The 62,957-nt window shown below is 51.3% G+C and overlaps 1 protein-coding gene across 1 annotated transcript; it reads left to right on the top strand.

Annotated features, from left to right (window-relative positions):
* Positions 1-20,729: 20,729 nt before the first annotated feature.
* On the top strand, positions 20,730-49,147 carry LOC311531567 (carbonic anhydrase 15-like). Its single transcript, XM_084649047.1, has 8 exons — positions 20,730-20,869; positions 34,020-34,055; positions 38,142-38,312; positions 38,837-38,997; positions 40,757-40,849; positions 44,559-44,625; positions 45,297-45,463; positions 47,213-49,147. The coding sequence occupies exons 1-8, from the start codon at positions 20,809-20,811 to the stop codon at positions 47,426-47,428; spliced, it is 972 nt and encodes a 323-aa protein (XP_084505173.1). The 5' UTR covers positions 20,730-20,808; the 3' UTR covers positions 47,429-49,147.
* Positions 49,148-62,957: the final 13,810 nt, after the last annotated feature.

Genomic DNA, 62,957 nt, shown 5'->3' with positions numbered 1-62,957 from the left:
CCCTGCAAATGCAGGGCCTGATGCCCACTTCAGTAGCCCCCCAAAATCTGGAGAACCCTGTGGGGAGGCCAAGCTGGGAGCGGGTAGCCAGAGCTGCTGGCTGGAAGCTGAATGCTACATGGGCCTGATGTTCATTCCCACTCTTGTGCTGTCTCTAGACCCAAGACTGGAATCTGTTTGGGTGGAGTACGATGATGGTTTACATAGCAGGGGCTCTAACCGCGTAGCTTCAGCACAACTTGAATGGTTGAGGTGTGCGGGGCTCCATGGAGTTGGGAAGCCTGGCTCTTCCTCCCTAAGCTCCAGTTTTGTCTGTTAAGAGGCAGGCGCACGTACGACAAGGGTGGGAGTTTCGGTAATATTTTTTATTCCTATCTGCCTCAGTTTCCCTCTGTGCTTTGCATTGCTATGCACCAATTGTAAAGGGTTAAAAGCTGCTTTGGAGGCAGAGTGGGAGGCATGAGGTGTTGGGTCACCCAAGTGTCTAGGGTGGTGTGAATGGGGTGTTTCAGGACTGGCCGAAACCCAGTCCTATGAGTGGAGGCTCAGGAAAGGCAGAGTAAGCCCTAAGGGCAGGGGCATTCCCATCCAATGATGAACAGCCAAGGGGAAAGAGAGCTCCAACACCTCCTGCTGGGAGACAGCAAAGGTTCAGAGCTCGGGAACAAAGAGGAAGGGTGGTACATGGCTGCGAAGAGCTGAGCCTGCAGAGAAACAGGAGCTCCCACCAGGGACTGAGTCCAATAGTGCAGTATAGGAAGACAGCGATGCAGATCTGTCCCTATCCAGCAGTGTTCACCTGGGCAGTAGACCCTGTACTTCTGTACCATTTCTCTTGGACTCCCTAGCTTTAGATATCTGGACACATGGGAGACTTTCTATTCTGTGGCCTTTATCTATGATACCCTGAATTCCTTTTTTTTTTTTTTTTTTGTAATGGGGCTTCCCCTTTAGAATGATCAAAATAAGTGGGAGACATTTGGGGAGTATTTAAGGAGGCTGCCATTCTCTCCTGTTACCCCTGGGAGAGCAAGCACACCAGCCCTGCTTTTCCAATGCAGAGCTCAGAATTACACTGGCACAATGGACTCCCTAAGGAGCTAGTGAATTACACCTTGAAAATCTAGTATAAACCATCATGAAAAGCTGCCCATCTGATTATGAAGTATATCATACAGTCTCTTGAATTCAGAAAGCAGGTCTCTTCTTAAACCTTCAATTTAAGATGCATTTTTATTAACTGTTTCATTGGGTTTCTCTCACTTTAACATGGTCCTGTATGTCCTTCCCCCACTTCTGTGAAGTCCTTTGGGGTGTCCTTGAATGAGAAAAGCTCTGTCTAGTGTGTTGCTGTGTGTGTAAAGCTTGTTCCATTTTATTGACCTTCTAGGTCTCTGATGGGAGGGGCCCAATGACAGGCTTTGCTTTTCTCACCTTGTGTGGATACAGTTCAGCAGATGTCAATTTTGTCCCCCAGATCTTGACTTTCTTCATTCCTGTACGTTGGTCGCTGCTCTGGGGTTTGCTTTCCAGGATCCATCCAGAGAATGCAAGCCTTGCAGCAAACTGAAACCTAGCCCTGTCCAACCTGAGACTCTCTGAATGGAAAAACCGTGTTTATGCAGCTGTGTCTCGTATTCCTGGTGATACATTCTATCTGTCAGAGCGTTCTTCTTTTATTTGTGAGGGAGTGACAAGAAAACAATCAAGCATGTCCTGGAAATTGATGGACATAATTTATGGGTAAAGATAAGGGGGAAAGGTGCCTAGCAGTTAAACTGGATCTGAAAGCATCCTCCAAAGGACAGTTCTCGCTAATCACAATTACACTAGTGTGTATGGTGTGAACACAGACTACTCCTGCTTTCAATTTCCCTTTCCCGTTTCATTTACATCGTAGGGGCCCAACAATGGAGAGTTCACAAACGTGCTTTATCTAGGTGGAACCATTTCAAGGGTTACAGATCGTCCTCCAAATTTAAAACTTGGTGTGATGGGCCAGATTCTCAGCTAGTGTAAACCATCACCACTATGCTGATTTACAGCAGCGGAGTATCTGGACTATGCTGCACCCATTTATTCACTGACCCATTTGAAGCCACCTGCTATGAAATTTTAATTTCTCTCTCAAGCATCCGCATCCCTGCACTATTTTCTCTGTCTCAAAAATAATTTGCAGGGGCACTTCCAAAACCAGCTCCCCCCCACCCCCCCAGTTGCGCTCAGTAACTGCGGGGAATCATCCAGTGTCTAATAGTGTCACCTAGCTGCTTCATTTCTTCCATCAGTCAATTTAAGTACCAAGGAAAGCTCCTGCCATGCCGCTGTCTGCCTCCAGAGGGCGGCAGCAGCAGCAGGCACAACGTGCTCTGGCTGCAGTCTCAGAATCAGGCTTGCTGTTCAGTCAAGGGACTGTGATGGTTTCTGCAGGCGTCCAGAATTGTGGGTGGTCATGTTACCCCTCTGCCTCAGTGAGAGAGAGATTTGCTGCTGCTAAGCCGTGTGTCAGCTCCCTGCTGCTCCGGTCTGTTAGCCAGGCCAGCAAACTTCTCAGGCCACTTGCCAGTCTTGCCTGGCCTTGCAGGGAACTCTTCCCGAGACCGGTTGGGGGGGGGGGGGCAGGGACAGATTATTCCAAGATCATCCCTTCCTCTGAAACCTCTGGTGCCAGCTGCTGTCAGACACAGGACGTTGGACCAGATGGGCCCCTGTCCCCCCTTCCCGAACCACCTGGATGAGCATTTCTCTGCGGTATCCTGCCCATGACACGGTCCATGCACTGGAGTTACCAGCCCTGCGGTCTCCAAAGACCCAGAACACCCCCAGCCGGCTGGCTCCGCTGAGGATGGATGCCTGGCTTTAATATGACAGCCTCCAGGGGAGTTTATAGTAAAACAAGGATAAGTCTATTACTAGAGAACACAGATTGAAGAGATACCAAGCAGAGAGAATAGAAACAGGAAATGGTTACAAAGAAAATGAAAGTATAACAAGCTTCTGAGAGATTTCATGTAAACTTAGCAAGCTCCAAGCTTTTGTCTAAGGCAGTTTTCTCACCTACAGCTACTTCTCAGCATCCTCAACCCACGGGGTTGGGGATCCACTGTTCAAAGAGAGAGCATGTTGGCTTCTTTGTGACCCTGAAGTCATGGATAACAAAGGGATATTCTCTCCCCTTCCTCTTACAGTCCAGTGACCCTTTGAACTGTTCTTTTGAAGTGTGTCCGTCCCCACATGAAGTTCTTCTCCCCTGCGGTTTGTTCTCCCAAGAGCTGGTGCCGTGCTGTGTTCTCATCCGCCTGATAACTTGCTCTTCTGTTGACTTAAAATGCAGATGAAGCGTCCTTTGTGTTGGTTTCACAGTGCTTGATTCACAACCGATTCCCAGACAGACCCGTCTATCAACATCCCCTTGTCCGGTGGGGAGATGCATATTTTTAAAGTAACACCCGTACGCGGATGACCTACGGTGACCAGGCCGAGGTAAGTTTTCATTTGACACCTTACACGACGTTCTTTACAGATAAATACCGGGACAGCAGTGCGTTAGGTGTGGCGAGTTGTCAGGCCTGAGAGGAGTTACAGAACCGGAGGCCCTCAGCCAGTCAGCACCGAGGGCTCTTAGCACTTTAAAACACTTCTGCTTCAGCCTCTTCCAGCCTCCAACAATAGCGCTCTAGACAACAGCAAATGCGTCCTGTTAAAATTGTCCCATGCACAGGACTTGGTGAGTGGCTCAGCCAAATGCTCCTTCTTTATGGCAGCCCCCTGAAAAAGGGAAATGCTGTTGTGGGGGACAAAGTTGACACAAGAGAGGCAGCTCTTCAGTTTTGCAGTCAGGTGCTGCTCCAGGAAATGCATCTCCTGTTGTGTCTTTACTTCACTTTGTGTTACCTGCTTAGAATGTTCTGGGGTGGAGGAGAGCTTCCGGGGACTAGGGCACTGGCTTCAGAGCACCTTGTCGCCGCTGGCGGACCGCGGGTGCCTGTTGTGGCCTTGTGAGTCGCAGAGGGAAGACGGTAGTGGGGCTGAGGAGCAGAACGTTGACAGCAAACCGTCTGGCTGAGTGCCTGGGTCAGAAGAGGCCTCAGCGAGCTCCCCCTTTCTCTGGCACACAGGCCGGGTGCAGGGTTGAGACTGGATTTGTTTGCGGAGATTGAAAGACGTCACTGCTCAACGACTGGTGGAGGGAAGCGGTGCCGTGAATGAGTGGGTTGTGAAGTCAGCCTTCAGCTCGCATACATCTGCTCTCGACACTGCCTCCATTGTCATCTATTCTGGTTCGCATACGAATGTGGCTAGAATGAGTATCTGTGTATGGACAGTCTTTGCCTCCCATCTCCACCCCCTGTTAAAAGAGATCAGGGGCTTGGGAGAGGGGCTGTTATAACACTTTCTGGCACATGGATCTGGCACTGCAGTGCTTTCAAGGTCACTGATCATCCCTGGTGATCAGTTTCTTGTTCCATCACTCCTGCAGGGTGCACCCCTGTTCTGCAGGTGCTTCAGATCTCAACAAATCTGCAACAGGTGACTTAGTTTGATGGAATTTACTTCTCTTTCTGTTCACAGAATGTTCATTTTTGTAGCTATTGAAATTATTCAACTCTTTTTTTTTGTTAAAGTTCCAATAACTCTTGACCATGTAAATTGTACTGATTGGTCAAGTCCCATGGGATTCAGAGTAACAGCCGTGTTAGTCTGTCTTTGCAAAAAGAAAAGGAGTACTTGTGGCACCTTAGAGACTAACCAATTTATTTGAGCATGAGCTTTCGTGAGCTACAGCCCACTTCATCAGATGCATATCATGGTTTCCACGATATGCATCTGATGAAGTGAGCTGTAGCTCACGAAAGCTCATGCTCAAATAAATTGGTTAGTCTCTAAGGTGCCACAAGTCCTCCTTTTCTTTTCCCATGGGATTGTACCTGTTCCCAGCTCTCTTGTTGGGGTTCGCATGGGAATGCTCCTAGAAAAGAGGGGGAAGATTTGCTTTCCAGGAGTAAAAACAAGGACTCCTTGTGGCCCCTTAGAGACTAACACATTTATTTGGGCATAAGCATGAAAGCTTATGCCCAAATAAATGTGTTAGTCTCTAAGGGGCCACAAGGAGTCCTCGTTGTTTTTGCTGATACAGGCTAACACGGCCGCCGCTCTGAAACCTGTTTCCAGGAGCGAGGTACCTGTGCACCTCCCACCCTCTGTGCCAGGGCTCATGCTACAAAGACGTGCACACTTTAAATGTTTGCAGATGGCGCAGGCAGAAGGGAACTCCTGGGTGTGCGGCATGTTGCCCAAAAGCTGCGATCAATATCTCACAACTGAAGCCACTGGTTTTGCCCTTCAGCAATGTTTTCTGGTCTTGCCCTTGACGTCAGTCCATATTGATTGTGTTGTGGGAATCCTCTGCCATGCGCCAGTGGTTGGGGTAGCCCAGGGGTCTGCCTTCTCGATTTGAAACCCCTGGAGAGAAAGGGCTGCCGCTCCTTGGAGACGTTGGGAAAGCTTTTGCAATTTGAGCTTCAACTTACCTGTGCCAGAGGAAATGCACAGAGGGATCACCTCAGCTGCCACTAAAATGCAGGCTTCTCTGGGGTAGAGCGCAGCAGCTGTTTGAGGGCCTGGTCCAACTTCCATTGAAGTCAGAGGGACTGAGCCTGGGCTTTGAGAGCACACAGGGCCGCTAGTAACAGCCTATTGCCGTATCCAAATGAAACCAGCGGGAGAATGACAGTTACGGCACACAGCACCATGGTGGGTGAGCATCAGTGCCCAGGGAGAGACCGTTCAGTTGTGCAATTTTCCGACCACGTGACCACTCTTGTGGGTGCTGGGGGCTTTGTGATTATCCCAAAAAGGCAGAAGCTCTGGATTTTATGACTCTGCCAGGTCCATATGAAGTTGCTTTTTAAATGGAACAGTCTGATCCGTAAAATGGGAGAAAGGGAGCATTCTTGTCCCCATTTCTGGTTGATTTTGATTGGTGGCTCTATGCGGCAGGCTGGCTGGCTGGCTCTCTGGACAGTGCCTAGCATGAGAGGCCCTGGTCTCACTCGGGACGTCTCGGTGCCACTGGGCTTCCAGTATATCTGGTGGTGATCAGTAAAAGGAAAGTTCTGCCCAGGATCTCACTGGATCCATGTAAAGTCTCTCTGAAGCTCTGCCTCGCTCTTTCCTCGTCCCGCCACCTGTCACCATTCATCAGCTACTCAGCTGCCCTCAGGCTTTTTACAGCAATTTCTTAATTGCTTCAGCAGCCTGGAATAGACACGTTTCACAGGCTGTCACCACTGTGCTGCTGGGGAGAAGACTGAGGCAAACTGCTTCCCCAGCCTGGTGCCATCCCACCTGCCCAGTGGGAAAGCCCTGTGCCCTCCAGAGCTTGCTTTTCACTTCTCTACCCTGATCTTATTCTGCCTGTTCATGTGCTCTCTGCGGGGCTCAGAGGACAGGTGTCTGGAGGGAACTCAATCCCACTCTCCAAGAGCGCTGGCTCTTCCTGTGTGTTTTATTCCAGCACCCTGAGAATTGGATCCTCCTAACATGCATCTAAAGCAGCCCGTCAGACCTCAGCAGGGATTCCCAGCATTCATGTTGCCTATTCTTGGCCTTTATTTGTTCTTCCAGAAATGTACTACTTGCCTTCAGCGGCTCGACTCCCCTGCGTCGGGGCTTTACAACGTTTGTATGTTAACACTCGTTTTTCTACTGCTGTAAACTTCCAGGGCACTTTGCAAATGTGGATCAAGCCCTGTTCTCAGGCCCAGGAGCAGATCCTCCAGTTTTCATCCGGATTTCAGCATTCCTTGCTCCAGGGTTGCTCCTTTGGCACAAATGGCTTCTGTTTCCGCCACTGCTGACTCTGATGTGACATCTGTGCCATCCCCCCCATCCCCGCTGCCCGTGGAAGCTGGGGTAACACCTGTCTCATTGGGATTCTGGGTTGGAAGGTGAACTAGAGAAGGGTAGTGTCAGCATTCCCCTCTGGCCCGGCATCTTTCATGGTGCATATAGAATCCCGTCTTTTCTCTCTGTCAGAGGCCCTGTCTCTGCTCGGAGCTGGCGTGCCATCCGTCTCTTGCTATTGCTCTTACGTTAGCTGCTACCCAGCCTGCAGCCACCAGCAATCCCTGCCAGTGGGCTCTGCTAATACTGTTCTCTGACAATCTAATGCTCTCAGCCCCTGGCAGACTGTGTCTAAACTTCATGTTGCTGATTGTCCCCATATATTAGCTCTTCAAATTGTTTTTCTATTAAAGCCCATAAATCCGGGATTCTGCTGCGGTTTTACAGCCGACCTGCTTTACGCAGCTGGGGTTTTGTTGGCACTGCAGCGCCAAGAACGTCGGGAGGGCTCCGTGCCGTGTGTCGGGGGCGGGCGTCCAAAGCCACGGTCCATCCTGTACAGTGGTGAAGCACAGCGCGGGGTGTGGGTGTCAAAGCAGCTAAAGTTTCCGCTTCTGAGAAGAGCGTGACTGTGGCTGCGGGGAGTCTGCGCTACACAAATAGACTCCCGTCGGTTCCCTGGGGGACAGAGGGGCTCACCAAGACCTGTTTACATCTGCCAGGCTGCAAAGTGAGCTGAGGGGCTTTGCCTTTTTAGAAGACTAGCACCTGTCGATGTACAAGACTTTTCCAGCTCTCCAGAAAGCTGTTACCGAACCTCATGCCACCGAGCAGGAAATGGCACCTTCCACCTCTGCAGAGCTCACAGCTGGGGTGTTGGCTCCCCACCCCACCCCTTTGTTAAACACAAAGGGCTCTTGGGGGAGGGTTTGTTGCCATGTGATATAAACAGAAGGCACCAGAGGGTTCCCCCTTCCCATTCTTTCCTTCATTTCTTTTTTTTTTTTTTTAATAAATGAGAACTGCAGGTCTTCGCCGTGTAGTTCTCCCAGAATCCCGTGTGGCTCAACGGCGAGTGAGCCGGGTTATTTCGCCACAGATTCCAGGGTGGTAATTGCGAGGCAAAGCAAGTTTTAGTCAAATGCTCTGTGTTAACCCCTGCTTAGCCAAACCCCGAGCCAAGGGTGTGGAGAGAAGCGCTTTTGCTAAAATCAGCTGGTTAAAGGTAGAGGGCACATTTTGATTCACTTTAACGCCCGCCGGAGCAGGGGACATGAGACCATCCTGATATTTGAGTGGTGAAAAACAGAGGACAAACCCCTCCAAGCTTTTGTTATAATTCATAAAGATACACTGCTGCCCCACGGCCAAAAAAAATCTAAATCCCCATTTTTCCCTGTTTCAGGTCACCTTTTGAGGATGACGGGGATCCTTTGGAGCAGTGCTTCTCCACCTGTTTACCATTGTGGGCTGCATATGCATCTCTGTGTTACGTGGGCCCCATCCACACACTATATATACTTCCTGGGTGGCCCTCAGCATGTCACGTGGGCTGCAGCTGTGTGCTGCTTGGCCTTGGGCTGAGAACCACTGCTGTGGAGGCTCCAGGCTCTCTGCTTTAGCGTGGCCTCTGCCGTCCCTGGCTTGCGCAGTTATCGTGTGGTCTCCTGTTTTGTAGAAGGGCAACTGTCTCAGGGCCGGACAACAAGGGGCCGAATTCTGCTCAGGTTACACCAGAGTAAATTCAGATGAACTCAGCAGAAATCAGTGCAATTGCCCCTGCTTTACACCACTGAGAGAGGGCAGAGGCCAAGGGCAGGCCTGCCGGTTCGGATTGGGCCCCAGCAGTGACTAGTCCCAGAGCGCTCGAGGTTCGGGGGAGACTATCACTGAATATTTATGAAGGGAAATCCAACTCTTCACTTCTTTCCTATGAAACAAATTGACGTCAAAGAGCCAGAGGCTGTTAGCAGCCAAGTTTCCAGCAGGCTGGTTCCCTTAGCTCAGAGACTGGGGATATTTATCCCAGTAATAGCTCTGCAAAGGCATCTAAGCCAAAGGTTGTAAGCAAAAAATATTAGGACGTGGAGAAGAGTAATGGGCCCCATTCTCTGTTTTCCTGGCTGCTGAGAGTGTCAGCAGTCTGGCTGCCTGTCTCATTGCCCTAAAATATCTCCAATTGTGCGTTCCTACCTGCACGATGCAGGGAAAGGACCGTTCTTTGGAAGTAATTGCTCCCTCTGTGATGCCGGGCTGATGTATGGGACGCGAGGCTGGCAGGTGATGCTTGCATTGCCTTGGAACGCTGCTCATTAGAGCATTGAAGGCCTGCATCACTGTTCCTGCTGCGAGGAGCAAAATGCCCTCATTCAAGGGCCTGGCCGGCGTCCTGCCTGACAGGGTGATCCCCCTGGTGAGCTGGCTGTGACTGGGCTGAGCCAGCGGCCCCTTTGGCTCGTCCTTCAGCCTGCTGCCCTGCTAATGAATGTGGGGGCAGCCCTGGCCTGACAGTGGCTAGCTGGGGTGGAGGAGGGCCACCACAAGTCACTGGCCATGAATGCCCTGTTAACATCCTAGGCTGTGAATTTGCTGCCAGGGCCCTCAGCTGCTCTTGGATCTCCCCCTTCCCCCCCCCCCACCCCAGCCTGCCTCCCTCCCAGGCCCTTTGTACTCAGCCCTGTCCTTGAAAGAGAGCTGCCTGCAGCTGCATGGGCAGCACAAAAGGGGTGCTGGAGAGGGCAGTTAACCCTTGCCTACCTGTTTGCTCGCCTGCTGGGGGTGGGGCTGAAGGGGAGCTGGGCCCTAGCTGGACTTGGCTGGAGAGGTTGGGGGCGGGGGTGCAGTGCTCCTTTCTGTGATTAAGTTAACAGGGCTTATTGCTTTCCTGGTGCTTTCTCCTTCCCAGCAGCTCAGCTGGCCCCACCCCACTGTGGCCAGCCCAGCCCTCCTCCCAGGACATGGGGGAGATGGGCTGCAGATGGCAGCGAAGCTCCTAGCAGGGGAGCCACGAGGTTTGATGAGATGGTTTGGGCTCTGGCCTAGTGAGGCTGGGTCTGTGATCCCTGCTTCCCATTTACGCAGCACCTTGCACGCTGAAAGGTCCGGAAGAGCCTTGCAGAGGGTATGGAGAGGAAATATCCGCCTGCCCTGCAAATGCAGCCAGCTCTGAGGTGGAACGTAGTAGCTGTCTGGTGCTGTACAGCAATGCAGGGCAGGAAGGCAAGGAGGACACCTTTTGTGAACTTCCTTTCCCATCTATGCTTTTAAAGGACAGTCCTTTCCTACAGGATGGTACTGCTGGGACCGACTTGGAGACGGGAATCCTATAGCCTCAGAACAGGCACAGTGTGGGTAACAGCAGGCTAAATCACACCCCAGCCTGCCCGTCCAGTGGCCCTTATTCCTAGCCTGGAGGACCCAGCTGTAGAAGTCCCCGAGGAGTTCACCTACCATATCCCGTTGGCACTTGGAGAGTACAAGTGAATGAAGGGGGGCGGTGGGGGGGGGAGATTTTTGTGAACCGGACGCCTGCCTGCTGTTTAACCAGACTGCGCCCTGAACAGCCATCACCTGAGCAGCTTTTGGAGACATGGGCTGGATTTGAGCCCGCTGATCGACTCCATCGTTGGAGACCAGTCCTCCCCTGCACTATTGCTACAGGAAATGCACCCGGCAGTTCATCCGGGGCTCACGCGACTAGCTGAGTTTGCTGAAGCAGGAGATGGGGGCTCGGTACCTGACCTCTTGTCTCGGCCGCATAGAACGGGGCTATTGTTTCACCAGTTCCCGCATCTCAGGAACCAGGGTGTAGTTGAGATGTGCCTGGCCCAGCTTCCTCCAGCCCCCTGTGCAAATTAATCTGCAATTTCTTTAATCCTAGGGATGCTGATCCTAGAGCTCATAAACTGACCCCAGCCCCTGGCTGCCTCCAGATCCCAGCATAGCCTGTAGCCGTGAGTATTGGCCATGGGATCTGACATAACGGAGCTAACTCTGTTCCCTCACGACCACTCCTCAAGTCCTTTCAGGCACTTGGTGATCGCTGCTTGAGGACCAATCGCTCATCCCAGCCGCCGTGGGAATGTTTTCTTCAGCGTTGGCGCACGTTCTCCACAGGCCCGGAAAGGTTCTCTGCAGGCGACTGCAACATCAGCCGTTCCCAGTGAAATGAGGATGAATAATATCTGCAAGATGTGCAGCCCAGTTATAAATCAACCGCCCTGGAGGCGAGGCAGGCCGGGGCTTGTTTTTCCTTATGCCTGCACCAAAATCCTGGCCTTCAGCTGCAGAGTCTGGACTTCTCAGGCCTCACAATCACCTCAGGCACAGGGGGGCCCTATGGCTTAATGCCCTTCCCCTGCTCAAGGAGAGAGGGGAATAGATCATCTACCCCATGCTCCGTATTCAGTGAATGCAATGCACAGGGACGGTGGCCGATTGACAGCCCTGGAGACGTGGGCCGTAGCAGGGAAATCTTTCCTCCCCCCAGCCCTGCCCGGGTGCCTCAACCCTGACCTGGAGGGAGCCACCCCTCAGCGTGAGTGTGGCACCATGCCCAGGGCCTGCTCAGTCTTTGATCTGCCTGTCGCTGTTGTCTGTAAAGGAAGGCATCTGGCCGCTCGGAACCGAGAGGGGCAGCTCACTCCAAGTGGGCCATGGAATAGCCGTTCATCAGACTAATGGCCCAAACCTCCGACCATTGCCAGCCTGGGCTGGATTGGACAAGTGACGCGTGTCCCTGTCACGGGGGTGACCAGGCCCCTTTCTCAGTGTGATGGAGAGTGCTTCCCGCTCCTAGCGGGTATCTCTGCAATTCTTTCGCCCCTCCTGGATGTGCTGACTCCCTGACTCCGACACCTCCTCGTCCTTCTGCGTTTCACACCCTGTGGCTCTGGGGAGCGGCGCTTTGGGGGCGAGGTGAAACCACCAGGCATCAAGGGACTGGCGAGGGAGCTTCTGTCAAGGGTTGTCTCATTCTGCTGGCCATCAGCAGGGCCGGGAAGGGATCCCGCCCTGGGACTGGATGTCTTCCTAAAAGATCTGCTCCAGGGATTATTTTGGGGGAGTTGCCTGGCCTGGGTTATGCAGGAGGCCAGACGGGTCCCTTCTGCCCTTGGAATCTGTGCAGCACTACACAGGCAGCAGGGGACCATATGAGGGGAGGGTGGATTTGCTTTTCTTCGCTGCCAGGAAATTGGACTCCTGTCTCCAGCAGCTACTGACTTGATGGCCCGATCTAGTTAGGTAGGGCCATTGTAAATCTCTTCCCATTCATTTTGGCCTGAAGTCATCTAGCAAAGCCTCTTCCCTCCAAAGCAGTGAACTCCCTCTGGCATTCTTACTTGGGTGGCGTAGCAGGAGTGGAGAACAGGCTTTTCCAGGCTTGGGTTTGCACAGTCCCACCGGCAGCCCTCGGCCAGCCGTGCTGGCTGCATTAGTCCTTCCCTGGGGTATGTGGACAAGGCCGGGGGGAGGTTCAGTGTCTGTTAAAGGCTGGCTGCCCCTTTCTCTCCCCTAAAGGCACAGAATCCTGATGAGTGGATATGGACTAATGTGTCACGCACAGGGTGCAGGCAGGGATTTCCTGCCGGGGTGCTCTCCTTGGGGGGCTCCCTTCTGAACACCTGCCAAAGGCCGTTCCTGGCAGGAAGGCGTCTGGACAGCCAATGCAGATGTGATCATCTACCCCTCCCCTCCACCCACGCTTTGCAGCTTGTTGCCACATCAGTGCCCCCTCCCTCCCGAGGGCGGCTGTCTCTGGCCTAGCCTGGCTGTCCTCCTCTCGTATATCAGCGGGCGTGGCTGGAGAGGTTTGTCTGGACCGGTTTGTCTGGACCCAGTGCCTAGTCCGCCTGCAAGGAGACAGGGCTCAAACTCCCTCTTAGCTTTATGCTGCTCTATGTCGGCTATGAATTATTGACAGGCTGGGAGGCTCGTTTGCTGCCCTTCGGTGTGAGAGGGATGGGGCCTGCCTGCGTGCACCACTGAAGGAGCACAGAGATGCGTGTTAGTGTAGACACTAAGAATAACCAGGCAGAAAACCCCAGCTTCCCAATCGATCGCAGCAGGACTGCAGAGCCGTGCTGCAGGGGAAATTGTTCTTGGCTCCTTTCTCTCTTCCCACCCTGGGCTCTGAAAACACACAGAAGAGGCTCAGACCAGCTATCCCACGCAACAGGAGCCAAGCTAAACAGGTCACTACGTCCGGCCCTCCCCACCCACAATGGGGAAGCATAAGGCTGAATGTGTGCATTCTTTTTGGCTCCCATTCTCCACTCCTAACCTGAGGGGGGCGGGGAGGCATCTCTCAGGCTGCTCCAGCCCTGGGCCCATTGATTTTCATTGTGCAGCGTTGGAGGTTGGAGTTCAAAGCTGGGGTGGCACCCAGCTGTCCCCCTCCCCTTGTGTGCACCTGCCACTCCAGGCCCGTCCTGTGCATGATTCATGCCAGCTGAGTGCTCAGAGGAAGCTGCCTTTGCCAGTAAAAGCTTTTTCTACCTAAAGAGAGAGACGTCTTGCAATTAGCAAGCCAGTGGGAGGTGGGGCAAGGGTGCCGCCCCGCTTTTGCTTCTCTTCTCTGCTCATCTTGGATTCTCTGCAGTGGAGAGCTCGTTCTAATTCAGTGGTTCCCAAACTTTAACAACCTGTGAACCCCTTTCACTAAAATGTCAAGTCTCGCGAACCCCCTCCTAAAAATGAATATTTCCAGGGATTTTCTCCTTTACCTGCGTATAAATTATAAAAGCAGTGATCTTGGAAATATGAAAATTGTTTTTATGGCCTGCTTATTACAGGCTATTTATTATTATTTATTAATCATTCCAGTATCTTTATTACATTATGAAAATGGCAACACTCTTCCAGGATCTCACTTGCATAGCTTGTATCCCTTTGAATGAGCCTGCTCTAAGACAAGGCTCCTAGGTTTCATCAAGGCATATCAGCGGTGAAACTGCAGGAAGGGATTTAAGAAGCCAACTCACAGAGTTCCTCCTACACAAGCATTCGGGTCTTGAGCAATCCAGGCAAACAACCCATGTTCCAACCAAGCTTAAACTTGTTCTTCATCATAATTTTAAAAACACTAGCAGCCTATTTAATTTTAAAAACAGCAAAAAATATCCACCTCCCTTTCCATTTCTTATAAGGAGTCTTGACGTTTAAATCTCCTCAGTGTGATAGATAGGCTTGCTTTGATCTGCTTAGCTCTTGGAAGTCCAGGAGCTCTGGGCTGCGGGCCCTGCGCTGCCTGGGGTCCCTAGGGACAGCTCTGTCCACCATTAGGGAATTTTTTTCCTGAGAACCCCTGTAACATTTTGCAAACCCCAGTTTGGGAACCACTGTTCTAACTCTAGGTGCAAAGGGGGATCAGCATTAGCAGGATCGTAAGTGGACAGTGGCCGTCAGTCGTCTGGCATGGGTATAGCAGGGGACAGTACCTTAGAGATGGACGTATGAAGGAAGGTGAATACCTTGAGACACCACGCTGCTTGCTGGATACGTTCTAGCTGTGCTGGGTTAGGCTGAAATGGTCAGGAAGCAGCGAGCCGGTTTGGGATCCCAGTTGTACGTGCAGAGCGATCCCGTTCAGCTCAGTGGAGTGACTCTGGGTTTGCACGGGGGTAACTGGGCTCAGACCCTGGTCCAGCCCCCATGGAGAGAATTTTTTGTCGTGTTCTCTGGTGACCGCTGTGGTCAGGCAAGGGCCAGCACTGAGAGGCTGCGGGAAGGGGCCTTAGCCAAGGGAGGATGCCGTGATGCAAGCCCTGGGAGCAGAACGAGGAAGGTCTCTGCTAAGAATGCCACAAAACAGCCCCTTTGGCTTCAATCCAGAGAGCAGTCCAACGGTGCTGAGACCGCTCAAATATGTGCCATGCATGGAGCTGTGTCTGCCCCCGGTACCCAGGCTGTCCTGGTGATCTCTGTGCAGATCATGAAGCCAGCTCCAGGGACCACATGCGCCCAGTCACTTCAGTGGAGTTACAGCAGCCGTGTGTTGGATTACTGTTAACTGCAGCAGCTCATGTCCCCTCCACTGGGATGGTGTAAAGTCTGGAGGGTTTTTTTCAGATTGAATAACTGAATTCCCTGACAGGCCCCTGATTCCAGGGCCCTGCCACTTTCAGATGATGCGCAGATACCCACTGGCAGCAGAGAACTAAACCGACAGCACCCCTGTCTTGTGTGGCACTTGCATTGGTGCTCACATCCCATCAGGAAATCCACGGGTGTTGACCCCTGCTGCGGTGGGAGGTTCCCCTGGCTGCATCGAGAGAGCTCCAGGCCAGCCTAGGACCTCCTCTGCTGCATCACAGAGCACAAGACTCAGCCATGCCTGTGCACAAGGGCATGCAGCCCTCAGACTGCAGTTCGGCCCGTTGGGGTGCACCAAGGAGCTGGGCCTACAAACCCCAGGCCAGCAAGCAGCTGAGGAGTGGGGGAGCCTTTTTCTGGGGCTCCCCAGGACACCAGCAGGGAGTCATGTAGCAGCAGCTCTGCTGCAAAGTGCCCCATTCCAGGGGTGGGGTGGGGTGGGATGGGGTGGGGAGGGCTGGGGCTGTTGTTGAGAGAAGGCTGAATGTGGGCTGGGGAGTGCTTGCTAGTGTGCTTTTTTTTTTTTTTTTTTTTTGGGAGGGGGGTCTGTGTCTCCTGAACAGGGGACTGTGCTGCTGGAGAAGCAGCTACCCAGTGACGCATCTGTTTAGGACCAGAGACTGAAAACCCCATCCCTGGTGTGGGTGCGTCCTGCTGGCAGGCTGACCTGGAGCCAAGGCTCTGGGAGAACAGCCCGATAGGTCCAGGGCTCTGAAACCGTCTCTGGGTGGACGCCTTCAGCCTGCCCGCCCCCTCCCACGAGGGTAGGCCACTTGGCATCACTGTCTCCTTGGACCAAACCTCAGTCTTCAGCAGCCCTGCGCTGTGCTGTGAGCTCCCTTTAGCGAGTTCACCTGAGTTGGACACTCGAGAGAGGCTTCTACACCCAGAGGGAGCAATGCACCCCCACTTCCCTTAACCGGGAGTGACTCTCTGCCAGCGCTGTAGAAGTGTGTGTGTGTGTGTGGGTTATTAGAAGTCTGGAACACAGCAGAGAGAGTCTTTGGTTAGCACAGAGAACAGAAAGTTACAGCATGGGCCCTCTTGGTCAGTCCAGAGCCCTCTGACCCCTCCCTTGTCCTAATTTTCAAGAGTCTCCAGCTTCTAGCAGCCCACACTTAACACCCATGCCTGGTCCCTCCTCTGACCTGTTCTGCAACTGGTCAAACCCAGCTGGCTTCCCGTGGAGAGTCAGCCATCCAGGGTCGTTAGTTGCTAGGTGCCAAATGTCCGGGCAATTAGAGTGGCCATTGTCTTCTTGGACTCTCTGTGGATTGGGGGCCCAGGCCCTAGACAGCTAGGCACCACTCACTCCTGAATCTCTGGGTCTCTGCAGAGATCTTTTCCCACCACCTAGTTAACCAGGCAGCATGCGGGGGGGGGGGGGAAACTGAGGCACACACCATATATTCATACAAAATATTACAGAAAACTGCCCACTCCGGCCCACCAGCCTCAGTTGTTGGCTAACTGAGCGATGGCATTGCAGCATCAGGAAGTCCGAATCGCAGGCTTAAAGTGTGCTGGGACTTGGGAAAGTAGCTGTAAGGATGGCATTTGCAGGAGGCTAATTCTCTGGCTGGTGAAAGGCAGAGGGGGAGAGTCCCCCATTTGGGATGGAAGAGACAATTGCACAATCTCATGCTGGTGAGACAATAAAACCCTTTCTCTCTCTCTCTCTCTCTCTCTTCTATTTTGACAGCCAGCAGCAAAAATGAAAACTAACCAGAGCCAGCAGCCCTTGGGGAGGTGTATAAGCCCCTCCCTTTAAAGCCAGCTGCAGCTCCTGCCATTCCCAGGTCATTCCATGCTGGCATCGCTTCTCATCAGCCCACCAGGGAGCTGGGGTGAGCGTAACCCGCTGAGATGCTTCCTGAATGGCTGATGAACGCGGGAGGCCACTGGGGCATCGACAGGGGCGAGGTGAGCTGCTGGTGAATGTCAATCCTCTCATTTGCCCTCTCTGCTGAGGACGGCTGAGCGTTGGAGTGGCACAGTCCCGGAGGGCCAGGCATGGGGCTGGTGCAAAGGGGAGGCTGAATGCTGATGAAAGGGGTCGGTCGGTCTGTCTGTCTCGGACAGCAGGTTGGGTTGTTCCAGCTCCAACCAAATAAACCTGCTTTATAGGAAAAAACCTGCCTCTTTCCCCTGACAAACAGGCGACTCTGAAAGGAGCAACGTTGGTTTAACTCCCCCCGGATCAGGGCTGCGGGCTGACGTGCAGCAGGAAGTGCGCTGTCAGTCCCAGTCAGCAGCCAGCCTCATGCTCTGCTGGGAGCATCAGGACCTTGCGTATCCCCACTGCCAGGTCAAGTCAGCTGGAGACGCTGGGGTTGGACCCCAAAGCAGGATGCTAAAGAAACGCTCTGCTCTGAGAGGCAGCTGCTGTTAGCCCCGTGCTCAGATGGGACATGCTGCATGCCGCTGAAAGTGGGGGACAGACCTAAGGGGAGATTTTAAAAAACACTAACGTGGGGTGGCCAACCTGAGCCTGAAAAGGAGCCAGAATTTACCACTGTACATTGCCAAAGAGCCACAGTAATATGCCAGCAGACCCCCCGTCAGCTTCCCCCACCCCCCTGCTTCCAGCGCCTCCCACTCACCGGCAGTCCTGCTGATCAGGGCCTCCCCTCCTTCCCTGCACCTCCCGATCAGCTGTTTCGTGGCAGGCAGGAGGCTCTGAGGGGGAGGAGCGAGGGCAGGGCCGGCTCAGGGGAGGGGACTGGAAGGGGTGGAGTGGGGGCAGAGCCAGGGGTTGAGCAATGAGCATCCCTTCCCCCCCACCCCCCGGCACACTGGAAAGTTGGCGTCTGTAGCTCCAGCCCCAGAGTCGGTGCCTGTACGAGGAGCCGCATGGGGCTCCGGACCCACAGGTTAGCCACCCCTGCCCTAATGGGGGTTTAGGCACCCAACCCTCCTAGACACTCACTGAAAGTTAGGCACCGTCCAGCCCTTTGTGCCACTGGAAACCTGGCCCAGCGTGACCCCCCGTGTGCCATGCAGGCCAGGTACACTTTCCTGGGCATTTTCTGACCGAGTGGGGCTAAATGAGTCTGGCGGAAAGCCCTGAGCTGGGTTTTATGGATTGCAGCTTTGGATCCCAAGCCCCAAACAGCATTGTCTGGTCATTGCAGGCTGAGCCGACCTAGGCATGCCAAGAATCCAGCAGCAATAACAAGTGCACGAAGGGCTCTCTGGAGGGGTAAATCTCCCCCTCCGAGGGTAATTTCACAGGCTTTGATGGCTTCTTCAGGCACATAAATCTCTCCCTCTCCTTGTAAAGCCTTGAATGTTTATTTCATAAGTGTCCGTGGCTGTGAGTTGTGTGCGGTGGTGGTGTAGCCGTGTGAGTCCCGCGATAGGAGAGAGGCAAGGGGGGTGAGGGAATATCTTTTATTGGACCAGCTTCTGTTTGCGAGAGAGACCAGCTTTCAAGCCGCACTGAGCTCTTCAACTTCACAGCTTCTCTCTCTCACCAGTAGGAGTTGGTCCAATAAAAACTATTACCTCACCCACCTTGTCACGCTAAGTAGCCATCAGTGGCTCCTTTGCGTCTGCCCCAGCAGGGTTATAGCTTCCCTGCCTTTAGACTCTCCGCTCCAGCTGAGCACACCCGTTCTTGTGAGGTGTCCAGCCGCGTTTCTTGCCCACCCAGAGCAGCACCCCTAGTTCCAGCCCCTACGACGGGTGTTGTGCGGGGGCTAGGGATAGAAATGCAATTCCAGGTGTGTCTCTGGATGATGCAGGGAGGTGGGGGAGCAGATTGTCAGTCTGGGTGTTGGCAACATAAATCCAGCAGCTGATTAGCTCTTGGTGGGGGTAGGGATGGACTATTCCATTTCTAGTGTGGTTGGTGAGCTGGGTTAGCAGAGGGCAGCCTCTAACTCACCACTCGCTTGTGTCTCAGCTGCAGACAGAAGAGGCAAGATAATCAATGATCAGGTTTTTCTCATGCCAGGCTGGTCCCCCTCCAGGTTCCTGACCAGATGTTTTGGAGCAACTGAAGAAGATGCTGGCGGCTGTCCTGGTTGGAGACTGGGGAAGCACCAGACTGAGCAGTGATTTTCCTTGGGCTTGCTTCATTGGCTTCCAGGTCTGTGGTATGCAGGGTAGCTATGTCAGTCCCAGGATATTAGAGAGACGGGGTGAGGGAATATCTTTTATTGGACCAACTTCTGTTGGGGAAACAGCCAAGCTTTCAAAGCAGAGGTGCTCTGCGGGTGTGGGAAAGGTACTCCGAGCGTCACAGCACGATGCAAGGTGGAACAGATTGTTTAGCAGAAGTAGCTAGCACGTGTTCAAAGGGCCCGTTCCCAATGGAGTGGCCCCTTGCCCCCTCTGCAGTCACAGGACAAAAACAGGGGTTACAGGTTGTTGTAATGAGCGATGAATCCAGTGTCTGCCCGGTCCAAGTGTTGGGCAGGTTTCCGCTGAGGCCTGTAGCTCCAGGGAGCATCTCTGCTATTTCATGGCTATTGTTCTCGTCCTTTCTCTTTATTTTTGGCTTCACTTGTGCCTGGACCCCTCCTAGGAATCTCCTTCCCCCTCCCCCCCCGCCCCCCCGCAAGTTTACTGGAATGAGCACAGCTTGGTTGTTCCTTTTAGCACTGAAATAAACACATGCTAAGAAGCAACAACCCCACAACTTCCCTGTAATGATGGCATCCTGTCTCCCTTGCCCCTAGCCCTCCTTGGCACACTGTTGCTAGGCAGGGCCAGGGAGTAACCCCCTGAGCCCCTCAGGGGCGAGTGCGCCAGGCTGGGAGCATTTTAGGTACATGGCTGTGCCTGCACCATCCATTCAGAGCCCCAGGGCGTCCGCACAGGGCTATAGATCCTTTGTTGGAGGTCTCTACAGCGTGCATAGAGCCCTGAACAGCTCAAGGAGGCCCCTTATTTGCTTGTATGTGTGCGTAGGGGCCCCAAACTATTCTTGCTAGGCCCCCCGTGTGCTAATGCTGCCTCGGGGAAGGAATGGGCTTTTGCCCTCCTGTCAGGCAAACCCTTCTCCTTGGGCACATTTATTCTCACTTGCCCGTCCAAGGGCCAGAGAAATGGGGTGTCAGTCCCGGGAGCTCATGGCAATGTGCCGGCTCTAGCAGGGGCTATCCGAGCTCTGGCCTGGCCTCCAGGCAGGGCACTTGCTGGTGGGGAGGGGGTGGCGCTCTAGGCTACCCCGGCGTGCCCCCCGTTTAGCAAGAAGGGAGCCGATGCTTTGCACAGAGGCGTGGTCACCAGTGTGGGGGACACGCAGCCGCCGAGGCCCTGGCCGTGCCCCTGATCAAAATAAGGCTGGTCCTTGGCACGGCTCCGGCGGCAGGGGCTCAGGAAGGGTGTAAGCCCCAGTTCCTTCAACCTCTCCCAGGGGCTGGCGGGCTAGGAGCGCTGCGGGCGAAGCGGTGGTGGGCACAGGCCCCCGGCCGGCTGCAGGGGCTGAGCGGCTTCGCCAGAGCCGGCGCGGGCACGTGGGACCCAGGAGTCCTGGGGGCCAGGCTGCGGCTCTAACCACTGGGCGCGGTAGCCCGGGGCCAGCAAGGAGCCGGGCCCTGGGAGGGGGGGCCTGGCCCGCGCTCCCTGCTTCCCCAGGGGCTTGCGCCCGCCCCGCCCCGCCCCGCCCCATCGGCCCTGGGCAGCCCCGCGGGCCAGCCGGCGGCGGGGCCAGGGGGGCAGGGCCGGGGCGCGCCGGCTGCCGCCGCAGGAGGCGAGCGAGGGGTTAAGCGCAGCCCGGCTCCCGGCGCTGAATATTTAAGAGCCGCGCGCAGGCTGCAGCGCAGCCCCGGCTCCCCTCGCGCAGCCCCGGCTCCCCTCGCGCCCCGGACCGCGGAGCCGCACAGCGCGGGGTGGCCCCGGGCAGCAGCCGGCCGGAGGATGCCGCGCCTGGCGCTAACTTTCCTGGCTCTGCCGCTGGTGCTCCGCGCCGCCCCGGGAGGTGAGCAGCCCTCGGGGACCCCCCCCAGCGCGGGCCCCCCCCAGCGCGAGTGGCCCCGGGGTCCGGCCCCGGCTCTCGCCGAGCGGCCGCAACCAGGGGCGGGACCGAGCGGCTCGGGCCCCGGGGGGCTGCGGCTCTCTGGCCCCCAGCGCCCTGGGCATGGCCCCGCGCCCCTGCCCAGCTCGCGGCTTCCAGCCTCGGCAGCGACTTGGCCTCGCGCCCCGCTCGCTGCTGCTTCTGCTTCCCCGGCTGGTCCCTCTCCCCCCCTCTGGCTGTGTGTGGAAGGGGGCAGGTGGGCTGGGAGGCTTTAGAGACCGTCCCGCAGAGCCGGGCTGGCTCCGTCTCCCCTCTGTCTTCGCGGGCAGGGTGGCACACGGACACCTGCGTCGCCTGCCCTGCGACCTGCCTGCCAACAGCCCTGCCGGCTCAGGAGCCTTCCACCTGCTGCTCTCGGCCCCTGGCATCCCCGGCTGCTCTGTGGGCTACGAACAGCCCTGCCCCTCTGACAGCCCGAGTGCCCTAGCATCCCCTGCCATTCGTAAAAGCCCCTGAGCCGGGGAGGACAGAGACGCAGCAGCTGGGGCGAGTGGCTTGCCCTCGCGTTGACGTGCTGAGCACCTACTGGCCCAGAGACTTGCCATGGAATTGCCGGCTGCAGCAGGCCGGTGGCACCCGGATAATTCCCATGGGGGGCTCATTTCCACAAAGCGGTGTACTCTTTGCTCTTGTCGGCTCAGGTTGTTTCTTGCCTTAGCGAGGCTGTTTCCTGCCAAGCCGTGGAAAGGCCGCGGCTGTGTCTAAGGGTTTACTGTGGCTGGATCAAGTGCACAGCCAGTGGCCAGATCCTGCTCTCCCTGCCGTTGGTGTAAATTCACGGTAACTCCACTGATGTCGGTGAGGATCCAGGCCAGTTATGGAGTTCAGGGGTTTGGCTCCTTCTCATTATTAATTACAGCTGGCTGGAAAATGTCAGCAAAAGAGTTTCAGTTGGTCTTTCATTGAAATTTCATGGAAGAATTTGTGACCTTTTTCCATGTGCTGCCCAGCTCTGCTACTGGTAATAACAACACTCAGCAGGTGCCTGGCAGTAAGTGTGGTTACGGTGCTGGCCCGGGATGCAGGAGTTCTGGGTTCAATGCTACAGGTTTCCTTGGAGGCAGATCTTCTAAAGAGCTCTGCTTCTATTTAGACACCACAAGACACATCCAGAACTGAGTTTTCTGGCTCTCAAATCGCTGGAGACCAGGACTCCTGCCCCACCAGGTGAGGAGGCTTCCGGGGTGGACTGTGTCCTGCCAGAAGCTCCTGGTTTTCCGCCTGAAGCTCTCTTTTCCCCACGAATTGGGTGTCCTTGTGAGCACTGCTGGCTTCCCAGCTCTGGGGGCTGATTTGCTGCCCCCAAGTACCGCGTCGGCAGGGGCCGGGTGAGCCTTTTGCACTCCCACCAATGAGCCTCACAGCTGATCTGCAGGGACCATGTCTGGTGTGACGGGGGAGAGCTGTCTCCACGGCCCAGCCAAGCTTTGGCTTCTCAGCTGGGGATGCCAATAAGTGTCTTGGTCGGTGCTGAGGTTACACAGACCTTCCTCCACTAGGAACAACCAGGCTCCCAACTCCTTTCACTTAAGCCACTGATCAGACCCCAGCTGCTAATACCTTTTGTTTATGGAACTACTGACCTGTGGGCCCTGTGCGCTCCAGGCGAGACGAGCCGTACTCGTTTGCCGAGCCTCTGAGCCATTCGGTTCAAGGTCTGCTCCTTCTTCTCTTCTTCACATATGGACGCTTTAAGTGGTACAGCAGCTGCCGTTGGCCAGTCTAGCCTGAAAATCCACACACCTTGATGTAGAGCAGGGATGGGCAAACTACAGCCCGAGGGCCACGTCTGGCCCTTCAGACATTTTCATCTGGTCCTCGAGCTCCAGCCGGGGAGCAGGGTTGGGGACTGGCTCGGCTCTATGCATGCGAGGTCTCCACACAGCTCCTGGAAGCAGTGGCATGTCCCCCCCCATGCCTCCTACGCGTAGGGGCGGTCAGGGGGCTCTGCACACTGCCCCTGCAGCTCCCATTGGCTGGCAACTGTGGCCAATGGGAGCTGCAGGAGTGGCGTCTGCGGATGGGGCAGCATGCAGAGCCTGTGGGCTGCGCCTCTGCTTAGGAGCTGGAGTGGGGACATGCCGCTGCTTCTGGAAGCTGCTTGAGGTAAACTCCGCCCGGAGCCTGCACCCCAACCCCCTGCCCCAGCCCTGATCCCCCTCCCCCTGCCCTGATCCCCCTCCAGCCCTCCAAACTCCTTGGTCCCAGCCTGGAGCACCTTCCTGCACCCCCAACCCCTCATCTCCAGCCCCACCCCAGAACTCTCACCCTCAGCCGAAGCCCTCACCCCCTCCCGCACCCCAACCCCCAATTTCGTGGGCATTCATGGCCTTACAATTTCCATACCCAGATGTGGCCCTTGGGCCAAAAAGTTTGCCCATCTCTGATGTAGAGCCTTTGCTCACCTACTCAGACTGCAAGATGGAGGGACCTTGCAGCCCATCACTGTGCACTGGGAAGGTTGCCTAGTGCAGGGTGGGGGGCTCAACGGATCAGCAATGAGATTTTTTGCCCCTTACTGCCAAGTGACTGGTTCCAAGCCATCCCAGGAGGTCCGTGAGCGACCGGAGCCAGGAAGCTGCTCTGTAGGCCTGTGGGAATGTATGATTGACCGCTCCAGTCCAGCTCCCGGGCTGACACTTGCTCCAGTCCAGGCAACTGCCTGTCTCCTGCATTTGGCACTTCCAGTGTAAGAGCCAAGAACTGAGTGGGCATAAAGACTGAACTGCCCCTTCGGTACAGTCACTTACTGGTGGGGAATGGTGTGTGTGTGTGTGTGTGTGTGTGTGTGATGTAACACTGCTGCTACTCTGGCTGTGCCTGACTTGCACCCAATTAGACAACTTCAGAGCCCCTTGAAATTGTGCCTTCAGCACCCAGCTGTGTCCTCGGTCTGTCTGGATCAGTGGCTCTTTGCACAGCACCCCTGCCGGGGGGTTCGGCCTGCTGCAGGCTCCTTGTTCCTTGCCCAAAGGATCAGCGGAAGCCCAGTGTCGCAGGATATCTGCAAACAGGGAAGCTGGCCTGCAGCACAGCTGTGCTCCAGTCAGAGCAAACTCAAGCCCCTCCAAAGCACAGGAGGTCACCCTGTCGGGATCCCGTCGGAGAACTGAAGTCACTGTTGCAGGAGCTCACAGAAGAACCTGCAAGGGCGATTGATGCTCTGCCACAGTGGGCAGCAGAAGGAACACAGTGGCCTCCCATGAATGTGCCAGCTGAATCCTCGGGTGAATTGATTGGCTAGTGAGGCTTCTGATGACCTAATCTGCAAATGCAAACGAACATTTTCATACAGATGTGCAGGTTTCACCACATGCAAATGGAGATGCTTGGAAATGCTCTGAGTGAATTACTGGAGGTTGCTTCAGGTCCAGGTCATCTGAGTGCAGTGCGCAGAGGACCCGACTAGAATTTGAGACCCCACTGTTCTAGGATCTGCTGGAAATTGAGAATCAGGTGGAGTTATAGACTAGCTCAGGCTAGGACAGGTGAGGTTAGAGTCTGATCCAAAGTCACTGGAAACCTTTCCATTGACTTCAATGGGTTTTGGATCACGTCCATAGAGTGTGAATATATGTGTGTGTGTGTGGTGGGGTGCTTGGGCCGAACGAATGAATTCTTAAGAAATTGTGAGTAACAGCACAAACGTGGGTGTTTGTAGCAATGGCAGGAGTGTGTATTGTTCAGTGCTTTGAATTCCTGACTAGACCAACCACTGTGATGAACTTGCTTTGCTGATTGAAGGTATCACAAACTGTCTACGGCCCCAAAAGCAGAAGGACTTTATCTTTTGGGTTATGGCGAGTCTTGAGACTCTCTGGCATCCCCAAGAAATGGATCAAGCTGATGAAAAACATCGACAGCAAGGTGATGAGTGTAGTGGGAGTAGACAAGAATCGGACGGAATGACTCAGGATGGCCGAGGAGAAAGGATGCATGTTATCACCAGATTTGTTCACCTTGGTACAGGAGGAGTCATGTTGTGTAGGAGGACAGTGGACTGTATTTTCGCAGATGATATCGACCAAGGAGGATTTACAGAGAACGGCTGACAAGGTGGATCAGAAAAGCAGCAAAACTCAGACTGAAGATCAGCACAGAGAAGACAAAAATTATGGCAGCTGGAAGACACGAGGGAGAGGTAAAGATAAAACCCAGAGACAAAGAACTAGAACGAGTGGGAAAGAATGTGTGAACCTTGGAGGCGCTGAAGAATGGAAACTGTGAAGATGACATAAAAAGAAGAATTGAACTAGCTGCTACCGCATTCATAAAACTCTGACATCTGGAAGGCTAAAGATATTTCAATCAAAGCAAAAATCAGCATATATGAGACAGTTGTCCTGCCAATGCCGTTGTATGGGTTAGAATGTAGGAGAGTGAGGAAAGCCAGCGAACGAAAGGCGCTGGCTGCGGAAGGGACTGGCTGGCGGGAACACTGAGAGTTTCAAGGCAGCACAAAACAAAAGATGAAGTGAGAAGAAAACAGCTAAGCAAGGAATAACCCTGTTACAGAAGAAAGATGACTGTGGGTGGTTTGGACACATGGCCTGAATTGACCCAGTAAGTGTACTATACGTGGGGAGACGCACTAGAGTGCAAGAAGCTAGATACAGGGGAAGGCTGAGGATGCGTTGGATAGACGTGGGGAAAAATGACACACAACAAAATGGTTGAAAGAGGAACAAAACTGTGAAGCTGGTACAAGACAGAATGTGGTAGAAAGACTTCATTTGGCCCCGGTGTCACTGTTGAGCTGGTGGACAGGAATGAAAGCCAAAGGCTGTCCCTAAAACACGAGTGTGCTTTCCAAATATCACATCTAGGTCTGGGACAGATGACCTACAAGGCTCACCTGGGCTTCTCATCCTCCCGGATGTCGGTGTGGTTGGCATGTCCCATCAGAGTGCATTGGGTGGTAGGGGCAGGACTGATACTCTTAGATAACTCAGGTGTAGTTTAGTTGGCCTGTAGCTATGACTCTTTGCTCTACCTGAGCACAGCTGGAAGAGAGAGGCACAGTCAGCCCTATAGCAGGGTGCAACATTTCAAGCTAATAGCCCTTAGAAGATATCGCATATTATTTATATTATCGTAGCGCCAGGAGCCTACTCATGGCCAGGACCCTGTTGCGCTAGGTGCTGTACAAACCCAGAACAAAAAGACAGTCCCTGCCCCAAAGAGCTCACAACCTAAGCAATGCCTGGGGGCTGAGGAAGGGTATTCTCTCCTGGCTTTCTTATACCCCCCGCACAGATACAGAAAACTTCACGTGCATCCTGGAGTAAATGTGCAAAGCTCTCCGATACCACGATGGGGGACATAGGATAAAATGCTGAGGTAAATGGCGGGATTCACTCCCCTTTGGTCCGACACAGCCTGAGTTTGCTGAGTTTCCGGGCCATGCTGGGGGAGGCTGAGGACAGGGTGTGGAGCATCCTTTGAGATGACTGGTGACTCATGATGTATCGCCGGGCGTGGCAGTGGGACTTTTGCCTGCATGAGGAAATGGGCCTTTTAAAAAACATGAAGGGCCTTTAGCTTTTCTCGATGGGTAGAGCGGGGAGCAGAACCAATGGCAAAGGGTGGGGATGGAGCAGAGCCCGCACTGGGGCTCGGCGTGGGAGAGCCCTGGGGCGGGGCTCAGTCAGTGTGGGAGAGCCCTGGGGCGGGGCTCAGTGCGCTGTGCTTAGGGCGGGATAGCGCACAGCTCGGGGAAAGCGAGAGCGGGGAGCAGAAGGGGAGAGAAGAGTTCCCTGCTCAGGGTGTTTGCGGAACCTTCAGGAGCAAATTCCGCCCTGACGTACGTGGGCCTCACGCTGCCCTTGACTCGGGCTGAGTTACAGCAGCGTCTGCCCTTGACTCGGGCTGAGTTTGGCCGTCAGCTCAGAGGAGAGAAACTTCTCCAACATACACCATGGTGACCGTGTTGCCATGTGCCCTGCTCCCGCCCCCGGCTCCCGGGTGCCCCTTTCCAGGCACGTCCCGTCTCTACGTACTCACCGCCCCGTGGAGCCTCTCCCTCCCCATCCGCCTCCCCATGCACCCTTCCTTGTATGCCCCCCAGCATGGGACACCTCCCCTCCAGCTTCCACCCCATACAGTCTCTCCCCACACGCCTCCCATCCTGGGCGCCTACCTAGACACAATGAACCCACCTAGGCCCCTACCTAAGCATTGAAGGGCAGGATGCAGACTGGACAGTGCTTGGTCGGGCTGCTGGTGGGGGTGAGGGGAGGGGAAGAGCTGGCTCCAGTCGCTTGCCTTCTTTTGCATTCCCGCAGCGTGAAGTGCTGGACTTCCCTGGCGCGCTGGGGCCATGCTATAAATGAAGCAAGCACTGTCGGAGCAGAGATAGGGGCCAGCGGGGCACTGACCCTTGTTCATGGCTCCGGTGTGTCTCGCTGGAGACCTGAGCAATGAAGAATGTGCCAGATGGGGTTATGTGAGTGATCTCGAGGCCTTGTCATGGCGGCTGGCTCCGGGCTTACAGGCAGGGGCCATGCTGTTGGCGAGGTGGGTGCTGCATGCCCTGGTGCCCACCAGCTGAATGCCCTCTGCTCGGGCGCACCTAGGAACAATTGTTTCGCGGGGCTCAGCGCATGTCTCGGCCCTGTGTGCTCAGGCGTGGAAATACAAAATGAACTGTGATGGAGGGGGATTTTGACAGCTTTTGCATCCAACGGCTGATTTAACCTTTGGGAGGGGCAGTAGCATAGGCAGAGGGGAGTCTGGAGAAATGAATGGGTTGGGGGGGGTCAGCACAAATCTTACCTGGAAACATCAGCTGCAGGCAGGGCCGTCCCTAGGGGGCCCGGGACAACTCCCCGGCTCCGGCCCAGGCCCCGCCCCCACTCCACCCCTTCCCCAAAGCTCCCGCCCCACCTCTTTCCGGCTTCCGTGCCCTCCTCCGAGTGATGCCGGGAGCCGGCGTGGTGGGGTGGGCTGGGGCCGGGTCGCTCATTGCTGCTGGCCTCAGGACCCCTGCTAGCCCTCCAGGCTGCCCTGGACCCCGCCTCCCAAAGCTTGGGGTCCGGGGTGGTTGCCCCGATCCGTCCTAGGAATGGCACAGTTCTGGCTGCAGCCAGGGCGAGGGAGGTGACAGCCAGCTGTGTGGAGCAGGAGGTGAGTGACCCCAGTGGGCCCTGGCAATCACACCCTGCACACTTATTAGCAACAAGCCTCCTCCATCCTGTTCTGCGGGGAGAAGCTGGAGGAGCCGTTGCTTTCCCTGGTAATTTGCCTTTGCTGGGTCTGGATGGTGATACTTCGATGGGGCAGGGTGATTTACAGACTGCTCCAGAAGGTGTGTGTGAGCCTCAGGGTGCATTGGAAAGGTTTGCTCAGTGTCCCAGTGTGCAATGTTTTTCAATTTAGGTTAAAACTATGGTCTGTCTTTGAAATTCTTGGTCTTCCTGGCCCTGCTTCCAGGCTAGGGGGCTCCGTAGGGAAGCGTGCAATCAAAGTCCATTCTAGAGCAAGGTGGGGTGAGTTGTGATTCTGTTTTTAGGGAGCAGCCTGTTCTAGCTCTCTCTGTTTTGGGGTTCCTGTGTGGTGGTGGTCCGAATTCTAAACAGTGTTACAGGGCACCTTACGGCAAGCGCATTTCTGTTTTTAGCAGACTTCTCTGAGTGTATGCTGTGAACATAACCCAAAGCCCAGTGGGATTGGCATCACACACCCTCTGCTGCAGGCTAGCCTGCAGCTCTGATGGGCTCTGGCCATACAGAGTTATGGGGGCAGAGAGAGAGAGAGAGGACTAGTAAATAATTACCTTTACAGTTCTGCAGCACAAGTGCCTTCTCTTGGAAGTGATCAAAGTGATGAATGGGTTTAGCCTCACAACCTTCTGTGGAGGTAGGGAGGGATTCTTATCCTTGTTTGACAAATGGGCAAACTGAGGCACACAGCAGGGAAGCGCCACAGGGGACCTGGTCCTGTGTTCGTGACATTCAGCTTTTGGAGACGGGCTGAGGTCAGATTTGTCCCTGTGTGATTGCACAGCAAGGCAGCGTCAGAGATGGGAGTAGAACCCAGGAGTCCTGACTCCCAGCACCACGTGCTAACAACTAGCCAGCACAGGCTAATGCGTGAAGGCTCAGGCTGCCACTCCACTGCTGTGTGTTGAGGAGGGGAGGAGATGGCAAATCACTGGGGGCAAGGGCAGCTGTGTCTGGGAGGGGTGGGAGGAAGCAGAGCATGGGAGATGTTTGGTTTTGAGAAGGATCAGACTCAAAGCTCACACGGGCAGATGCAGAGGATCCAAAGGCAGGAGATCAACATTTCCCCAAACAGTTCCTTGCGCCCAAACTGAAATTCACCCCCACCTCTGGCTCAGGGGACAGAGGTCCGGGGAGCAGGAGAACGACTGAGTGCCAGAGAAGTTTCAGTGTGTCATCCCAGAGCTTTGGAGAGAAACAAATCAGCCGAAGTGACGCAGCTGGGGAAGGATCCATTGCAGCCTTGGGGACTGAGTGATAGTTTAGCTGCAGTAAATTAGGAAATGATGAATACGGGGCTGCCTGCTGCCAGCTCGGCAGTTTCTGAAAGGAGAACAAACAAATAACGGGTGGATTTCCTTGGAGACAGTCGGATGTATGTGTGTGTGTGAGTTTAAGGGGGGCTAAGAAAAACAGCCAAGCTACCAATAACCAGGGCAAAGTGAGAAACAGAATCCCCTGATCACAAATTCCATGGGTAGTTTTGGGACAAAGACCCCAGGACTAGAGGAAGTGGCTGCGGGTGGCTCTCCTTTTCGGTGAGAAACGAAATCTGCGAAGGGGCACGCAGAGAGAAAGGAGGGAACCGGTTTGCTTTAACACGGCATCAGAAAAGGACAGCGTGGTAGGCTGGTGACCCTTATCTCTTGCTGTAGGAGCCTCAGGCCAGGAGGTTTATTCCCCAGTGCCAGGGTTAGAAACGGGGACTGTAGGGTCTAATGACTCTGTTACTGATTGTGAGAGTTCAGCAAGAGAGTTTTCTCCTGGGGGGACATGGTACGCTGCAGCAGCCAAGGTGGTCACCTTGTTAGCCATTGAGCCGTGGCTGAGAGATAGGTGGGGTGGGTTGGAGAACCTTGAGGGTCGTGTGAGCCCATCGTTGCTGGATTTGAAATATGAAGGCTGGCGTGCTGTGACTGCTCCTTATTAAGTTTTAATCATGTCCATGTTACCTTGTGCTGCCCTGTCTGTTATAGCCACCTGCTCTCTCATTTTGTACTTAGTCCCTGCCCCAAAGAGCTCACAGTCTAGTGTGTGTACACACAGTACTTTGTGCAATGGGGCTCTGACTGAGGTCTCTGGGGACTACTGTAATATATGAGTAACAACAGTAATGAGACATTACAGAGACCCCATGGCCCAGCTGGCATGTTACCAGCATGGGAAACAGCCCTCCTGAGCCTTGTTCACATCTCTGCCACTGACTTGCTCTATGACCTTGAGCAAGTCCATTAACTTTCTGTGCTGCCGTGGAAGGTGCTTTGCTGTCTGTGGATGAGAAGCGCTAAGCGTTGTGGGAAGGAGAAAAGGGGTGTCTGGAAATGTAATGTGGAAATATGTGAAATGAGCCGGGAGGGGACTGTTGCCGAGTTTTTCATCTTGATTAAATCCAGAGTAAACACACAAAAGGGCAACAAAGGCCAGTCTGGTTAAGTGGAGATGTGAAGAATAGGACAAGCAATTATAAGGAGGTTAAAAATATAATCAATCTGCTCAGGGAGAGAATTGTAGGAGCTATAAAAATAAACAAAAGCAGGTTACAGGGATAATTAGAGGAGCAAAAGCTAATATTGAATGCTGGATTGCAGCGAAGATCTCAGCTCCTAAGAAAGGTCTCTTTAGATCTATTATTAATAGGCAGAAGATAAAAGGGAAAATTGGTCCAGTAAAAATGATGATGGGGCATTGAACACAAGTGCTAAGGATTTTATGAGAGCTTGTTGCTGTATTTATGGGGTGGGAAGAAGACAAGAAAATGCCTGAGACAGGAAGGTGTTTATTGTAACTGGACAGGAAGCTGTTGCCTCCTATTCTTCCCCCTCCAGTGTGTCCTCCCCAGCTCTCCTCCTAGCCTGTCCCCTTCACCCTCTCTTCCCCCTGCCATAATCTGTCCTCATCCCTTTGAAAGCAGCCCTCTGGCTGTCTCCCACCCTCTCTGTATGGGAGAATTCTTTACTAGCCAGAAACAGGGCATGTAAAGCCCTTGGATGCTGCCACATCCCTTTCACCTGGCATACAAGGGCTGGAGCAGGGATGAGGAGCTCAGTTCTGCCTCCCACCTTCTGTCTGTCTTGTCTACTTTGATGGTGAGCTCTTTAGGGCAGGGATCGTTCCTGACTATGGGTTTTCCTAGAGCCACTCACAATGGTGCCCTGACATCAGGTATGACATCTAGGCACTACTGTCATAATAGCGATGATGATCACTGGTAGATGATAATTAATTTCGGACAACATGTAAAATGAACTGTCCCTAAAGAACAAGTAGGGGACTAACTGGAACGTATGCAGATTGCTTACCCTGCATCACCAAACCCTGATGTGTTCAGAACTGACAGAGAGGATGATGCTGGAGAGTTGGTGGAAGACTGGAGAAAAAACATGGATAAAATGAAGCAGGAGCAATCCTGGCAATGACCAACCTGCAGATCTTCCGAGTAAAACGGCGCAACTGTTATAAAGTGAGGACTAAATCATGAAACACCGAGAGACAAGAGAACCATAGTTTATGAGCACTAAGCAGGTTGGATTCAAGAACAGATCCTGCCCAATGAACTAGACTTGTTCCTTTGATAGCAGGACAGTGGTGTCAGTGGATGAAAGGCATGCAGACAATTGCCTTTTGTGTTTGACGTTCACTAAAGCACGCTGACATAGGGTCTCTTGAAAATTTGCTCTCACAATTAATTTCAACTGGACTGGCCAGGATTAGCGAGACAGATCAAAAACCATAGCAGCACTATAAACAAAGCAGTGACGAGTGGCAGCGTATCAGGCTGGCAGGCGATTCTAGAGCAGCTATTGCAGGGATAGAGGATAGATCCAGTCTTAATTAGCATCTTCTACAGTCATCTGGAAGAAGGGGTGAAAAGCACATGAAATGTACAGATGATGTTTGGGTGGTGTTGCAATTGCTGGTGAGGACAGAGAATTAACACAAAGGGATCTAGAGAGACTAGAACTATGAGCATGATCTAGAGAAATGAGATTCAGTTTAATCTGTATCTCCCTTATATGTGTGTGTGAAGGGCCTGGGCAGTTACTGTACGCTGTAGGAAAGAGGAGATCCACAGTCCCATGAAGTACAAGAAGGGCTCAAGCCCATCAGTGATTTTGAGGCAAAACTCCCCTGGCGGTGAATGGAATTAGGCATGGGGAAGGAAGGCAGGCTACAGCCCAAAGTGCTTTTGGACTGAACCCTCTGGTGCTGCCCCGTGAGGCTCAAAAAGCAGCGGGTGTCCTGTGTGAGCACGAGAGGTGTTTGCTGTTGGATAGCTCAGTCCTTCCTCGGGCTGCGTCTCGGACAGAAGATGCTGAACTGTAGCAAGCAGAAGGCCAACGGAATGGGCCTGGTACTGGATGCATGAACAATAAGATTGAAAATGCTTGGTAATAAGGGACTCTAGTAGGTTTTGTTCTTTACATCCTCTGCAATGCAAACCCCACCCCCATGGGTTTAGCATCAGCTTTTCCTTTGAGCAAATATTTCTGGACGAAGGTAAGGCCCAGATTACCAATGTAGCTGATCCAATGCTAGTTATAGTAATGACCTGCAGGACAGATCTGCTCCATTCGACCTGCGTGGAATGCATCGGTGTGATGCTGGATTAGGGGTATTATGAACTGATTTTCAACCCTCTGCTCTACTGCTGTAGGCCACAGGAGAAAGGGGGCAGATATGTTCTTGCATGCTGGCTTTTGGGTGTGAACGTGGTTGGGGGATGAGCTTGGGGTGTAGCTAATCCTCCTCACAGCCCGGCCATGCCTTGGAGAACAGGGGCTACCATCATCTGTGATTTCCAAAGCCTTTGTAATCAGAAGGTCACCGAGGCATTCACAGAAATAATGGCAATAAAATATGGTGCTCATAGAACAAACTGTCGCCACATACAGGTCCTGTCCTGCAAACGGGCATGTGTTTCACTTCAGGGACTAGTCCGCTAGCAGTCAGTGGGACCACTCACGTTCTGGTTGTTGGCAGGGTTCAAACCTGCAGCCCCGGTCTCTGACGCTGAAGCAGAGCCCTTGTTGTTGTGCTCAGTAAGTGACAAGGTTTTATACTGGCTGGGCACCGCTGTGAGAGGGAGGCATGATCACGTTCACTATGCTAGCGGGTTACAGCCAGGTTCACGTTATTTAAGGGAGGCCACCCAGTTTTAGTGACAAAGGTATTGGTAATTCAGCTAATTATTGGTCCAAATTTACCTCTAAAACTGCTGGTTTTAGCAAAATCCAGTGTCCGCAAAAATGAAAATGTCATCAAAACCATGATAACCTGTTGCCAAAATGACCACAGGTACATTTCGGTGACAGCACGGCCCAGGACAACTTGCTCAAACCGGGCAGGAATCTGCTGTGAAAACAGTGCTGTGTAATTTCTGTGACCACCTCCTCCTTCCTCCGTCCCCCAACACATCAGTCACGGGCAGGTTGGGAAGCCTGACGCTCGCTTGGCCCCGGGGGCAGAGAACCGGGTCGCTGCAGTACCTCTTGCTTGTGGTGACTGGTATTCTGAAGGGTGACCACAAGAGGGCTCCATGTTGACCCTTCTCATTTAAATTCTGGGTTGCTAGGGAGCAACTCCACGAAGTCGCCTGGTGTGCTTTTGAGGCTATTGCTGTTCACTCCTGTATGTTGCCTCTGTAGAATCAGGCCCATGTCAAGGCCTGAGCATCTACCTGCGTGGTTTCCTGCAAACCCTTCATGGCTGTTTAGAATGATGGGTCAGGAAAAGTGAGAACGCAACGAGCTCTTTGCCCCTGCAAAAACCGGTGGATTTTAACACCTTTTTCCATTCCTACTAGCTTGTATTCTGAATTCTTCTCTCTCTTGCAGTTCCCTGGTGCTACGATTCACAGGATCCCAAATGTGGTGAGTACAGAAATTGTTTCAAGTGGGGCTGTGTGCAGGCGGCAAGTGTGCTGGGGCAGCAGGTCCGTGTGCACGCCCGTGTCTGAAGGCAGTGTGAACGTGCGTGGTGTGTGAATGTGCGTGCGTGGCCCCGCGGGCAGGGATCACGGTAACTGCAGTGCCTAAAACTGCCCTTGCAACCCTAGAGTTCAGAGAGATTTTTAAATTCCTTTTTGCAAAGCACCTACTTGGTTATTCCCATTGAGCCTAATCCAACTCCCTCTCCCCCCCCCAGGCTAACCCAGGGCTGTCTTCCCTGAAGTCAGGGCCTTTGCACTGGTGCAGGAGCAGAATACGTCCTTTGAGAGTCAGGCCTTTTTGATCTTTTTAGTCTTTTGCATAAATCTTCTGGGCCAGGCAGATCCCTGGAGCGGTGGAGCGAGCATTAGGACAAGGTGTGATCTAATTCCCGGTGGGAAACCCGACTAAGGGAAGGAGAAGTGAACCCGTATTGTGCTAACGTGTGAATTATTTGAGTGCACTTTGAAGCCTAAATTGCATGCCTGCTAATATATCAAAGAAGCAGATCGGTCCGAGCTGCGGTCAGTGACCTTAGGGACAGCTTGAGAGGCTGTTCGAAGGGGAGCCTCTGTTCTGCATTGCTGTGGAGGCAAGGCCTGTGTGCTGGCCCTTGGGATCAGGAGGTTTTCCCTGTCACTTTAACCCCGAAGTAGTGTGCATGTCCACCTCCTGACATGGCTCTGGGGAGAAGCTCAGCACGGCGTGTCTCCTCTTTGTCATGTCTCTGGCTCTCTTTGCTCTCGGCACAAAAGGATTTCGGGGCCTCATGAAATTCAGAGCAACAGTTGCATTGCCTTGCTCTGATGCGACACTGAGTCAGGAGCTACCGGCTGCCCTGCCAGGCCCCACTCGTTTGTCACCCATCTTGCTCGCTCGTTTGGGAGCCCTTCACTTCCCCGAGGAGTGGGATTTGGTTTTCAGTGTCACGTTCAGAATGCTGTGGATGCGTGTGGTCAGAGCTTCCCTGGACAGCAGGGGGTGCATTGGAATGGGACCCCTGTACAGAGGACTGCAGGGCCAGGCTGAGGGAAAGGATCCATTTGCACTCGGCTTCCCCATTTTTGCTGAGGTCAAGATTTGATTTATAAATAGAAAATGGCTATTGAGCAGTGCGAATGGTGCCAGGCTCTCAGCAGAGGCCAGAAGTCGGCAACATTGTTCAATAGCCTGCTACCCAAAAGAGAAAACAGAGATGCGATGTGAAACGTCAGCCTGGCATTCTGACATGTAGGCTCACCGCCCAACTCTGTGCTTAGAAGAGCCTGGGAAACACAGCGTGGGGTGGACGGTTACATTTCAGAGGTGAGAAATGCCCTTCGCGATGTCACCAAGAAAATAAACGGATTGCTTTACCCATACTTAAATATAGTTATGCATTTAAAATGTCGGTCACGCTTGATATTAAAGGAGCAGTTATAAATAGTTTATAAAGGGTTAAAAACTCAATAAATATGTAAATGAATGATTAATCAATTGTTAGAGTTCAATAGATCAGCAGGTTGTTTATAACCATGGCTTATAGCTATTTCTAATGGCTCTGAATGAGGTGCTGATAACCATCTATCACACATACTGTTCGTGTCTGTAACATACTTACAACATCTATGAATCATTTATTAATGCTTTATAAACTATTTATAAAATGGAGTCTTAATATAAAGTATAACTGAAATGGGTAACTTCCATGGGAATGGTACGTAAAGAGGGTACATTTTATGTGCCGGTATTGGACTTATACATGAGAGTGACTTCTTTGAGGACTTATATGTATATCTGTGCGGTATTTTATTTCTGGCATATATGTGGCCCTGTAAGGACTAGTGTGATTTTTGAAGCATGCCATTTAGTACATGTTACCATAAGAACGGCCATACTGGGTCAGACCAAGGGTTCATGTAGCCCAGTATCCTGCCTTCCCACAGTGGCCAATGATAGGTGCTTCAGAGGGAATGAACGGAATAGGGCAATTCTCGAGTGATCCATCCCCTATTGTCCAGTCCCAGCAGCAGCTGGCAGTCAGAGGCTTAGGGACACCTGGAGCATGGGGTTGCATCCCTAACCGTCTTGGCTAATAGCCATTGATGGACCTATCCTCCATGAACTTCTCTACTTCTTTTTTGAGTCCAGTTATCCTTTTGGCCTTCACAACATCCTGTGCAATGAGTTCCACAGGTTGACTGTGCATTGTGTGAAGAAGTACAGTACTTCCTTTGGTTTGTTTTAAATCTGCTGCTTATTAATTTCATTGCGTGACCCCTGGTTCTTGTGTTACGTGAAGGGGTACAGAACACTTCCCTATTCACTTTCTCCTCACCATTCATGATTTTATAGACCTCCATCCTATCCCTCTTGGTCGTATCAATGAAACACATCTGTACTGATACAAATTGGCCTGCTCCTCACAGTCCTTCTATGCGTGAGCAGTAATATGGCCCAGTGGTTTGGGCACCAGCTTCGGATTTGGGAGACCATGGTTCAATTCCCTGATCTGCCGCAGATTTCTTGTGGGCCTTTGGGAAAGTCACTTAGTGGCTTTCTGCCTCTGTTTCCCATCTGTAAAATGGGGCTAAGAGCACCACTCCCTCTGGAATGCTGTTTCAGTGCCTGATGCTGATCACGTGTGGAGCAAAAGGGAAGGACCCAGCCGCTTTGCTCCATGGGTGTCCAAGTGCCTTCCTGACTGTCCAGTGACAGGAGTAAGGCCCTGACTCCCCATGCGGTTCAGAGACAGCCAAATCTCAGTGACCTCATTCCTGGGCTCCAGCTGACGTGGCGAGTGAGGGGACTGCTGATGTGTTGGCTTAGCGTTCTGCTTTAATTGTGGCATCTTCTCCTCCCAGACTCTGGGCCGCTGCAATAAAGCAGATGTTCTATTGTGCCGCTCATTATAAAGTGGAGTGGCTGGATTTCAGCAGCCAAAACATTACCGATCAGGGAGACTGTCTGGCTTCCTTCCTCGTTACAAGGTTACGCACCTCGCAGATTAATGTTACTCACCATGGTTTCCACTGAAACGATCCCAGCTCCCTGGCAGCCTACAGCTGTAGACAGCAGAGCCAGCCATGTGCTGCCATTGGGCTCACCGGTGGTGGTGTGATGGTTCTTCGATCACTGGGCACCTGTCCCCTTTTGTCTCCACGTTCCATCGTGGTGACTGCGGTAGCCCAATGACGCTTTTGTGTTCGTGGCCTCATGGGGCGGCTTCGGCTCCATCTTGATGGCTTATCAGGGGAGTGAAGCAGGGACAAAGGCTTGCGGCTGCCTTGGCGTGAAGGCCTCAGGCTTACAGGTGACCATCGTGGTGGCTGTGGAGCATCCAAATGGCTGCTAGTGCATAGATCCAAGAGAACAGCCCCAACCAGCCAGGGCGGGGAGGCCTCCGTGTCCGAGGGAGCTGTGTGTGGCGGGGAACGACGGCCAAAGCAGGGCGAAGGGGTGGGGCTGAGATGGGCGCGGCTGGGCGCGGAGAACCTCTGCAGGGGAGACGTGGGAGGAGCGGGGGGAAGAAGAAACCAAACCCAGTGAGGAAGCTACTCGGGGAAGCAGAATCTGCTCTTCAGGGACTGTAACTACTAGCTCAGAGAGCAGGGGCCGCCTGTCAGGCTAAATATAGGCCCTGGCCCAGCGAGGAAATCCTGCTGAATTATGAATGAGGCTTGACTAAGACCCGGCTCATTAATATTCACGAAGGTCGGCTAAGTGAGCGGCCGTCTCTCATGGGGGGGGTGCATGGAGGGAGAGGCTAATGAAAGCGCTGGCGGGTGCTGTGTCCTTTGCGGCCAGAAAGAGCTCGCGGGCGGACGGGATGCATTTACCAGCACTCGCTCAGTTAAAGCAGGAAAGCCAGGAGCCCTTGGCAAACCCAGCTCCATTTTAACATGCGCCCCAGGAAGCCTCCTCTTGCTGGCGTCCTCACATGATGACACCAGGACCCTTCACTCTGTGGTAGCTTGCCCCCATGTGGCCCATGTTTTACCCCCTTCCCTCTCCCCCCTTCCCTCTCTCTCTCTCTCCCTCTCTCTCCAGGCCCCAGGTACTGGAAGGATCTGGCAAAAGGCTGCGGGGGAGATAACCAGTCGCCCATTAACATTGACAGGCGCAAAGTGCAGAGGGACAGGAACCTAGGAGACATCCTCTTTGAGGGCTACGACCAGGCCCCGCCGGGCAAGTGGAAGCTCATGAATAACGGGCACACGGGTGGGTATTTGTGCCAGACTCCCTCTCTCCCTCCTTCCTTGGCCCCTCAAACTCTCTTTTCCGCAGGGAGCTGCACTGCCCAGGGCTGGATCAGTGAGCTTGACTCGTTGCAGGATTCCCTTCAGTATGATGTATTTATTATTTCTACTGTGGTAGCAGCTGGGAGCCCTGTCATGGCCCAGGACCCCATGGTGCATGCTAGGTGTTGGACAAACACAGAACATGATCCCTGCCCAGAGAAGCTCACAGTCTTGCATCTGGCTCTGTTATTAACCTGAGAATGCATTGTGCCCGAGAAGAATGGCCTTGAGGTTTGCCCAGCTGCATGGAAATTATAGAGGTGTGAGCTGGCTGATTGGACTCTTTTATGTGCTCCTCCATTCACATGTATTCACTCCCACGCTCCCAGCCACCTCTACCCCATCTGCTTTGTGTACATGAGAGGTCACCGATGTCCTGGGTGAGGCTGGTGGGATTGCAGCCATGTGTTTTCCCTCTGTAACTTCGCTCTGGCCCATTTACAGCGATGATGAGACTGGAAGGCGAGTCTGTGAGCGAACATATCAATATCACCATTGGGATTCTTCTTGAGAAGTACCGAGCCCTGCAGTTCCACTTCCATTGGGGGACCCTCAAGGGGAACGGCTCAGAGCATACCATTGATGGAGACCAATTCCCCATGGAGGTAAGTGGGGAGAGGTGGTCATGCCTCATGGGAGTTGTAGTTCATAGTAGCGGTAGTGTTCACAGCAGCATATTGCTGAGAACTCCACCCCTGTTGCTGACAAAGATCATGATTAAGACTGTGCACTCAAACCGCAAAAGATCCCAGCTAAATGTGTATATCTTAGGTTCAGCAAACCCCAGGTGAACCCACATCTCTCTGGATTTTGTGTTTGGCAGAGCTGGTTGGAAAATATCCTCCCCCGTCCCCCTGGAAAATTCCAATGAAAAAACGAATGAATATTCATTTTCATTGAAGCTTTCCGCGGACAATTTCAAAGTTTCAGTGAATAATCGTAAACCAAAATATTTCTTTTCTGAAATGCCGCCACAGTGCCTCATGGGAGTTGCCGTTCAGGTGCCCTCATGCACCCATTCACTTTTATAGGCCTGGTTCCCTTGTCGGACGACACCTTCTGCGATGCAGCACGGTCTCCCCTCTGAGTGAAGGGAGGCCATGCGCCAGGCCGCGGCACGTCATGGGAGACATAGTTCGGGTGAGGAGCCCAGCCCATAGAGGAAAACCGGCACCTGAGGCACCTGTACGACAACTCCCATGAGGCTAAGCTGCTCCACACCGGAGTCTGTCCCATGAGTGGGGCATGGGATCCTGCAGCTACAGAGATTGCTGGGACGCACGCTCAGAATACATTCAGTATGGTTCATTTAAAAATGGCGACCTTTTCATGAGGAGCGAGTGTTTCCTCCCCATCCTTCCCACTTGACTCAAGATGCCCATCCTGTTTGGAGCTATAAGGTGATAAATATCCCTCCCTTCAAACTGTCTGACTGGGCAAACTGCTAAGGGCTTTAGGATACTGGAATGGACCTGTTTCCTGGTCATTAATGAGCCATTAGCACAGGGGTGGCCAACCCCAGCCTGAGACGGAGCCAGAATTTGCCCATGTGCATTGCCAAAGAGCCACAGTAATATGTCAGCAGCCCCCCATTAGCTCCCCAGTCCTGCTCCCAGCGCCTCCCACCCACCAGCAGCCCCGCTGATCAGCACCTCCCCCTCCCTCCCTGCACCTCCTGATCAGCGTGCAGGAGGCTCGGGTTTGCGGGGGGGGGGGAGGAGCGAGGGCACGACAGGCTCAGGGGAGGGGGCGGAAAGGGGTGGAGTGGGGGCAGGGCCTGTGGCAGAGCCAGGGGTTGAGCAGTGAGCTAAACCAGCACACTGGAAAGTTGGCGTCTGTAGCTCCAGCCCCGGAGTTTGTGCCTATTCTAGGAGCCGTATATTAATTGGTGATTATGAGGCTATGTACAACGGGGTGCATGAATGAACACGGGTGTGTCTCTGCAGAGTGCATGCCCAGGGAGAGTAGGTAGCCAGGGAATACCTGAGCGCAACTGCTCCAGTACCCTCCTGTTCTTGGAGGGAATGACATTTTAATGCAGCCGTAAAACACCGAGGGCCTGATTCTGCTTTGCACGGAGAGCCCTTTATGGCACTCTGGCAGCGTAAAGAGGCCTCAGAGTGAGTGTGACTGTCATTGATACCTATGCTAAGGCCCTCTTGCACTTCCAGAGTGGTGTGAAGGGCCCCTAGTGTCAGGGATGTGGATGCCCACAGCGTTAAGGAGCTGTGTGCGCTGTTGGCTACAAAGGGCGCTGGAAGGGGAGAGCTGAGCGTCCGTTTGCTGTCCCTGTGACTGATGGGGTAAAATACCACAATGGCTTGGAACAGGTCTCACCCTCCTTCTGTGTGTCTTCCTCTTTAGCTGCACGTTGTTCACATGAACACCAAGTACAAAACCTTCAGCGAGGCCAAAGGGCATCCAAATGGGCTGTCTGTCTTGGGCTTCTTGTACAAGGTACGTCAAAAACGCCCTGCCTCCGGCTTGCACGTTCACTGCCAGGTTCCTCCGAGTTACCCTGAGGAAGTGGCAGAGAGTAGCCTGCATTCTAAGCCCTTTAATAAACAAACCCTCCATTGCTGGAGATCCCATCCTGTGCTGTGCTGAGCGGCCACATCACCAGCTTGTATCATTGGCATCAGTCTAGAGAGAGACTCGCAGGCTGGGGCATGCAGGTGGGGCATTGCCCGGAGAGTACCTGCTCTGGGTCTAAAGACCCTTGACCCTGCCAAGTCAGCCCCTTTAACCAGGACCAGAAATGGCACTTTGCCTCCAAAGCTGATGGAAACACTCCCACAGTGCCCTGGGGTCTGGTTGCCACAGCTCAGGGGTGCTGCAAATCCTCAGGTCACAGGCTGTGTGCCTGCAAGGCCCGAGAAACACGTCTGTGGCTTGCTTCAAAGTCACTGTGTTTACTGTACCCTAGCGGTAACTACTGGTTTAATCTCTGATTTGAGATGTTAATCCACCATGTAACTGGTGCATCGAGTGCCGGGGGACAGGGGAAAATACAGCCCTCTGTGCCCAGTGCATCCAATGGAATGCAGCAGGGAAAGGTTTTAAATTCACCCCAACGGAAGAATAACCCAAGAACACGAACCCTCTGGACAGAGTAGAAATCACTACTGAATTGCACTGCAGCTAAACCAAATGTGGCATCTTGAGGCAGTCACAGGGGTTCCCTGTTTTTGTAAAGCAAATGGACAAATGTGTATTTTATCACAGCCTGATTCACCCAGCTCTCCCACCAACGCTGTGCTGCTGTCGGGAGCTGCCTAGAATGTAGCTAAGTTCTCATTTAGTTCAAAGGCTGTTCCATCCCGAGAGCTCCCCCATTGCTCATTCCAGCGCCAGGCCACTTAGAGTGCAGAAAGTCACATGTCTGACAACATTCACCTTCTGGCTGTCATTGCAGCTCCTATGAACCATGTGCTTTTTGCTGCAGTTTGATGTGCCCAAGAGTGAAAAATGACTTAGAATGCATAAAGAGGGATCAGATGGGGCTGTGGGGTTAGATGGACCCTATTGATCATTTCCTTCCAGAAAGAATAGGCTTGAGCACACACACTTAGCCTTTTCTGGGTTGCAAGTAATGTTCCAGGCTCAATAAAGCACTTGAACCCTGCAGGAGCATTACTGTATCTGAGTTCTGATCACTGCAGGTTTTGGTCCATTAATTACATAAGTTGTTTTCCATACACCGAGTATCAACACACTTATAGTCTAAATTACTTCTGATTTTTTTATTAAGAAGCAGCAATAAAACAAGAAAGAACAAAACTAAAGTCTCCAGGAGACAGCACGGTGTGGGTGTCTCTTGTGCAGCTGAATGGAGCCCAGCAGATGTCTAGAAATATAAAGGTGCAGTGCACAGAAGACAAAACCTTCTACGTTGCCACGTGTGCCATAACAGAGATCATCAGCCAGTCGGATTGCTCTCTCTGTCCAAAAGATTTTATAAACCTTAAAGAATACTATTGAAAGACTAAAAATTAAAGTTAAGCAGATAGGTAGTGGGAGGTCAGCTGGGAGGTTATAGGTTTGCGAGACCATTGCTGCAGCTGGGGCAGTGCTCTCTTCCCCTGCTCCCCTGGATATGAACTGTGCAAAGCCAGGGTGGTTGGAGTCCGGGTCACATTGGAACCAGCTCTCCAAAGTACAGGGGAATGGTGAGAGCTGAATCAGACTTGTGTGAATCAGTTATATGATATCCCCCTCCTGACAATGGTGTTAGCAGCTGGGGTTCCAGACACCTGTAAACACCATTGAAAATAGCTTTCCTGACTGCCCATTATGCCGCTTATGAAAGAAAGTCACACGCAATAGCTTAAGGGTTCTGGGAAAACTTCAATTAGCTGACGTGGCAGCGAACCTGTGTGGTTTATGTCAGTGCAGAGCCATTCATCTGGAGCTAGGAGTGTGTGTGTGAGAGATAAGGGAAGAGGAAAGGAGTGCAAATATTTACGTACAGTGACTGCACTTAGAAAGCTGCTTCTGTTCTCTCCAAGGGGAGAACGCAAAGTATGGATAAAAAGTCTTTTTAATAATAATAAACCTTGTGTTTCTATAGTGCTCTCTGTCCACAGACCTCAAAGTGCTTTGAAACACTAGTGATGAAGGGGATTATTATTCATAGTTTATAGGCAGGGAAACTGAGGCCCTGATCAGCGATGTGATTTGCCCAAGGTCACCTTGTGAATCAGAGTTAGCAATATAGAAATAGAACCCACGTCTGTTGACTTGCAGTCCTGTGCTATAACCAGGAGATCACCCTTTCTCTCAGCCTTGTTGGCTTTGTTTTGAGCCCATGACATTTGGCTGTACAGCAGGTGCATAGGAAGAGAAGTGTTTTGGTCCCCTACTGCTCTCTCTCTCTCTCTCTCTGCCTCTCTGCTGGTAGCTGTGACCCTGTTGTGTACCGGTGAGATGAAAACCAGCATCACGTCTCACAAAGATGCTTAACCCACCAGCTATCCTGACAGCATGCCGGGGTGGGAGCTTCATGTCTGCTGGGGGCCTCCCTAGTCACCTACTTTGCTGTTTGCTGGGATAGGATAGTGATCAGGATGTTGTCTGGTACAGTGACCTCGCCCGCCCTGCAGAGGAGCTTACGACCTAGCAACCTGAGATTGGTTTTATGTTGTGATCAGAATAAGATCCTTATCCCATCATAGCCTTTGTCTGCAGTTTTGTCTGCAATGCATGGTTGCAGGAGTGTTCCCCCATTAAGCTGTCACTGAAAAACATACTGAATCTTGGAGATTTAAAAATACCCCCCACATTCCGCTGTTGATCAGGGCAGAGAAAGGGCAGTTTTGACTGACAGCTTGAGCAGACAGCATTCAACTACCATTTAATAACTGAAGTTGACATCCCAGCTTTCTATTGTATTGCTTCCCCTGGCAGAATAGCAGCTCACTGTGGGCACGGCTTAGGGAGCAGTAGTGAAATCTACAATAGGCATGTAAAGGAAGTTTTAAAGCATCCTCACTGGAATGCGTTACATAGCGAGGTGGTGAATCTCCTTCCTTTGAGATTTTTAAATTCAGGCTTGACAAAGCCCTGGCTGGGATGGTTTAGTTGGGGATTGGCCCTGCTTTGAGCAGGAGGGTTGGACTAGATAACTTCTGAGGTCATTGCCAACGCTGATATTCTATGATTCTCATGTGGGAAATGTCACTAAAGATCCCATGGCATGTTTCATAAGAGGTGGGTGTTAACTCCAGTGCCATGGCCCAATTCACCCTCGGTATTGACATCAGCCTTCTTTGAACTCCTGCAGCGTCTGCAAGATGCTATTATTCACTGCTGGATAGAGTCGCTGCGTGTTGATGAGCAATGATTGCGCACACCTCGCAGGTGGCTGAGTTTCAGTGAAGGTGGACGTGAGCCAACTGTATAGTTCACACGTTAGTTTGTAAGCACTTTGGATCCTTTGAGATTAGCAGGTGCTGTAGAATAAAAATCTCCATCGTAGTCCAAGGTGGAGAAGCACAGCACAAGCATAGGTGTCCAGACACCCATTGCTCTCCACAAGAGCTGCAAACGCACTTGGGTTCCCAGGTACCCAGTTTTTGTCTGGAACCATTTGGACTCACCTTTTAAATAGAATCCTCGAGATCTGCCCTTGGCCGGTCGTTCATTCTCCCTCTGTAATGCTTGGCAGGTGTCGGATGCTGATAACTCCAATTACAACACGATTGTAGCTGGCCTGAAGAACATTTCCCGTCAAGGTGAGTCCTCCTGCTCCTCTGTCATCTCCACTCCAGGGCAGGTAGAATAGAGGATAAGAGGAACCCAGAAGCAGGAGGGAAGGGGATATGCAGGGGCACCAGTCACTGATTTCAAGGACCTTTGACTCATTTCCATGCCCCAGTGTAACTGGGTAGTTCTTGGTGGGTTAACACAATGTGGGCACAGGTATGTTACTGCCATCCAACTACATGGCCTGCCCATTGTCTAATTCCCAGCTCCTTTTGAAAATCAGTGGCACTGGGCTTCCTGGGGCCCATGCATGGTGTGGAAAGTCTGGAACCCAGGGCCAGTTTGGGGCTGTCTGAGCCAATGACCTGCTGATGCCGTGTTGGGTTCTCATTCTGTGCTAGGGGAGAAGCAAAGCATGTCAGCCATGCCTGATGCCCTCCTGCCACATGCTCACACTGTTACCTGTTGACTGACTTGTGGAGGAGCAGTGAGGGCAGCCTCCACAGGGTCTGCCAGGCGGAGCCAAGATGCTGCCGTTGCACCTGGTGGTCTAGCAGCATCTGTGGTGGCAAAGGATGCAAGGGGGGAGGCAGGGTTGAATGGTGCCCACTGTAGCTTTAGAAGTGTCAGCTCTTCCAAGTCGTTCATCCCCCAGATGGGCTTTAATGTTGATGGTTTTTCTCTCTCTCTCTCTCTCAAGGGGATTCTGTGGATTTAGCATCCACATTTTGCTTGAACAACCTTCTTCCCAGCATGGCCAATCTGTCCAAGTACTACCGCTATCAGGGCTCCCTGACCACCCCGGACTGCGCAGAGGTTGTCGTCTGGACACTGTTTGAGGAGCCCATTCTTATCAGCCAGTCTCAGGTAAAAGTGCGTCACAGCTCTCTGGTGAATCCAGCAGAGGGTCTTCAGTATGCCGAGTTCCTTCCCATTCCCAGCTCCTGGTCAGCGGTTCAGGGAGCAGAGATCCTGCTCAGGTTGTCTCCTCTTACCATCCGTGCCCACTGAAATACCACACAGGACCATCTGCTGCGGGTGCTGGACTTGAAACCCATTGCAGATGGGCACAAATAACAATTTCAAGTACATGTGCTCCCAAGGGAAATAGCATCCAAGCAATACGGGCTTTGCAATTCCGACCTGGTGCATCACCTCCTGGGGACGGTACTCTGCACCATTCTGTGTGTCAGGGCTGGGCAACCCGTGGGGAGTCAAACCCCGCCTCCCATACGTACGCTGATTATCTTTGAAAATAAGAGCACGAAGTTCCTCCTGCTGTGATTAGTAGCGTAATATTATTTGTTCTTCAGTGAGTATCGGGCAGTTGCCAGAGTACCAAATTGTCAGTGTGCGTGTTGTGTCCCCAGAAGATGGCAGCCTGTCACAGCTCACAGTTGTTTAGCTCATGCTTCAAGCTCTGAAGGTCCCATGTCATTTTCACTGGTTTGTGCTGGAAAGTGAATACAGTCGTTTCTTCTCCTTAACTGGATGGCTGCAGCAACAATGATGTGACTTATGTAGCCACTTTTCGTTTTATTTCTTTAGATTGAAACAATAATAAATCACTTGCACAAGAAGCTCTAGGGGCCCTGACAACTAACTCGTTTTCTAGCAACTTAATCAATCATGACCACTAGGCAACATTAAAAAATCATACATGGGTAGCGCACATTGCCTGCCAGCGGCAATCAGCAACCAGGAACAAATTAACGAAGCCAGACAGTAAATCAAAGGAACAGAAAAGCTGCTCTCCACCCCCAGTCTTTCCAGAAACATCCTTGCAACCTCCCCACCAAAACCCTGCTGAATAAACTGGGGATCGGGTAGCCAGAAATTCCCAGAAGTGAGCTACATTTGCCACAAAGGTTGTTCAGATCAAATAGTTCAGCCAGCTGTGCTCCGGGTACACTGCCCTGCTGCCTGGCACGTTCCCTCTTAGGAACGCTGGGCAAAGGCTGTATGGGCAGCGGTGCCCCAGATTACCTGCTGGTTCCTTTTCCTGATTCCAAGAGGAACAGGCAGACTGGTGGAAAGTCCTCCTCTCCTAGCTCAGTGCTGCTCTGCAAACCCAGCTTCCCTGAGGCAGGCACAGCCTGGCCAGCCAAGTGCGTTCCAAAGCCATCCGTTGGGCCTCAAATATAAGGAGATTTTCCAAAAACAATAATCTGGGGTTCATGGTGTTGGCCTGCTGGTTTCCAAGCTGCTGGGTGAACTCGAGTCCTGTTTTCAAGGGTTTCTCCACAGCTGTGAGAACTAGATTAAACTTTTTTTTTTTTTTTACCTGAAGCAAGATTCTCATGGGATCACTTGACTCCAGGAGCTGGGTCTTTAAGAAAAATGCCAAGTATCAGGAGCCTTGTCCAAGAATGAGCAACCCTGAGTCACAGGGAAGCACTGGGATGGATTTTGATGTCTGCCTAGGCCCCAATTTAGCAAAGCACGTGCTTAACCTGAACCAGGTGTTTAAGTCCATCCGCGTTCAAGAAAGTCCTTAAATGTGCATTTAAAGATGAGCATGTGCTTAAAAACTTTGCTGAATCAGGGGCCTGAAAAGTATTTTGGCTGAACATAATGAAATGGCTTGAAATCTCTCTGTGTCTCTCATATCTGCAGCTGAACGCATTTGTCAACACAGTTCACTTCCCGGCCACTGGCGCGTCTCTGATGAAAATGACCAACAACTTTCGACCGCCACAGCCTCTCAAGAACCGAAAAGTCTACGCGTCCAAAGATGCCACGATCAGCCTCAGTACCATGCCCAGTGTCAGCCTCCTGCTCCTTCCTCTGCTCTTGGCTTTCCAGATTGTCCACTTCTCAGGCCCCTCCTAAAAGCCCCTCTCCCGACTCCCTCCCTTCTTTGTCATGAATGGTTTGTGATTATTTTATGATTTCTTCAAATTAGTGCTTCCACACTGTGATCATTTTCTAGCCACAGGACTGAAAATGATGAATGAAATGAAAGCAGATTGGCAGGGGGTACATAAGAATGGCCATACTGGGCCAGACCAAAGGTCCAGTATCCTGTCTTCTGACAGTGGCCAATGCCAGATGCCTCAGAGGGAATGAACAGAATAGGCAAGTCTCGAGTGATCCATCCCCTGTCGTCCAGTCCCAAGCTCTGGTAGTCAGAGCCTCAGGGACACTCAGAGCAGGGGGGTTGCATCCTTGATCATCTTGGCTTATAACCATTGATGGACCTATTCTCTGTGAATGTCTCAAATTCTTTTTTGAGCCCAGTGATCCTTTTGGCCTTCACAACGCCCCCTGGCAATGAATTCCACAGGTTGACTGTGCGTTGTCTGAAGAAGTACTTCCTTTGGTCTGTTTTAAACCTGCTGCCTATTAATTGGATTGGGTGACCCCTAGTTCTTGTGTTGTGAAGGGGTAAATAACAATTTCTTCTTCACTTTCTCCGCATCCCTCACGATTTTATAGACCTTGATCACATCTCCCCTTAGCGGACTCTATTCTAAGCTGAACAGTTCCAGTCTTTTTATACCTCCTCATATGGAAGCTGTTCCATCCCCCTGATTATTTCTGTTACCATTCTCTGTACCTTTTCCAATTCTAATAAATCAATTTGGAGATGGGGTGACCAGGTCTGCATACAGTATTCCAGGTATGAGCATACCACAGATTTATCAAGTGGCATTATGATATTTTCTGTGTTATCATCTATCCCTTTCCTAATGATTCTTAACATTCTGTTCGCTTTTTTTGGCTGCCGCTGCACATTGAACAGATATGTTCAGAGAACTATCCACGATGACTACAAGATCTCTTGCTTGAGTGGCAACAGCTAATTTACACCCCATTGTTTTGTATGTATAGTTGGTATTATGTTTTCCAATGTGCATTACTTTGCAGTTATCAACATTGAATGCCATCTGCCATTTTGTTGCCCTGTCACTTGGTTTTGCGAGATCCCTTTGTAACGCGTCACCGTCTGCTTTGCGCTTAACTGTCTTGAATATTTTTGTATCGTCTGCAAACTTTGCCACTTCGCTATCTACCTCTTTTTCCAGATCATTTATGAGTATGTTGAACAGCACTGGTCCCGGCACAGATTCTTGGGGGGACCCTGCTATTTACCTCTCTCCACTGTGAAAACTGACTTTATTCCTACCCTTTGTTTCCGTCCCTTTAATCGGTTACTGATCCATGAGAGGACCTTCTCTCTTATCCCATGACCGTCTACTTTGCTTAAGAGCCAATAGTGAGGGACCAAAGGAGAAGGAATGTTCATTGCTAGTTTAAAAAATAATAACTAAGACCTGGATTCTGCCAAGACTTTCACTTAACTTTAAGCACATGAGACCTCCCATTAACTCTCCCATTCCTCACATGCTTAAAGTTGAGCACTGGCGTTGCAGGACTGGATCCTTACATCCAGTAACGGCATATTTACAAATGTGATCCCTTTGGTTTTGCCAACTGCGCTATACTTGGAGTGACAGATGATATGACACACACAGTGCTTTCTATTGAATGAGAAGAAATGTTTAAATGATGTCAAAATGCAATTGTAATAAATCTAGGGTTCTTACATCTCTGGTCGGAATCAGCTGGCTTTTTGTTTGTTTCCATTTGATACTTTGTGCGTCTCCATAGCATCCTGCCGAGGGGGGTTGCCCCATTTGGCTCTAGCTGATCGTCAGTGTTCGAGGTCTTGCAGGGGATGTTTCCATTAGGAGGCAAAATCAGTATGTGAGTCAGGTTTATTCTTGGCCATGATCTTGTTTAGTGACAAAAAATGTGCCCAAAGTCCTTTCCCCTGAACCCAGTAGAAACAGACAGCCCAGGCTCCGGCTCAGAATTGCTTCTCCAGACTTCCTGCTGGCTTCCTGCCTCTACCATACACAGGCAGCAAAACCAATATTCTATTCTCTGCGGTTGCAACCAGGGAAACCCCTCAGCCCACACAGTTTAGCACCATCCTGCCATGTGCCTTGGGTGGTCTCTCCATTTTTTGTAGGTGTCTCTTCTATGTAAACAGGCTTAATTGCCCCCCTCATTTGAGTCTGTAAGGGTGCTTGGAACATCCATTAACTTTACATGGGCCTGGGATAGTCTTTGGATCAAAGACTCATCCGTTAGCACCTTTCAATCTAACAGGGGCTTATGCCTCCTCCCACCTCCCTTACTGTGATGGATTAAAAAAAAGACGGGAAGATTTTTTTATCCAACGTTTTTTTTTGTTTCATTTTTCCCCCATGAAAATTCAGTTCCCCTTCCTGGAAGGCTTGGTGGCCTTATCTGGGCCCCTGGCACCTAGAGCACTAGGAATTTGTCATCCCCCAGTCTTGCTATGAACAGGTCTGGATTTTTTAGCCTTCGTTTCAAAGCACAGGACAGAAGGTTAGATAGTATCTGAGTATTCTCTTGTCGGAGAAATGGAACTGCAATGCAGCTGAGTTCAGGTGTAGACCCATGCGTCAGGGAGGAAGCCTGGGGGACACCATCCACAGATGGTTTGTAGCTTCTGGACATTCCGCAGGGTGTTCCCCATGGGCTAAGTGTTCCCTACGGGTGATGAGGCATGAGACTTTGAGTTGAAGGGCCTGATTCCTCCTCTTGTTTACACCAAATCTACTGACTTAATTGGAGTCACTCCTGATTCACACTGTGTCAGTGAGAGGGGAATCCAGCCTTTCAGTCTCCCATTAAGGTACTGTTGGGAGTATAAGACAAATTGTCCATGCCAGCCTTCATCTTGTTTTTTATTGCTGTCAAGACCTACATCTCTACAAGGTGAATCCTGTGGTCCGGCAGGAGGAATGCACTTGGTCGCCCTCTAGAGGAAACTGTTAGGGCTAAAATGACTGAAATGCAATGAAAGTGTACCTGCCAAAACAGCTCTGGCTGCCAGATCTGCTCTTCTGTTCCTTGCTGCCTTTCGTTGCTGAGGACAGGGACTGGGGGTGCCAAGGGAAAGGGAATGGGGACGTTCATAATTTAAGCCCTGAAATTTCAGACTTTAGTCTTGTCTCTTCCTGAATTCTGGAAATAATAACCTAGATCACCTTCCAAGAGACAGAACAATGGCTGGGGGTGGGAAGGAATGAATAGAAATTCTGTTTATTTTTAAATGTCCTGTCCTAACTAGCACTGTCATGCGTAGCAGCTGTTGCTTTCACCCCAGAGCTGGCTGCATTTTAGTGGTGAAGGAAACCCAGAGTATAGTTTGTGTGTCAGATTTGCAAACCTGTTTGGGGGATTCTTCAGAATGACAGGTACAATGGCTGGGATTTCCCTAGGAGCCTAAGGGAGCCCACTGACTCTCAATGGGATTTGGGCAACTAAATCCCCAGCAAATAAACCTAAGATTATCTGCATCCCTGCATCTCTCTAATAGCCCCTTTCCTGTGCACTCCCCATAATGTAAATGTCAGAGCTGTTTAGAGCAGGAAAAACCAATTGAGATAAAAATCACCTGACCTCCCGAGGTTAACAGACAAAAAGGGCTGAGGTCCCTGGCTTTTCTGCAAAGAGCGAACCTGATCTCAGGAGCCTGAACTTTTCCTTTTATTCTCAGTAATTGCAGGTTTAAATTTAGAACTGGAGAAAAATGAATGTAGTCTAAAGTTTGCTCTGGAAAAGGTCAGCCAATTTTAGTGCATATAACCCAGTCCCCTGCACCCACCCAGTCCTTTCAACTGAGCCTTTTCCCTGGGGAAGGGCTTTCTCTTTCACTCCCTGCCCATCATTGGTTTTCACTGTTCAGAGAGCCCCATGATTTATGGAGGGGAAGCAGTCGGCTCTAAAAATGCCCATTGTCAGAGAGATGCTTCAGAGCTTGAATGCATGAATTAGAGACCTGTAGGGCTGAGGCTGGTAGGTCTAGCACAGGTAAGCTTCCTTTCTTTTCATTTTAAGGTCCGAGTTCCAAACCTGGCTTAGGTCCCAGATAGAATGAGTCTAGAGGTCTCGTCTGAGCTTAGTGGACACTCGTCCACCAGCTGCGAAAAAGTCACAATGGTGCTGTGTGGGTTTATTAACGAATGAATATACATGTAGTACTTGGAGATCTTCCAAAGGAAGGTGTTAGAGAAGTGTAAAATTTTAACAATGAAAAGGGCAAGATTTCCTAAGTTGGATGACTAAAGTTAGGCAGCTACATCCATATTAAGACACGAAATAAATTGCTTGATTTTTTTGTTGGTGCTGAGCATCCATGGCGCCCGGGATTTCAGTAGCAGCTGCCGGGTCCTTCTGAAAATCAGGCCACTTCTTGAGGGGCTTAAATATGGATTTCTGCACCTAACTGTAGTAACCCAACTTTCAAAATGGGGACCACTGTTTATACATTGGTTAAAAAGCAGATTATCCAGAAGAATATGAGAGCTGCCCCTTCAAAGATCCCCTCCCCTAGGCAGAGCTTTGGTAAAAGTAGGGTGAAGATAGGAATTCATTTTGCCGTGGCTACTTACTCCTTGATCTAAGCATAAGACACAGACAAACAGACGTGGGGGGTACGTGGAAATGATGAGACAATATCAGTGATAGGCAGTGGTCGCTGAACACCAGTGGCCTAACTCTTGTCAAGTTTTTCTGAAGGCATCACGGCAAAGGAGAGTTTTGCAGAAGGAGTTGATGGAAGATAATGAGGCAGCTTTGTGGATGTTTATGGGGAGCCCCTCCCAAGTGTGAGGAGCAGCATGGGAGAAAGCACAAAGGTGCTTGTTTGAAAACGTAAAAACTAGCTAATCGAGGATGGCACCAGGGGCCGATTGGAGGTGAGGGACATCTCAACAAGGAATGAAAGCTGATAGGGAGGGTGGGGATTGACTGTGAAGGGCCTAGAAAGTAGGAAAGCCAAGTAGCTTAAGTTTCATGTGATAAAGAAAGGGGAGCCCAGGGAGGGATGCAAAGAGAGAATCTGCATGGTATTATTAGTTAGAATCATAGAATATCAGAGTTGGAAGGGACCTCAGGAGGTCATCTAGTCCAACCCCCTGCTCAAAGCAGGACCAATCCCCAATTTTACCCCAGATCCCTAAATGGCCCCTCCAAGGATTGAACTCAAAACCAGAGGGATGACGCTATCACAGTGACGGGCTATGAAAATGATCTTTCCCATGCTGTTCTGAAGACAAGATTGCGTTTGCCAAGGGCAGAGAGAAGAATGTTGCAGGAGTTGAGATGTGAGATGATGAGAGCTTGGATGAGAATTTTGACTGTCTGGATGGATAAGAAAGGCTGCATCTTACAAATGTTATTCAGAAAGAATCAGCAAGGTTTGGTCATAGCCTGGACCTAGGGGAGAGGTCCAAGTCGAAGATGACACCCAGGTTACAGGCCTGAGTGAGAGGCAGGAGGGTGGTGGTGTCCTTAATGATTCAGAAAGGAGGTAGCAGGGAGGACTTGGAGGAGCAGGGAGATTGAGAGTTCTATTTGGCCATATCGAGCTTGAGTTGATGGCTAGGCATGTACAAGGAGATGTCAAAGAGACCGGCCAAGATTTTAGTTTGGACAGGAGGTGACTGGTCTGGAGTAGAGAGGTAGATCCCTGAGTCCTCAGCATACAGATGGCAGTTTAATGTGTGTTTGAGGATGAAATTACCCAGAAACAAGCCCAGAGACAGAAGAGAAGGGGGGGTGGGTTGGGGAGGGGGACCAAGGACAGAGCCTTGTATTTGGCTGATAGTGGAATATTTTGCAGTAGGTGTTCCCCTCCCCCCCAGTTTCATGTGTGCAATGACTGATAAATGTATCTGAACATTCCTGTGACATACACAAAGTTTACTGAGAATTATAAAAATGCCATAGCCAAGGAAGTTTTTCTGAGCACCTCCACCTGCCTCTGTGGCTGAAGGTGTCAGCTGTCTTAGGGAAAGCCACAGACAGATTAGATTTAATGAGAGAGCTGTGACATTTCAAAGAGCAGTCATTGTGCGACAGCAGGAGAAATTTACTATTGTCTACAACATTTCAGGAAGTGCTTCTTAGTGATTACTGTGATGGGATCCCTGAGGTGCAGCCTGGGACTCTGGGACGGCTGTGGCCCCTTAGCTCTCCAACCTGGGCTGTCTCTCTCAATGCTTTGCTAGTGACATGCAGCAAGCCCCTCCAGGCGCTGTGATCACTCAGCACAACTGTATGTGGAGCCCCACACCCAGCTAGATTGCATGGAATGCTCCCAGAGCCACTCATGAATCACACAAAGAAAGTCACCAGAGCCAAATCCCCTCCAGCTCCCAGCCTTGTACCTCAGGAATATAAAGATGAGCAGTGCAAATGTATTAATTGCTTCACCACTTCGATGGAAAGTGGATATACTCCTGCCTTTGTAATCCTGAGCAAACGCCCTTACCAAACACTTTAGGCAAAAAGAAACAGTGAGACAAATTTATTGACAACAAAAGGTAGATTTTAAGTGATAGGCAAAAAGTCAGAGTTAGTTACCAAAATAAAATAATATGTAAGCACGCAGTCTAAACTTTCGACCCGATTAGACTGGGCAACATATAGATGAAGCAGTTTTTCCTCACCCCGCTAGATATTGTAGTTCAGAGTACATAGGTTTCACCCTTGAAACCTGAGCCAGTCCCCTCTGTTGGAGTCTTCAGTCTTCTGAGTGTCCTTGTTGCTTGCAGTGTAGGTGGGGGAAAGAAAAAGGGCCAGCAGGTGGCCACTGGGTTCTGTTTTATACCCTTAGTCCATGTGCTTGGAGAACACACGTCCAGGCATGTCTGGGGGGCATTGCTGAGTCCCCAGGCAAGGTTCAGCAATTCCCCTGGGCTGGCCTTGTGCAGGTGAGTCATTGACTCCCTTGCTGGACAATGGCTGGTGATGTCTGTTCAGCACCCACCCGGGGGTTGGTTACCTCTTCCCTTGTCGTCGTCTCTGGAGAGCTGGGATCTGGGCGCTTCCCAAACCCACAGACAAAGAGGGCTTAGTGAAAACCATACAACAGAATTCTTATAACTTCATATGCATTGATGGTATACATATTTAGATAGAACAATGGCTTTCAGCAGATCATAACCTTTCCCCTGATACCTCACATGGCCTGCTTTATATGCAATATCACAGTTGTATAGAAATGAGGAATATGAGGTTTACAGGGCACTCCCCCGAGGTACAGAATGTCACAATTACATCTACCTGAACAGTGAGGCAACCCAGGCCCTTCTCCTTCAAGTGGCTCCGTGTATGGGAACCGCTGAATGCTGCAGGGCGCTGTGCGCTGCGGTTCTTCCGCATGGGACATCTTGGAGGAACAGGGCCTTAGTGAAGGCAGAGATGGATTAAATCTAGAAGGTGTCTGCACCAATGTCCAGTTTGTGTTGGGAACTGCAGGTCGTATTCTGGGGAAGGGCTTGGTTCTACCCAGAATACGACCTGCAGTTCCCAACACCCCATGCACAGAACCTACATTTGGTTCTGATTGTTTAAAACACAGAATGAATCTCTTCCATAAGTAAATGAGGGAAACACAGCAGGTCAATAACGGCAGAGAACACTGAGCAACTGCCCTCCCCAGAATCCATCTGTGAAAACCATTACACCCACATCGTTAATCGTTCGGTACGAGGGAAGGGATAATGATGGAACGGAACGTTGTGACCACAGACTTTTGTCTGGCACCAGGAGCCTTTGCTTTGTGGCTCTTTGGTCTTCTGCCATTAGCTCATAACGACAGGATTTTTATTGTAAAAGAAAAGGTTATTTTTTAAAATAGTGTTTGTTAAAGGGCATCAGGAAAACGTTCTGTGACGTGAGCACATCAGTAAATTCTACCGTCTTTTTTCCCATTTTTAAAAAATTGAAATAATATTTAAAGTAAGTAAATACTCTAGTAGAACTCGGATTTCAGTAGTCTGTAAGGCAAAATACTCTTCTTCTACATATGTAGGACATATGACTTGTGGCACTATGCTAAATCAATAACTATAATTTAATAACTTCAAAATAAATAGCTGTCAGACCAACATCAGTCAATGGATTAGGGCAGTGGCTCTCAACCTTTCCAGACTACTGTACCCTTTCAGGAGTCTGATTTGTCTTGCGTATCCCCAAGTTTCACCTCACTTAAAAACAACTTGCTTACAAAATCAGACATGAAAATACAAAAGTATCCCAGCCATGCTAGTACTGAAAAATTGCTGACTTTCTCATTTTACCATTTAATTATAAAATTAATTGATTGGAATATAAATATTGTACTTACATATACATATTGTATAGTATATAGAGCCGTATAAACAAGTAATTGTATGACATTTTAGTTTGTACTGATTTCACTAGTGCTTTTTGTGTCGCCTGTTATAAAACTAGGCAAATATCTAGATGAGTTGATGAATGCTGTGGAAGACCTCTGCATACCCCAGGGATATGTGGGGTTGAGAACCACTGGCTTATAGTGGTAAATATAAAGATTAATTCTGTAGGCCCTTATTCAGCAAGGTACTGAAGCACATACCTAACTTTAAAGTAAGTAGTCCCATTAAATCAAGCTCATGCTTAAAGTTATGCATAGGCTTCAGTGCCCTGCTGAATCCGGGCCAAAGCTGGGTTAGTTTCATTCAGTTGTTGCCATAAAAGTTGCTGGGACTGTATTTCAGTATTTCTTGTTATACTTTTGGATTTTATCATTTATTTCTGGCCACAAAGAATGCCCAAAAGATATGTAGTGTGTGCTGTTAAGGGCATCTCTTCAGAGTTAATTACAGATTTGAAGTCATCACTGCAACACAGATGCATAGGCCCAGCCTAGGGGTCTAGAGGTAGCATTTTACACGGTAGTCTGGAGTCTACTGGAGCAGAGCAATCAATCCACAACGAATAATCTACCGGAGAAATCATGCCTTTTGCCTGGAAATTGTCCACAAACAGCTTGTGGTGGTCAGTTTTTGGACTGAATCATTGAATTCTGGTCCATAGATTGTTTCATTACCTAAGTGGATGTTGCATCCAGCTCAAGGCTAACATGTATGATTCAATAGTCTGAATGTCCATCCTCCCCGGAGAAAGGGGTAGAAAGTGGACAGGAGGCAAATAGATAACTGAGCAGGACAGTGGGCCTGAGCCTTTCAAAAGTGACTAGTAATTTTGGGTGCCTAGCTTGAGACACCTCAAAGGGCCCTGATTTTCCCAGGCTGAGCACTTTCTGGAAATTAGGCCCCTTTATGGGGTCTCAAACGGGACACCAGAATGGGGAGGGGCCCAAATTCACTGGTCACTTTTGAAAACCTTGGTCTGGGTTTTTAAACTGGGTGCCCCAATGAAAGTCCAATTTCTGATCTTTGTGATGCGCCTACAACTCCCCCTCATCCCCCGATTTCAGTGAGAAAGTTGCAACCAGTTCTCTTTTGTCTGGCTGCAGTTCTTCCTCTCAGGGGAAGCGAGAATGAAAGAAGCAGTAAGTATTTTGGTTCAAATATCACTGCTTTGTTTAGGAAATAATTAAGTGGGGAGACTGAGGGATATTGCGTTTTAGAAAACGTACCTTCAAGATACTGACACATCCCAGATCCAGAGCCCAGTGAGCGAGAGGACTGATCGAAATATTAGTTCACTTAATGGAAGCAGAGTATGAAGAGAGTTTGAACCAACAGGATTTCATGGTCAGACAGCCGGCCTGATTTACTGCACAAGGCGCTCCATCAAGGATGGCAGAAATTCCCCCGTGATCAATTATTCACCAGACGGCGCTCGTATGCGCTCACCGATGTAATAGTAACATATTGACTCCAACAAAGACAAATAATTAAATGCTTTGTACAAGGACTGCAGAGTTTAAACAACTTGTCGATTCCCTGGCTTATGCCACACGCTGGATGTACGAACAGTACCTGGAAAATAAAGCAATTCCCCAGGGGCCAGATTCTGGCCTTCTTACTTCACCTGAGTAGGGTCATACTCCACAAGCAGTCAGCTCCACTGACGTTCAGTGGACTCAAGAGAGGGTTTTGCAATCAGAGCACAACACCAGCAAGATTTCCTTGCTGTGGGCCTGATCCAAAGCTGATTGAAGCCACTGGAAAAGCTCCCCCCCTCCGCGATTTCAGTGAGCTTTGGGTCAAGCCCTGTTTCTATAGCCGGCACAGCGGGGAAAGGCTAATCTGCACATGACAACAGTGCCAGCGGGCGAGTAGAGAGAGAGCCATCATCTGTGGCATCTGGAGCTGGCAGGCTCAGCGCCCTGCAGGGTGGCTGGACAGGTCAGGCCTGAATAGAGCTTTTTTAAATTGCTTAGAATCGCTACTGTGAGTCTCAGCGTTTATTTATCTTCCTTTCGCGTGTTCACAGACGGTAGCTATAAGATACAGCGGGGACTGGGCACCTGGCTGTCAGAGACGCCAAGTACCCATTCTTCCTAATGAAAGCACTGGGAGCTGCTGATGTGCCATACCTCTGTCAGTCAGGGCTTTGAATACAGTTTCCCTGCCTATTTGAGTAGCTGGTGTCTAGATCCCGTAGATCAGTGGTTCTGAAAATGTGGGTCGGGACCCCAAAGTGGGTCATGACCCTGTTTTAATGGGGTCACCAGGACTGATGTGAGACGTGTTGGGGCCCGGGGTTGAAGCCTGAGCCGCTTCAGCCCTGGGTAGCAGGGGTCAGGCTTTGGCTTCAGCCCTGGGCGGCGGGTATCAGGCTACAGGCCCCCTGCCAAGGGTTGAAGACCTTGGGCTTGGGCTTTAGCCCCCACACCCGGGGCAGAAGGGCTCAGGTGGGTTCTGGCTTTGGGCCCCCCTCGTGGGGTCGGGTAGTCATTTTTGTTGTCAGAAGGGGGTCATGGTGCAATGAAGCTTGAGAACCGCTGCCTTAGATCTAGGTTGGACGTAGGTTGGCCCTGCCCAATGATGACCTCATGACCATGCCCCCTCTACTAAGCCAGCGAGGTGGCTTGGTCTCCACCTACACTGCTCAGTGCTAAAGCATCTGAGAGTCCCAGCAAAAATGTGAAAAGTTCTGGTAGCTGCTGCCTCTCCCTGCCCTGCAGTTGGACTGATACCCAAGGATCCCAGAAATCGGTTTGCCAGGGGAAGATGGAAAAAAATGCTGAATTTGCGTTTTTACAGAGAATCTTTACTTTTTACATTTTGTGGAAAAAATAAAACCATGTATTATCTTCAGTAGAACCCTGTTTATCAGAGCCTCTATTATCCAGCTCTCCATATTAACCAAACCGGGGCTGTTGGCTGTGGTTGTGGGGGCTGACAGCCCGAAGCCTGCCGCCCAGGGCTGATGCCCTTTGCCCATTCTCTGGATTATCCAAATGTTTCATTATCTGATATGGTCTTGGTCCTAGTTATATTGGATAAACGGGGTTCTACTGTATATCAATAAAACATTATGTTCAACCGATACCTATATTTATATTAGGGCTAGGGAAAGTAAAGTTCAGCATTTCATTTTAATTGTGGAAAAACAGATTTTTATATTTTTTTAATCAGAGAAATTTTTTTTTTTATCATGGAAAACTAGGATCCCTGCTGGTAACCCTCAGCCACTGGGAAGGCAAGCCAGGGTTTATCTCATGTTATGGGGCAATAGGCATAAATGGCATCAAACGAGGGCTCCCTTTGTCCAGTAATTGAAAAATCATCCCAGCATTTCATTAAAATAGCAGAGGGGAGTAGGTTTAAAATGACAGCTGCAATGAGAGGAAAATACCCAGCTCAGTTGTATGTTACATTCACAACTCATGCTATATGCACAGAGAAAGGCCTGTCGGTAGGATCAGATCACACCCAATGCAAGCCCCTTAGTGATCTTGTTTCAGGGCATGATGTACATGCTGGTCCGAAAGGCCCAGAACCTCAAAGGTATTTAGGCGCTTATCTCCCATTGAATCAACAGGAGTTGGGCACTTGCGTACCTTGGAGGCTCTGGGCAAAAGGGACATATGGAGTGGTTTAGAATTAAGGAAGGAGGAAGGTTTGATTTCCTTGCTGTAATTGAAATGGATGTGTCTTTGCCCCATTTCATTTTCAGGCATGTTACTACAGCCATAAAGCAACCTACTGAGCTCCCATCTAACTCTGCGCTAGGTGCATCTGCAGCCTGATCTGTAGCTACCAAAATACCTTATACTCTGTGGTCCTCTTATTCAACGCCTCTTAAATCAAGCTATCCCCTGGGCAGGTTATTAATGCATGAGCAGCACTGCTGAGCTACCCACCCCACACCACATGCATACGGATAATAATATATATGAGGGATGGGCTAGGCCACAAGATTTGAATCCAGATCTGGATTTCAAACATTCTGAAGTTTGGGAGTATTCAGATCTGTCTTTCTAGCTGTTTCTAAGGTGCCTATCATCTTAGTATCTAAGCACCATTTTGGTTTGGCTCATTATTGAGTTTGACCAATCTAGGGTTTTGGTTTGGCCAGTTATAGAGATGAACCGTTCAGCTCTGGATCCTGCCCCCGGATTTCAAACATATGTTAAGGTTCCAGAGTTTTGGTCTGAGCCCACCTGTACTCTATATTCCTTCTGTTCTGTTATCTCAAACCCACCCCCCCAAACCCCTTTCACTAGGTAGTAACAGAACATCCCCAGTGAACCATAAGCATTGTGATTTAAGCATTACACGTCTATGTTTACCATCCCTCATTTCAGCATAACATTTCCCCTTCAACTGCTGCAGCCTCGAGCAGTTACTAGGTAAATTACACATCATTTACACAGTCTTTTGGTTGCGTTACATAGTGTGATCTGCTCTGTAAATAGTAAATGACACATGGGAGCCCTCACCTTTCAGGAATCTGGACCCAAGGAGAAGACTGAAAGCTACTGTTGTAATTTAGTAATTTGCAGCTCTACCAACTCTGTGCTGTCCCTGGAACATTTCTGAGTAATGTGCCATATTATTACTTATCATTAAATACCTGTCATAGCATCAGCCTTTCTTTGCTGTAAGGTTGTTGGGTTTTTTTAAGTGTCCATCGCTTTAACAACCAGCTAATTAAACAAATTAAAGACTATACTGATTATGCATCAGACTCCCCATAAAGGGGAGCTTAAAAGCTACTGCTCTGGCTTGGATGGCCAGTCATTGCTCACTGCCACTTCACAGAGAGTAGCCCTGTAAGGAATCAAAGACAGCATTTCTGTGCTGGCTACGGCATAGCCATCTGGAGAACACCTAGGCTTCTATGCAGAGAGTGCAGCTGTGGCCAGACTCTGGGTGCTCCTTCCCTGTAGGGCACCACGGTGTGCAAATTTCCTGGCGATTGTGCCAGTTACAGGGTTTGTGCTCTGCAGTGATCTCTGCAGCCCATGAATTCCATGCTCATGCCACAGTGCTTGGCTAGCTCCCTCTCCCAACATCTCCATTCAGATAGGATTGGGGGGGGAGGGAGGCTGCTCTGGTAGCAGAACAAAAACCCATTGACTGTCCTCTCCCACGCCTGGCTCGCTCAGTGGGCTGTCATACGGTGCTGTCATACGGTGGGTGAGGTATTACTATTCTGCTGGCCATTTTGTGGCCACGCCACACTTTCCTGTCTCCTGGTGGCCCCTGGCAGTTGGAGGTGCCATGATCTTTTTAGGCTGCTTCTTGCCAACGGGTTTCAGGTTTGCAGGGGGTAGAAAGGTGCTTTTCGGCTGCAATGGCTCTACAGGGTCTGAGTTGGATCGGGGCTCCAGTTTACTAGTCAGGGCTTTTTGGGCTGTGACCAGGCTCATGGCTCGGAGCAGGACTTGGTTTCTGTTGGGGCCTGGCAGTGGGCAGAGGGAGGGCACCGAGCGAGCCTTGAAGTCCTCCTCCAAGGTTGATGGGATCCTGGCCCCCGGCTTATCTCTCTGTCCAGCCCTGTGGTAGGGGCCTTTCGGCTGGCCAAATGTAGCCTCCTCCTGCTTTTCCAGTGGGCTCAGCTCTGAGGTCAGCGGAGCGTGATGCTCACCGTAAGCTTGCAGGGTCTCACGCAGGCTGTTCAGCTCCTCGGCCACATCCTTCCTCATGGCCTCGATACTAGCAGTAACCTCCCCTCTCAGTGCTGCCAGCTCCTTCTGCAGCTTCTTCTCCACCTCTGCAGGAAGCTCCCCGGTGTAGCCAGCAGGGTCGCTGTGCGGCCCACACGCTGCACAGGCACTGTCTGCTGTGCCCTCGGGGCCTGCGCTGCCATTTGGAGAGACAGCTCCTCCATCATCCGCCTCCCTGTGAGTGATTTTCTCTACCAGCTTCATCAGCTGGCTGCCTGGGCTGAGGTCCTCCTGCGGCTCCCTGATGGACAGCTGGGCTTGCAGTTGGCTTCGGAGCTGAGCCATTCGCTCTTTGCCTAGGCTCTCTCTCTTGGAGTCTCGGGGGGTAGGGGTCTCCTCCTGCTGTTCGTCTCCAGTACCCTGGGCTTCGCCTGTGTCTGGGCTCACTGAATTGTTTGTTCTCCTCTGCTGCTGCTGCTTCTCTTTGTTGTGAGCAGACGCCATGTTGGGATCGGAGGGGGAAGCAGGGAAGCTGACGGAATGAAGCAGACGCACATTGTTCCAAGTTTTGTTAGGCTTAGAGGCCATGTTCCGGTCCTCCGAATTGCAGCTCAGCCTGTGCACAGCCGGCTGAGTGTTTGAGAGTGTGTAGCAGCTCGTCAGTGTTGACTAACCCTGAGCTGAGACCTGGGGGGATCCCAAAGGGAGAAGGAAGAGACTGGGGAGGTGCCAGAAAACCCTGCTATAGCTACCGATAAGTGGAACCTTAACAACCGCCAACTTAGGAACACAGAAGAGCTGAGTGCAGGGAATTCCTCTGTTACTGTTTTCTCACCCCACTCTTGGGCCTAGGCTTTTCTACCAACCCAGATGGGGAGCTGAGATTTTAGAAACAGGGAATGGAACTAACCCCCTCACCCGCAGGCTGCAATCCTCTGCACAAAACCCATCATCTCTCCAGCAGGGAACGCATGGCAGCGACAATAGTGAAATAATAGTAACGTTGGGTACAAAGGGCTAATGGGGGGATCTCCTGGGAAGAAGCTATCTGTGCTGTAGACCACCCTGGAGAAGCAATGCTGGCCGTACTCGAGAGGTCCAGTGCATTCTGGGTCAAGGAATTATAGATGTAGTGAAGTTCAGCCTGGATGGTTCGCAAAGTGGGACACCAAAGTCCTTAATGAGGCACCTGAATAACAGTGGCCTGATTTTCAAAGGGAATTGTCCAACTAAGCAAAAGTGCTCTCTGGCCCCTCCAGATCCCCAGGGTCATTAGCCAATGCCTGAGGGAGGGGCTCAGACCCATCCCCGCAGCACAGGGTGCTGAATCTGCACGGCTGGGTCAGGAGGAGGGTCGGGCAGCTTGACACTCAGCAGGCAGAGCGTTGCGCTTACCCTGAGAGTGTGCAGTGGGACAATGGATTTCCCCTCTGGGGTGAGGGAATGTGCTGCTCTGGTACCGTGTGTGCGGGGCTGGGG

The sequence above is a fragment of the Lepidochelys olivacea genome (assembly GCF_965140295.1).
Source record: "Lepidochelys olivacea isolate rLepOli2 genome assembly, chromosome: 15".
Taxonomy (NCBI): Eukaryota; Metazoa; Chordata; order Testudines; family Cheloniidae; genus Lepidochelys; species Lepidochelys olivacea.
Note: the sequence above shows the minus strand (reverse complement) of the source record. Positions and strands in the feature narration are given on the sequence as shown.

Coding starts and splice junctions, on each gene's coding strand:
- LOC311531567 (XM_084649047.1), top strand. CDS start 20,809: ATGCCGCGCCTGGCGCTAACTTTCCTGGCTCTGCCGCTGGTGCTCCGC. Junction 34,056..38,141: donor TTCACAGGATCCCAAATGTG/GTGAGTACAGAA, acceptor CTCTCTCTCCAG/GCCCCAGGTACTGGAAGGAT. Junction 38,313..38,836: donor CATGAATAACGGGCACACGG/GTGGGTATTTGT, acceptor GCCCATTTACAG/CGATGATGAGACTGGAAGGC.